The sequence below is a fragment of the Silene latifolia genome, chromosome 11 (genome assembly GCF_048544455.1).
Source record: "Silene latifolia isolate original U9 population chromosome 11, ASM4854445v1, whole genome shotgun sequence".
Taxonomy (NCBI): Eukaryota; Viridiplantae; Streptophyta; class Magnoliopsida; order Caryophyllales; family Caryophyllaceae; genus Silene; species Silene latifolia.
This window is the reverse complement of record NC_133536.1, coordinates 118640465-118712553: the sequence shown is the minus strand read 5'-3', so window position 1 is coordinate 118712553 and position 72089 is coordinate 118640465. Positions and strand designations below refer to the sequence as shown.

At 37.7% G+C, this 72089-nt stretch overlaps 2 protein-coding genes across 2 annotated transcripts; both read right to left on the bottom strand.

Moving 5' to 3' along the window:
* Window positions 1-44436: 44436 nt before the first annotated feature.
* On the bottom strand, window positions 44437-45248 carry LOC141613864 (protein FAR1-RELATED SEQUENCE 5-like). Its single transcript, XM_074432606.1, has 2 exons — window positions 44748-45248; window positions 44437-44613 (listed from the first exon to the last, which is right to left on the bottom strand). Exons 1-2 carry the CDS (start codon window positions 45246-45248, stop codon window positions 44437-44439), a joined length of 678 nt encoding a protein of 225 aa, XP_074288707.1.
* A 57-nt stretch (window positions 45249-45305) lies between these two features.
* LOC141613863 (protein FAR1-RELATED SEQUENCE 5-like) lies at window positions 45306-47054 on the bottom strand. Its single transcript, XM_074432604.1, has 2 exons — window positions 46949-47054; window positions 45306-46261 (listed from the first exon to the last, which is right to left on the bottom strand). Exons 1-2 carry the CDS (start codon window positions 47052-47054, stop codon window positions 45306-45308), a joined length of 1062 nt encoding a protein of 353 aa, XP_074288705.1.
* Window positions 47055-72089: the final 25035 nt, after the last annotated feature.

Sequence of the window (72089 nt, the reverse complement as noted above, 5' to 3'; positions counted from 1 at the left end):
GTGATAAATGTTAATTATTGAAAAATTATAAGTTGACAAGAGTAGAACTCAGGAGAAATAGGGAAGAATTCTAGAGAGAAATTTAGCAAAGAAAGTGGAAGAAAATTGGTGGAAAACAAATTCGTCACAAATACCGTATTTATAGAAGGTGTATAATGGTATGAAAACCCTAGAAATTGCAAAACTCTCAGCATGACATCACCTAGCCGTTACAGTGTTCAACGGTAACTAGGAGTCTAAGAGTCATTGATTAAATATGATTCTCTTTATTATTCAACCCGGTAAAGTTGACATCTCACCCCCGGCCCGATCCAAAGACGGGTAAAATGTCAAGGGGCAATTGTTAGGCCCAGATTAGCCTGGCCTGACCATAACTTGGCCTGACCTTACAAGGCTGATTGGAGAAGACGAAGACCGGACAAATTTAGCTGTTGAAGAATATTATAGCAATCAGGCTGCCTTATCCTGGAAGAGAAGCCTGATGGTAAGTACAGAATAGCCTGGCAGAGTATTAAAGCAGGATAGACTAAGCTGAAGAACAAGCAAAACGGTTATATAAAGATATATATTCGTGTCCTATCCTCAAGGAAGACTAAGTCTAATTATGAAACCATATTGCCCATGAACCTGGACGTGCAAAGGGAGAGAAAGTTGAGGATCAATCAAATAGGAACGAGTCAACCGGATTAATAGGGAATATGCCCTATTAATCCGGCAACAGCTCCGACAAAAGGGAAGGGCGTTGAAGACCAATACAACGTTCATTTTTATGACTATAAATATTGTAATACTAGCATTTGTAAATTCATTCATTATTCATTAGTGTTGAACTACTCCACTACTTATCTTTTCATCATTTTATGAGCATCCAATTACTTAAACAAAATTTGTATTCAGCTTATCTAAATAATATAAACACTATTCTTTTTTCCTAGTCTTTCCTCGTTATTCATTTTCAATATTCCAAACTTATAGAACTAGATACCCAAATTATTCTTTAATAAAGCCGGGCCCATTCAGGGAAAATCCTGCTAAAACAGGAAGTATAAGACATAGTCTTAGGAGGCGGTTTCTCATAGAGTGTTTGCTGTATAGTTATGTATGGCAGAAGGTGCTGGTTATGCGAATGGAAGAATGTGATGAGGGGCATGCGAGTTAAGCTCGGGCGACAGGTAACCTTTGTTGAGTGGTGTGATCAGGATTGACTAGTTGGATGTGATTATGGGTCTAAGATGTATATAAATGTTGGTCTGAGGTTGTGACCTCACGAGAAGCGGTATGGTGTGATAGTTATAATGTTGTTATCTGAATGTTCTGTAATATATGTTGGACACGGTAATTTAATTGAATGATATTCAAAAAGGTAATAATTTTATTGATCTGGCATGACTGGTTATACTTGTATGTATTCATGATATATGTTATTCAATGATGTGGTAAGGGGATGATATTCATGAGGTTATTATCTGTTTAATTCATATAATATGTTGCTTTGTGATTTAGTAAAGTGGATTTGAGTAAGTTTTTCTTGTTCGAGAAGTTATGTTGAGTCAGTACTTATGGGATTGTGTAAATTGTGATGACTATCGATGTGGTTGTGGTGCCTCAGGTGGTGATCCGGTCACGATATTTAGTGTTTTGATGCGGGTATTTTCGCACTGCGGTGTGGCTGTTGGTGGCGGTGTTGTGATGTCGTCACCGGTTGTGGTGGAGTAGGCAGGATGATTATGATACGAGTTTTCGAAAGTACATACCAGTTATACATAGATTGTTGTTTTGTTTGTTGTTGTTTCCTGTGAGTTTCAGTTTGGACAGATAGACTATTGTTTTGTTTGCTGATGTTTCTTACAAGTTTCAGTTTGAGAATGAGGGTAGAGTATGATGTAAATAGAGTTGTATATGTTTTCGTTGTTGTCATGGTATAGTGATATTCTGTTGATGGGACACGGTTGTGAGAAGTTGTTACAGTAATTTTGATCTTGTTCTAGATAAGGCTTTAGTGGACATGGTAATGGCAAGTGATTCGTAAAACATGTGTGGAAATGACCTGAAAGATGCAGGTGGTTCATAATTCTTTGTTAAGATAGTGAGTGTAGGGTGTTGGGGGAATTAGTGTCATGTTAAGTTATGAATGAGTTTTGCGGTAATGAAGGAAAGAATTTGAGGATCTAGTGTGAGTGTACGTAACGAGTGTGGATCGTGAGTTATGCTTTTGGGAGATAGGTGTTTTACATAGAGAGGTATGTTGGTTTGCAGTAATAATGGAGAGTTAGTATGGTGATTTTGCTACGAGTTTTATGGTATAGGTTAGGTGATGTACCGAATGAGTTGAGTTATGAGAAATGTTTAAGTAAGAGAGCCTTGGATATATGCATGGCAAGTGTTTAGATTATAGGTGGTTATCTTTGACATGCGGTGGTGATGAGGATAATGAGACGATATAGCTAGGATTTAGTATTAGTGAGTTACGAGGACGTAACATTTGTCTTAAGAGGAGTAGGATGCGATAAAAGAGAGTTTCATGGTGGTGCATGTTGTAATATAATTGGAAGTAGAGTGTTAGCATAGCGTAAAGGAGGGATTTGTTATGTGGATGATACTTATAAAAGGCCATGGCCGTGCTTGTAGTAGTGTGATGCTTCAGAATGTGAGAATATTTTATATAGTGTTGTCTAGTAGGATGATGTTATGAGTCTGAGTAAACTTCGAGGACGAAGTTCCTTTTAAGGGTGGTAGAATGTAACATTCCGTTTGATGTTGTGGGTATTTTGATATTGGATTGGCTCTGGATGATATATTACGGAGCTAGTTGGTAGTATATGGAGTTAGTGTTGAGAGAGATGTAATGGAGTTGATACGATATCGTGAGTCATGTTGTGGAGGTAGGAATAGTTAGTGGAGTTTGTGTTACGAGTTCATGTTTGGGTTGGAGTTTTGTTTTGAGTTTTTAGTCACGTTGTTGTGTCTTGATCGAGTTAGTATGTTTGTTTTTTATTATGGGTTGAACTTCGGGGACGAAGTTCTTTTTAAGGAGGGAAAACTGTAATACTACGGATTTATGAGTCTCTGGGTACTCTATCGAGTAGGCCTTACTCTGTCGAGTAAGGGTGAGTTGCAATTTAAAATAGTTTCTGACCTGTTGGGTACTCGATCGAGTAACGTGGGTACTCGATCGAGTAAGGGGGCACTCGATCGAGTACCTTAGCTACTCGATCGAGTAGCCGGTGTACGGGGAGTTATTTCTCGGGTTTTGTTAATTATGCGATTGAGGTATATAATCTTTTCCGTCATTGTTCTTAAACACTTTTCTAAACCTAAATTACTGTCAAGAGAGAAAGCAAAGTACGTTCGTCACTTTAATCGCATTGTTAGAAAATCCCGGAGTTTGGAAGGTCGGATTACACCTTTCGTTATACCGTTGAGATCCTTGCGTCGAGGGTAAGATCTATGTACCGTTTTTATAGTTTTTCCTTAAAGTTGGTTAAACCCTAATATGGGGATTTGGGGGTTTTGGTTGTAGATTATGATTGGTAGTAATTATGTGTATGTATGATAGGAGGAGGATTTGTAGAAGAGGCATTTTGATACAGATGTTGAGACCGTCTGATTGTTGTGCTTTCCAGGTAGGGTTTCCCTACTCAGTATTAGTCCCATAATGAGATGATTGTTGATGTGTTGAGATTGATTGTTTAATATCGTATTTGTATTGTGACGGCTGTGATTGTGATTGTTTGTCTCTGGTTCTCGAGATGCGTTCTCGGCTGAGTGGAGTCACTTGCGGGAGTGGCCTCACGCCCTAGTTTCGCCCTTCGTGGAACCCGTCACGGAAGGGGATGTGCACATTAATGGACAGGGTTATCGCTCAATATGAGGAGCGGGGATTTGGTGGGTACGGTTGCGGTCCCCCACTGGCAGGGCTGGTCTAGTGGACAGTCGGTGATTGAGATTGATGGGACTGGTGTGATTGTGTGTGTGTGACGGTGTATGCTGTCTGTTATCGTATTGTTGATGTATATATAGATTGTGTGATTAGTACTGACCCCGTGTTGTTGTTTGTAAAACCTGCGGTGATCCATTCGGGGATGGTGAGCAGTAATTGAGCAGGTTTGAGTTGAGTCACATGGAATTGCTGGGATGTGCCACTGTCTGACGATGGAAGTCTTCCGCTGTAGCTTAGTAGTTTAATAAACTTTACATTTAGTTGATTAGACAGTTGGTTTGAGAACTTGTACCCGTATTTTGGGATTTGGCTTGGTTTGTACTTTTCACTAAAGATATATTATTAAATGTTGTTTCGTTATTGTCTTATGATTATCATGCCTCGGGTAACCGAGATGGTAGCATCCTTATACCTGAGTGGTCCTGGTAAGGCACTTCGAGTATGGGGGTGTTACAGGTGCCCTCTTGCTTTGGGAGAGTACATTGCCAGCGCCCCTCTCACGCCGCTTGTGAAACCAGGTGGTGGGGTACGTCCTATTGCTGTTGGCACAGTCTGGAGACGTCTTATATCTAAGGTTGGTGCTTTTATGGTGGGTCCTTCTTTGTCGTCTTATTTTGCTGGTTTACAGTTTGGGGTGGGTGTGTCCGGTGGAGGAGAGGCTATCTTACATGCCTTGAACCGGCTCATTGAGGCTCGGGTCTTTGAGGTGGGGCTTTCCATGTTCTTGGTTGATTTCCAAAATGCTTTCAACCTTGTTGATCGTACGACCATGCTTCAGAAGTCCGTCGACGTTGCCTTCTCTCCCGCCGGGTGGAGTTTTGTTATTCCAGCCCCGCCTGTCTTTTTTTTATGGGGAGCATTGCTTGTGGTCTTGTCGGGGAGTCCAGGGTGATCCTTTGGGTCCGTTGCTTTTCGCTTTGGTTTTGCATCCCTTAGTATGCAAAATCCGGGACACTTTTGACCTCACTATGCAGGCATGGTACTTGGATGATGGCACCATTGTGGGGGATACTTTGGAGGTAGGGAAGGTCTTGGATTTGATTATGGCAGATGGCCCCCGTTTTGGACTACACCTTAATGTCTCCAAGACGGAGGTATTTTGGCCTGTTGAGGATCCTCAGAGTCGGCTCCCTGGGGTTTTCCCCCTCTCCATTGCTCGGCCCGTGAGGGGTGTTACAGTTTTGAGTGGACCTGTCAGTACTTGCCCTGGTTTTGGCAGTGAGATTGTGGCGAGGAGAGTAACTAAGACCATTGAGCTAATGGACTTGGTTGCGAGGATTGAGGACCCGCAATGTGAGATGCTTCTACTTCGAGCTTGTACTGGTATTTCTAAGCTCTATTTCTCCCTTCGTACTTGCTCCCCTAGTGTTTTTGGGTCTGTCCATCTTCCTTTTGATGCTACTCTTCGTTCCAGCTTGGAATGTATCGTCACCGCGTCTGGCCCGGGTTTTGGGGATTGCCAGTGGCGTCTTGCTACTTTCCCTTTTCATCTTGGTGGTCTTGGTGTCTATGCGGCGGGGGATGTTTTACATTATGCTTTTATTGTGTCCCGTTTGCAGTCTGCTGATTTGCAGGCTAAGCTCCTCGGACCCTCTGGTATTGTAGCTGATGGCCCTGCTTTTGATGATGTCGCGCGAGGTTTTATTGCGACTATAGGCTCTGGTATCTTAGGCAACCCTAGTGAAATTGCTGCCCCCAAACTTATGAAGAAATTGGCAGACATTTATTTCGCGACGGTTGCTGCTGCCTCAGAGTCTGTTTTCTCTTTGACACCTCGCCAGCTTGCTTTGTGGCAGTCTCAGCAGGGTTCCCACTCCTCTGATTGGTCGCGTGCGTTTACTATCTCGGGGTTGGGTCAGACTATGAACGGGAGGATGTACCGTAGTGTGCTTGGGTATCGTCTGGGTGTTCCGTTATTCACGGTCTCTAGGCCCTGTCCAACTTGCTCTCGAGTTTTTGCTGATGATGTTTTTGGGAACCACGTTGTTTCTTGTACTGGTACTGTGGGCGTTAAACATCGGCATAACCTCGTCCGTGACACTCTTTTCGACATCTGCTATAGATCTGGTATTTCTGCGGGAAAGGAGGTTGATGTTGGTTTGGTTGACGGGCACGGGCACGGGGGTTCTCTTCGTCCTGTGGATTTGCTGCTTTATTCTTGGGACAGGGGGCGTGATGTGTGCGTTGACTTGACCGGGTCTTCTCATTTGACTCAGACTGGGATGACGAATTTTGTGCCTGTTCGGGTTGTTGCTGATGCTGCTCAGCGTAAGTGTGCTCATTATGGGGATTTGTGCGCGGCAGCGGGTTATGGTTTCCTTCCATTCTCTTTCTCGTCACTTGGGGAGTTGGGTTCGGATATTGTTGCCTTGCTCAAGCGGATCCAGAAATTCTCAGTATCTCAGGATGCGGGGGCTCGGGTGGCCGCTTACATTTTTGCTAGACTTAGCTTTGCTGTTGCTAAGGGTGTGGGAGCCCAGCTTGTCTCTCGGCTCCCCACCAATTTCATGTAAACTTTTGTTTTTCATTTAGTGATAGCTGCGCTCATTATAATAAATAAAAAAAAAAAAAAAAAAAAAAAAAAAATAATAATAATAATAATAATAATAATAATAATAATAATAATAATAATAATAATAATAATAATAATAATAATAATAATAATAATAATAATAATAATAATAATCCGCCAACATTGCCTGGTTCTCTCCCGTTGGGTGGAGTTTTGTTATTCCAGCCCTGCCCGTCTTTTTTATAGGGATCATTGCTTGTGGTCTTGTCAGGGAGTCCAGCGGGGTGATCCTTTGGGTCCGTTGCTTTTCGCTTTGGTTTTTCATCCCTTAGTATGCAAAATCCGGGACACTTTTGACCTCACTATGCAGGCATGGTACTTGGATGATGGCACCATTGTGGGGGATACTTTGGAGGTGGGGAAGGTCTTGGATTTGATTATGGCGGATGGCCCCCGTTTTGGACTACACCTTAATGTCTCCAGAACGGAGGTCTTTTGGCCTGTTGAGGATCCTCAGAGTCGGCTCCCTGGGGTTTTCCCCCCCTCCATTGCTCGGCCTGTGAGGGGTGTTACAGTTTTGGGTGGACCTGTCAGTACTTGCCCTGGTTTTGGCAGTGAGATTGTGGCGAGGAGAGTAACTAAGACCATTGAGCTAATGGACTTGGTTGCGAGGATTGAGGACCCACAATGTGAGTTGCTTCTACTTCGAGCTTGTACTGGTATTTCTAAGCTCTATTTCTCCCTTCGTACTTGCTCCCCTAGTGTTTTTGGGTCCGTCCATCTTCCTTTTGATGCTGCTCTTCGTTCCAGCTTGGAACGTATCGTCACCGCGTCTGGCCCGGGTTTTAGGGATTGGCAGTGGCGCCTTGCTACTTTCTCTTTTTATCTTGGTAGTCTTGGTGTCTATGCGGCGGGGGATGTTTTACATTGTGCTTTTATTGGGTCCCGTTTGCAGTCTGCTGATTTGCAGGCTAAGCTCCTCGGACCCTCTGGTACTGTAGCTGCTGGCTCTGCTTTTGATGATGTCGCGCGAGGTTTTACTGCGACTACAGGCTCTGGTATCTTAGGCAACCCTAGTGAAATTGCTTCCCCCAAACTTATGAAGAAATTGGCAGATATTTATTTCGCGACGGTTGTTGCTGCCTCAGAGTCTGTTTACTCTTTGACACCTCGCCACCTTGCTTTGTGGCAGTCTCAGCAGGGTTCCCACTCCTCTGATTGGTTGCGTGCGGTTCCTATCTCGGGGTTGGGTCAGACTATGAACGGCAGGACGTACCGTAGTGTGCTTGGGTATCGTCTGGGTGTTCCGTTATTCACGGTCTCTAGGTCCTGTCCAGCTTGCTCTCGAGTTTCTGCTGATGATGTTTTTGGGGACCACGTTGTTTCTTGTACTGGTACTGTGGGCGTTAAACATCGGCATAACCTCGTCTGTGATACTCTTTTCGACATCTGCTATAGATCTGGTATTTCTGCAGGAAAGGAGGTTGATGTTGGTTTGGTTGACGGGCATGGGGGTTCTCTTCATCCTGCGGATTTGCTGCTTTATTCTTGGGACAGGGGGCGTGATGTGTGTGTTGACTTGACCGGGTCTTCTCCTTTGACTCAGACTGGGATGACGAATTTTGTGCCTTGACGGGTTGTTGCTGATGCTGCTCAGCGTAAGTGTGCTAAGTATGGGGATTTGTGCGCGGCAGCGGGCTATGGTTTCCTTCCATTCTCTTTCTCATCACTTGGGGAGTTGGGTTCGGATGTTGTTGCCTTGCTCAAACGGATCCAGAAATTCTCGGTATCTCAGGATGCGGGGGCTCGGGTGACCGCTTACATTTTTGCTAGACTTAGCTTTGTTGTTGCTAAGGGTGTGGGAGCCCAGCTTGTTTCTCGACTCCCCACCAATTTCATGCAAACTTTTGTTATTCAATTAATGAAAGTTGCGCACATCCTTTATAAAAAAAAAAAAAAATAAATAATAATAATAATAATAATAATAATAATAATAATAATAATAATAATAATAATAATAATAATAATAATAATAATAATAATAATAATAATAATAATAATAATAATAATAATAATAATAATAATAAGATTTCGGATCATATGAGAATGGCACAAGCGTGAGAACCGTGAGAACGCGCGCCAGTCGTTGGATCTTGTCTGACGCGGCTAATCTAAGGGCCTATAACGCGCGCTGCTTTACCAAAACTTGAGGGCTTTGTCTTTCTTTTTCACTGAAATTTACCTCGCGCTTCTTCGTTAAGCTTTCAACCATGGATTCCGACCTTCTTTGTTAAGCTTTTAACTATTTCTCTCTCCTTATTCTCTGTGGAGTTGCATTTTCGTCTTTCTGTTGGATTTTCTCTTACCTATTTCGTCATGAAGGTGAGTACTGTTTAGCTTCAAGCTTTTCTTGATTTCGTCCTTAATTTATGTAACTCTACTGTAATCTAAATTAATGTTTCTTATGTTCATTTTGCCGGATTATTTATTTTATTGATGAATTTTTAGTTCAGTATTGTTTTTAAAATCGAAATTTGTGTTTTCATTTGCATGCTATCGGAATTTGTATTTGTCGCATTGTTTGTTGATTTCGTAACTTGCTTATACATTTCGATTTGTTTGTTGTTTTTTAGTTTGATCTAATTTGTGCTTTTTTGAATTTTTGTTGAATTTAAAGTACTTTTAACGTAAGTAGCATCAATTTAAGACCACATGGAAAAGGTCATAATTGCGTGCACATTATTGTTGTAGATCATGTACATTTCAATAAAACTGATAGGACATTTCTTCGTGAAACGTGTATAACACAACAGAACTGATTAATATTACATGCAAAACTACTTTCAGTTATTGAAGCGCAAAGGCGATCCTGGAACTGTTACACGCCGTATTTCTCCGAGGTTGAACAACCTCGGTCCCTCTTGTTGATGATCCTACTCCAACGTTCTCCCGTATTACCACCCGGATGTCACCTAAAAGTTTTGTTGATGTCCTTCGATACCTTGATTACAACCAATGGTGTGCTCTGGAAGAGATTGGTTTTTCTTCATTGTTTTAGCTAAGGGTTACAAGGCTTCCTTTACGCCTTGGTTATTGGTTAATTGAGAACTACAACCCGTATTCGGATTTCATCATTCTACCTGATAAACAGCGCTTTCGTGTTTCTGCTTCTTGTATTCATGATGTTGTTGGCCTCCCAATTGGAGGAAAACCTGTTTTACTTTCATGCTGTAGTGATGAAGATGCAGAATGTGATGCGTTTTACGCGCATTGGAAAGCTCAATTTCATGTTGATGGTCAAGTGGATATCAAGACCCTTGCAGAGCATATTATTTGTCATGATGATTACAGTGATCAATTTAAGATTAATTTTGTGGTGCTTGTTGTGTCTTTGTTAATGCGCAACAATCGAAAGCCGTTAAATCAATCACCATGTACTAAAATCGGCCGAGGAATGTGTCCGCCATTGGTCACTTGATTGGTGTCAATTTGTCATGGAGAGTTTGCGGTATAACACAAAGGATTGGGTCAAGAAGGGGAAGAAGAATCACTTTGGTGGACCTCTCCTGTTTCTAATGGTACAAATCTTATGCGTTATATTTATTGTTAGTTATTATGGTTTTAAAACCTGCCATTTTCCAGTCATAATCCTGTTTTTACTTGCAGCTTGTTTATGTTGACCGTGTTGTCCATGAAAAACGATTCGTAGAAAGAGATTACTATACTCTTTTGAATTGGACATCTGTTGCACTTTTCTCAAGGGAAAAGCGAGGAGATGGAAGTCGGTCGATTTGGTCTTCGTCGTGTAAAAGGTCGATTGATGGAAAGAATTAGATTTTCTAATCCATGTAGACAAGTGGTTGAAAAAGTGCGGAGAGTGTCGAGGGATGTTAGTACTGATACAAAATCTCCAATTTCATACTCGTCTCCGGAGGTATATCCATTGATTCTCGAAGTATTCACTATTCCTTTTCAAGATTCACTTTGAAATATTTTCTTTGTACCTTCATAGTACTAAAGATGTACCTTCATAGTACTAAATATGTACCTTCATACTGTGCCTTGTCCAGAGTTTGCGAGATGACTACACCGCTTGAAAAAAGAGAGTCATGGAAGATATGGTTGTGTTAGATGAGAAATACGCGGTTGGTTTGCAATGTTTCCCGGTGAAGAGTGTGTCAAACAGGCCCATTCGGTAACTGAATTTGTATATTTGACATATGGTGGTGGTACCAAGATGTGTCGTGTGCACCGCCGTGGGAATCCAAAGACACTAGATGAGGATGAACAGTTTATTCTTTGTAGCAAATGCAAATTGAGAAAGCGTACAAATTGAAACTTGCTCGTGCTAAACACAGAGAACAATGTGCTAAGTGGAGAAATTCATTTGTACACATCACCGGTGAATTTTCGTTCGATTTAGGGTTGGAGAAAGACTTTCTTTGAGAGTGAGGCAAGGTTAGCCGCAGCTAAAGGGGTTAAACGGGATTGCCGTGTCACCGGTGAATCTTCTTCAGCTACCAAAAGGGTTCATTTCATGGCAAGTCCTTCTTATATACCTCTATCCAACAACAAGCAACAGTCATCTCGTTTTGATCCGTTGTTTTCTGCTATCCAAGATGACACCAATGTGTTAACGCCTCTTCTTTGCGGTGCACCTTCAAGTGGTGATTATGTTTTTCGGTGACCGGCACTAACAATCGTCGTTCCAGGTAATCTAAAATGTGAACTTGTTAAATTAACATTTTGTGAATGTCATTTTCACTGTTTCACACCGGACAAGTAATTTGTTATATTTTTTGCTCTAGTGAGCACTTATATTCGTACAAGACTTATTTTGCAACTCGAATGCATTTGTGGTCATTAAAGCCGTCTCAACATGTTTCGAGTGTTGTCATTGATTCTTTGGTCATCATATTTGAATTGTAAAGAGGAAGAAAACAATCTTGGTACTCCGAAGCGGTTCTTTTTTACCACGCTTGTGCATGTAAGTACATTTACATACACTCTTAAATGTTGTGTGTAATATGTATTTTGAAATATTGTACTTCCCTCTTTCGTTACTTTCCCGTGCGATGCAGTATTAGCGAAACCCAGCCCAGGTTTAAGTGATGAAAAAATTTATGAATTATTCGAGGCTCGTGCAAACATGGAGTTGCAGACTTTTTCCGGAATAGAAATAGCTTCTATCGCACTCGTAAGTTGTTATTGTTTGCTTGACATACTTTGCAATTTTCTTTGCCATTGTTGTATTGCATTTTAAAAAAATTGAGACATACTATTATCGCATAAGTTCTTTCTTTTTTTGATTAATTCCAACTACTAAACTCATTTGAACCTCAACTTGTATATACCCATTTTATATTAAAAATATTCAGATTAGGCAAAAGTAGGATAAATGGCCATTTAACACAATGTTAATGCTATAATTTCTCAATGTACTTTCTAAACGTCCTAAATGTACTTTTAAAATATTTACAATGTTAATGTTGTAATTTCTCAATGTGGGGAATATCTTATATGCATGAGCAGTTGCAACTATATGCACACGTTGGGAACATAGACCATGAGTCATACTATCATTCCATGTCTACATTCTGCTTTTGTTTTATTTCAACTGCTTAAGTCAAAGGAAATTTTCTTTGCGTTTGTATTAAATAAGGTCACTTTATATTGCAATGTACTGTTCTCATTTTTTACATGTGCCTCATGATTAGTTAAAATGTACCCTTTGAAGAGTTTGACTGTACTTATGGTTGTACGTCATTTGTTTTGTAATTTCAGTTTTTTTTCCCAATTGTACACGAGAAACACTTTTTCTTATACGTGGTTGACCTGGTGAGGAAGCGTTTCGTCATTCTTGACAACTCACTCTCAGATGAAGATGCCATCAAGAAATATGGTGTATCTCCACCGTTAACAGATGTTTGAATTTGACACATTTTTGTTGTTCTATTGACTTTTGACTATTAGTCACGCTTAACATTGGTTTACAATGTTTTGTCATAGATTGATGCTTTTGGAAGGTTTTTGGGTGAGAACCCAAAAACTTCCGACTCTAGCAACATTGTGTTGGCTATGGATCCCATTGTTGCAAAGCTTAGTTGGAGAAATAACTACAATGTTGATGACTGTGGTATATACACAATGAGACACATGGAAACATTTATGGGATTAATCTCTTGGAAATGTGGCACGATGAAAAATGATGTGAGTGTTGGTTCTTATTTTTAAGAAATTCATGTTCATTGTGTTTTGCCTATCTTGTTAATTGTTGGCTTGTTTTTGCAAATGAGCGTGCTTAAAGTGTTACGATACAAATATCTATGCACATTACCTATGTTCGAGCACAACGATTGCCATGAAACTGTTGCTGATCATGCGAAGAAGGGTCATTTCTCTAAAGCTAGTGATTACATTTAATGTTCAGATATTATCTACGCAATATGTTAGAATTTGTCTGATGACATCCATGTTCATGTAGTATGATGTTTTAAATTCTAGTGTACGTTAGTATGTGTAATGATTTGTAATTGCATAAGCAAAATGTTGAATTTGTGAACCAATGTTTTGTTGCACTTAATTAAAGTACTTTTTTGTCTATTTTTGGCGTGCTATTTACTTGAACGTTATTATCTCCTTGAATAGCGACTTATGACGTCTTGAATTAGCAAAATAATATAATGTACATTTCAGTCTCGCTTTTAAATCTCTTCAGAAAAACAAGACATGCACATTATAAACATACATAATGGACATTTGAATTAAATTGAAAGCACATTTATTACTATTATACATTGAAAACAGGGAAATAGGTCTAAAATCACTTCAAAGATCTATCTATAACGACATCATAATCTAAGTATATGAATGAACTTTTGAAGTTTTCTATCTTATTAAACGATCACATGCATTACAATTTAATTAATATTTCATGTTCTTTTTAAAATAATTTAATGTACCTTTAAATATAATATAATGTACATTTTCCAAACAGTGCTTAATGATATTTTAGTTGCACCTAATTATCAAAACATGCACATTATGAATATAGATAATGGACATTTTAATTAAACTGTTTAGATAAATTACATAATATATACAATGTAAACAGGAAAACCTGTTTAATAAATCATCAAAGATCTATTTTTAATCCCTTCCCAAAAAATGGATTCACTCGCCCCTTGTTGGGTGTCTTTTGGTCTTGCGGCTATACAAACCACACATAAGGGAAAGGGTTTAGAGTTGGATTAGGTTGATTCGCGGTAGCGGTCTGCCTAATGCAACCCTAAACGCTTTCCCGTCCCATTATGAATGTCAAAAAAGTACATTTAGAACTTTTAGAAAATACATTGACAAATTATAACATTACCATTGTGTTAAATGGCCATATATCCTAATTTGACCTAATCTGAAGTTTTAAATTATAAAATGGGTATATAAAAGTAGAGTTTCAAATGGTTCTAGTAGTTGGAATAAACAAAAAAAGAAAAATAAAATAAAAAATGGACTTGCGGAATTATAGTATGACCCATTTTTTTTTTAAAAAACCGCCACTTTAAACTTCTTCTCTTTAATATCTTATTACTTTTTGATAAACCTGTCAATTAAATTGTACCTGCACGTTTTCTCATTCTCAGATCGTTCATTTACTCTTATCGCTCTCTATCGGAATGAAGGTTATACTCTTTGCCTTTAATTATTTGCTAAAAACAACTCGTGTTTACTTTTCATCTCGCTTGAATTTAACATAGTTTCCTTAGTCATTAATGTTCGAAGATGTTCATTATAAATCAGTCCTACTATTATTTCTCAGGTGCATCAATATGTCTAAATTTATACGCATTGTTTCCTAATAATTTTGATGTACTTTGCTATGGCTTAATATTTTTAAATGTTTAGGATGTATTTTCTTCATGTACTTTTTTAATGTTTAGCATTTACTTTCTGGATACGTGTCCTTCATATCAATATGTCGGAATTTATACGAATTGTTTGCTAATGATTTTGATGTAGTTTGTTACTAATGTTTAGCATTTACTTTCTGGATACATGTGCTTCATATTAATATGTCGGAATTTGTACACATTATTTCCTAATAATTTTGATGTTCTTTGCTATGGCTTAATATTTAGGATGTATTTTCTTCATGTACTTTCTTAATGTTTAGCATGTTCTTTCTGGATATCTGTATTTTTAAAGGCTTTATGTTTCTGTCTTATATGTTTTTTTTTCTCTTTTTATTTTTTTAAAAAAACAACATTTAAAACTGAAGAACACAGATGTCACTATGGTTGTGCAAATCAGTCCTGATTCACCTACTGTTTGTCAACCTCCATCAAGATTCAACACAGACTCTTCTTCTGCTGAGATAATTGAAGTTTCTGACAGTCCTACAATAGGAGTAGTACATCATCCTAGCATTTGTCATACTTTACAAACAGTTGACAAAAAAATTCTTCTGTTGCGATAATTGATGTTGCCGACAACCCTACAATAGACGAGATTGTTAATCGTCCTAGAGTTCGCGCACTTCGTGCAAAGATCTTAAAAAACTCCTCTTATCCTTTGTTGATTGATGTTCCTGACAGCCCCATTGAAGATGGGATTGTTGATCCATCTTGTAACTGGCCACGCATTAAACAGACTGTGAGGGACAAACATGACATTGTTAGGGCTACCTTAGGAACAAGTCATGCGAGTATGCCACCGATAGAAATTCTTGCACATTTAACTGAAACACCAATTCAAACGTCATATCAAACAGACCAGGTTTTCAACAAACAGCCCACTTCTGCTAGCAAACACATAGCGGCTCTTCGTAAAGTGAGAAAATTAATTGCTGAACGAAATAAGGATGCGCCTTCAAACGCTGCTTTGTGTCATTCGGTTTAGGTGTGTTCCCGGAAGATGAGGACTCTTCTGTTTATGCAGCACCAGAGCGGGGTAAAAAAAGAAAGAAATTGTCTGCACGATCGTCCATCTTTATATCCGAAAAACAGGGAATCAATATCATTTTAGTAAGAGTCCTTCCCCGAACCTCTCCTTGATGCTATTGACGACACGAATCCCTTCATACCTTTGACATCAATGCAATATCAGATTTCAAATTATGTGTTCACTGGCCACGGCTCTGTGGATAACAGTTGGTAATTACATACAGAAGATTAAATATTTTATATTCATTTACATAGTTCATCTTTACATATCTGCTGCTAATCATAATTCTATTATCATTTTTGTGCGAGAATACGTTATTTGAGTTCAAAAATAATGTCCTTGGTTGGGATCAACTGTTGTCATTAAAACCGTATCACTATATCTCAAGCTTTGTCATAGATTCTTGGTCGGCATATCTAAACTACAAAGAAAAGGATGGGAATCCAACCAATCCCACACGATTCTTTTTTAGTACACTTACATATGTAAGTTTGGTCATTGTTTTCATGTGTTTCATTTACTATTTCCAACATTTTCACATTACTAAAATTTTATCTTCATTGTGCAGTTGTTATTAATGAAGAACACAAGTGCTTCTATTGATGATCATCGTTACAAACCTTTCAAGCGCCGCATCGAAGTAGAATTAAATGAGTTTGAGTGGATTGATCTTCCATCCATTGAACTAGTGAGTCCCTCACTTCATTTAGTAATTGAAATTAAATTCAGATTACTCGTAGTAGTCTATTTAAATAGAAGTCGGTGAATGTCTTGTCAAAGTTTTCAAAATGTGCTATTACTTAACATGAAATTAACCTTTATTTGTCAGTGACCTTACAATTGTTTCTTTCCTCGATGCTAGTTCTTCTTCCCTATTGCACTTGAGAATCATTTTGTGTTGTACGTTTTCGACCTGCCAAGGAAATGTCTCATTATTCTTGACAACCGCATTAGAAGGGGGAGTGTCTTAGAAGAGTATGGTGATAGTGTACTTGAACTGGTAAATTTACATTCTCCTCAACTATGAATTATTATCGTTCACTTGCATTGGTAAATTCATGTATATTATGGTTCATCTCGTCTAATTTTTATTATTGTGTTACAGGGTGATGCTTTTGCACGGTTTTTGGGTGAAAATCAATCAACTATGGAGAAAAGTAATATAGTAATGGGCATGGATCCTACAATAGCAATGCTTCCATGGAGAAATAACAGAAATATTTTTGACCGTGGTATTTACACCATGAGGCACATGGAAACATTTATGGGAATAGCCACTTGGGACTGTGGACTGTCCAAAATTGATGTGAGTTTTACATTTTAATTGTAACTTATTTAGAACAAATCAATGTTATTTTGTTGGTTATTAAATTCTAATTTCATGTTTTTTTTTTTTTTTTTTGCAGATGAGATCGTTGACAATGCTGAGATTCAAGTACCTATGCATGCTACTAACATTTGAGCACAACAAACATCGTAATAAAGATTATTAGACATGCATTAGCATGTAACGACATTCACAAATAGTTCCTGAATATGATTTATTAGTTTGCTTTTGTACTTTTGATCTTTGGCGTATGTACATCGAAGTTGTCTTGGATGTGCATTCACCCAAGGTACTTGTTATAATGTACATTCTATAATGATCAGTTGTCCATTTTAAAGAAAACAAATGTTCACCAAAATCAATGATCTTCTTGCTTTAATACGAGAATGTTCATTTTAAGGAAAACAATTTTACATCCTGTATAACTTTCTTGCTTTAGGATCTCACAATTGATACAATTAATTTATATCGTGCGTGGTCATTTTAATACAAGAATGTTCATTTTAAGGAAAACAAAAAAATATACTCCGTATACACTAATAGCAATATTCGAAATTGAGTAAATATGTACAATTAGTACGTAGTATTTTAATTTAACAAAAAAGTATATCATATGTTGCACACAATTTTCCTACTTGCCCAAATAACCCCAACACACGTAAATCTAGGGTGGACCTAATAATACCCTATTATGGAAGTATAGCCAATTTATGTTCAATTATAAAACACACAATTAGGTGTAAATCTAAAATAGATAAAAGGAATACTTCTTTCAAACAATCTTTCCAAAGAAAATAGTTCTTTCAACTACGGAGTATTAGGTAACTTCTCCATAAATTTTGGTTATACTCCACCTTCGTTTTCAATACTTCTTCATTGCCAGGTAATCACGTTCATTTACTAAATTGTCCTGAATTTCGTCCATTCTTTTGGTGTATTTCTTAGGTAATTATACTTGGTTGATTTAAATCATTGACAAAATCACCTGAAAATCACGCCTCTTTTGTTGGTTACATTTTCATCGTTTTCAATTTAATTGGATGTTCATGTCAAGTTTAATGGGATGTTATTTATTGATTACAATTGTGTGAGATTTTACGTGTGTTGGGATAATTGGGGCAAGTACGAAAATTGTGTACAACATATGAAATACGAGTAATAGGTAAATTAAAATACTAATTGTACAATTTACTCAATTTCGAATATTGCTCACAGTGTTCATCGTTTAATTAATAGTGTTTTTAAAGTTTACAGTATGATGTTCTAAATGCTATCGTCCAATGAACATTTTGGCATAACCATTTTAAATCGTCTCTGAGCAAATCATGTCATTATTTTGCTTGGGATTGGTAACAAATTCTGAAGAGGAAGACAGAAAACAATTCATTGCACATCATCTTGATGCAAAGAAGACAATGCTAGGATGGCTATTCAATGGGAAGAACGCCATAATTGCGGGGGTGGAGGATAACTATGCAAAAACACAAGACTACAAGATGAAACTTACATGCTACAAATCTTTCAAAAAGTTAATCAAGCTGACAAACATAACATGGAAGCGGTATGCAAGTGTTGGGCTAAGATGTTTATCCTACACAATGAGGAAGCCCGTTTAAGAGAGGAATATGAAAGCGATTACGAGACAAGCATTTCATTTGGGGTTAGAACGACTACCGGGGATAATGTAGTGGTTTTCCGAAGGTGTCTTTGTTACTTGACAGACAATCTCTTAACAAGGAGGACATTGCACCTGTTTCAATATCATTTGGCACCCGAGTTAGAAAATCTTGTTGTTGTAGACAGTGAAGAAGAAGATTTTGACTCTATCCCAACGTCAATTTCCCGACCAGCAGTCGAACTTGCTTTTATTCTATTAAATCAAACCGAGTAATACTATATATAAACAGCTGAGGTACATTTGAGTATAAGTTTTATATTTACCTCATACCCCTTGTACCTACTGTTGATTTTCAATGTCCATTCAGAATATAAGAATATAAGTACATTCTCTTATTTGTTAATGATATTTCATTATATTGACGTAGTACCTTTTGTAATTTTTGAATTTTCGATACATCATGAAAAGAATTGTCCCATCACTGTATTTACAATGTCCATTACGTGCATTAACAATGTACCATTTAAATTAAATAATATAAATTAATGCATCTAATAATTACACTCTCGGATGCAAGTTGTAAAATAATTCGGAAAAAAGACACCACTATTCATGATTATTTACTTAAATGAGACATGTGTCAAATGGAAGTTGTAAACTAATGCATGTGAAAAGACAAATAATACTACACTCATAAATTGTAACTTCACCTATTCTTATCCAAAGCAGTTTATATGTAAAACTCACTATAAATACTTACCTAAACTACTGTGGTAATTACAAAATCTAAGGAATACTCATACAAACCGTCTTCACCGCCTTAAAAGGTACTCTAATTTCTAATTTTTTTTTTTTTTTTTTTGTTCTTATTATTTTTTTCCTGCAAAAGAAATGCATATCTTCATGTAAATAAGTATATCGAATATTATTGCAAGAATAATGCAGTAATGGAATTGTAATATGCTCTGGTAATTTATTTCATATAAATAAATGTTTCTATCTAATGTATTCCTGCCAATGTCCATTGTCATGCCTTTAAAGGAACATTTATTTTATTGATAATGTTCATAGGAAATATTGTTGTGCACTTTGATATAGCATATATAAAAAATGTATTGAATGTTAATGACAAGAAAAACGACACAATACTATTTAATTAATATTAGAAATACTTACAAAAGCCATTCAAGACTGTTTCAAAATCAGTTTAAATATAAAACTCACTATAAATACTTGTCTAAACAAGTGTGCTAATTACAAAATCTATGGAATAATCATATAGAAAACGTCTTCACTCCCTTGAAAAGGTGATCTGGTTTATGTAATATAGTAGCCTATATAACATTCAGATTATTTCATTTATAAGTATTATTTGATTAATCAGTATGTTTTTTAATCTTGTGAAAAGAAATATATACTATAGTCCCAGATGAATTAAAAGTTGTTTCAGGTCTGAAAATCAAACTGCATTTGTGGCTCGAACGTTTTGCCAAAATTAAGTATAGTAGATATTTCAATCTGCAATGTGCTTAATATTTGAGGGAGAAGATTATTTTACCTTTTGTTGTAATCTGTTTTCACAATAACATTGTTTGCTCTTTGCATGATTATACAATGTGAAAGCCCACGTTAATTTGTTTTACCCTACAGTATGGCCTTAAATATGGTTGAAGTTGGTACTTCCCATACTGCCTTAAGTTTATTGTCACTCTTTTTAAAATACGTTTATTTTTTGCCCGAACTGCATATGAGTTCGGTTACCAATATGGAAATAATGTCGGATATCGAGCAAAAACTCGCTAACGTTGAGTATGATCCCGCTGAAACGAAACGTGAAAGAGATTCACTGGATCAACATCTTATTGAGGTGCTTGGTAAAAACAAAGTATTAGAAGAACATCGTGAAGCGCCGTACGAGAAACTGAAATAGTAAATGAATGCAAAGTCACTACAACAGAGGTGGACATTGCTTTGAAGCGCAGATGAAGTTTATCACGGCTGAAAGAGACAAAGATAGCCCGACAACTTGAAGCTAATAGAGAAAAACAAAGACACGAGGCTGACATGGACCGTCGTTTCTCACCTGTGTCACAAATTTTGTCACGAGAATCATATGCTCTTCTTGATGGTGAAAATACTATACCTTGGCCAAAGATCGTGAAGGCTATGGAATTAATAGACGGTTATAAGAGACATCTAAAGGAGGACTTGCTGGAGGGTGAGAGCAAGTGTTCATCCATCTGTTTGCGAAAATGCGAAAGCGTTAAGAACTTTGATGTTAATTTATGTATAATTATAATATGCGGTTAAGTTTAGAAACATATGCGTTTTCATTAAGTATTATTGTCAGAACATATTAGCAGTTTATTATGAATGTTTATTTGAATCTAAATTATTATCATCTACCTAAGCTTTAACTGTTTAGAATTGACCCTTTCTAATGTAAAGCCAGTTACAAGACTGATCAACTATAATGTACTTTCAACATTTTACAAATGTCCATACTACTATGTAACGATGTACCAAAGCTTTAACCCCGCATTTCTTTCAAAGATTATCCTCTTACAATAAGGGAATGGGTTTGAGGTTGAACTAGGCAGACCGCTGTCTGCCTAATGCAACCATAAATCCTTCACTGTCCCGTTTTAAGACACTCAGCCCCCTAATTTTAATCACGTCCCCCAAAAGGGTTCACTCGTCCCCTCTAGGGTGTCTTTTTGTCTTGCCGCCTTTGAATGATAAGCAAGGGAAAGGGTTTAGGGTTTGATTAGGAGGATCCGCGGTAGCGGTCCGCCTAATCAAACCCTAAACCCTTTCCCGTCCCGTTTTAGGATACCCGGCCCCCCAAAAAAGGGTTCACTCGTCCCCTCTAGGGTGTCTTTTTGTCTTGCCGCCTTCGAATAATAAGCAAGGGAAAGGGTTTAGGGTTTGATTAGGGGGATCCGCGGTAGCGGTCCGCCTAATCAAACCCTAAACCCTTTCCCGTCCCGTTTTAGGATACCCGGCCCCTCAAAAAAGGGTTCACTCGTCCCCTCTAGGGTGTCTTTTAGTCTTGCCGCCGTCGAATGAGAAGCAAGGGAAAGGGTTTAGGGTTTGATTAGGGGGATCCGCGGTAGCGGTCCGCCTAATCAAACCCTAAACCCTTTCCCGTCCCGTTTTAGGATACCCGGCCCCCCAAAAAAGGGTTCACTCGTCCCCTCTAGGGTGTCTTTATGTCTTGCCGCCTTCGAATGAGAAGCAAGGGAAAGGGTTTAGGGTTTGATTAGGGGGATCCGTGGTAGCGGTCCGCCTAATCAAACCCTAAACCCTTTCCCGTCCCGTTTTAGGATACCCGGCCCCCCAAAAAAGGGTTCACTCGTCCCCTCTAGGGTGTCTTTTTGTCTTGCCACCTTCGAATGAAAACCAAGGGAAAGGGTTTAGGGTTTGATTAGGGGGATCCGTGGTAGCGGTCCACCTAATCAAACCCTAAACCCTTTCCCGTCCCGTTTTAGGATACCCGGCCCCTCAAAAAAGGGTTCACTCGTCCCCTCTAGGGTGTCTTTTTGTCTTGCCGCCTTCGAATGAGAAGCAAGGGAAAGGGTTTAGGGTTTGATTAGGGGGATCCGCGGTAGCGGTCCGCCTAATCAAACCCTAAACCCTTTCCCGTCCCGTTTTAGGATACCCGGCCCCCCAAAAAAGGGTTCACTCGTCCCCTCTAGGGTGTCTTTTTGTCTTGCCACCTTCGAATGAAAACCAAGGGAAAGGGTTTAGGGTTTGATTAGGGGGATCCGTGGTAGCGGTCCGCCTAATCAAATCTTAAACCCTTTCCCGTCCCGTTTTAGGATACCCGACCCCTCAAAAAAGGGTTCACTCGTCCCCTCTAGGGTGTCTTTTTGTCTTGCCGCCTTCGAATGAGAAGCAAGGGAAAGGGTTTAGGGTTTGATTAGGGGGATCCGCGGTAGCGGTCCGCCTAATCAAACCCTAAACCCTTTCCCGTCCCGTTTTAGGATACCCGGCCCCCCCAAAAAGGGTTCACTCGTCCCCTCTAGGGTGTCTTTTTGTCTTGCCGCCTTCGAATGACAGCAAGGGAAAGGGTTTAGGGTTTGATTAGGGGATCCGCGGTAGCGGTCCGCCTAATCAAACCCTAAACCCTTTCCCGTCCCGTTTTAGGATACCCGGCCCCTCAAAAAGGGTTCACTCGTCCCCTCTAGGGTGTCTTTTTGTCTTGCCGCCTTCGAATGAGAAGCAAGGGAAAGGGTTTAGGGTTTGATTAGGGGTATCCGCGGTAGCGGTCCGCCTAATCAAACCCTAAACCCTTTCCCGTCCCGTTTTTAGGATACCCGCCCCCCAAAAGGGTTCACTCGTCCCCTCTAGGGTGTCTTTTTGTCTTGCCGCCTTCGAATGATAAGCAAGGGAAAGGGTTTAGGGTTTGATTAGGGGGATCCGCGGTAGCGGTCCGCCTAATCAAACCCTAAACCCTTTCCCGTCCCGTTTTAGGATACCCGGCCCCCAAAAAAGGGTTCACTCGTCCCCTCTAGGGTGTCTTTTAGTCTTGCCGCCGTCGAATGAGAAGCAGGGAAAGGGTTTAGGGTTTGATTAGGGGGATCCGCGGTAGCGGTCCGCCTAATCAAACCCTAAACCCTTTCCCGTCCCGTTTTAGGATACCCGGCCCCCAAAAAAGGGTTCACTCGTCCCCTCTAGGGTGTCTTTTTGTCTTGCCGCCTTCGAATGAGAAGCAAGGGAAAGGGTTTAGGGTTTGATTAGGGGATCCGTGGTAGCGGTCCGCCTAATCAAACCCTAAACCCTTTCCCGTCCCGTTTTAGGATACCCGGTCCCCCCAAAAAGGGTTCACTCGTCCCCTCTAGGGTGTCTTTTTGTCTTGCCACCTTCGAATGAAAACCAAGGGAAAGGGTTTAGGGTTTGATTAGGGGGATCCGTGGTAGCGGTCCGCCTAATCAAACCCTAAACCCTTTCCCGTCCCGTTTAGGATACCCGACCCCTCAAAAAGGGTTCACTCGTCCCCTCTAGGGTGTCTTTTTGTCTTGCCGCCTTCGAATGAGAAGCAAGGGAAAGGGTTTAGGGTTTGATTAGGGGGATCCGCGGTTGCGGTCCGCCTAATCAAACCCTAAACCCTTTCCCGTCCCGTTTTAGGATACCCGGTCCCCTCAAAAAGGGTTCACTCGTCCCCTCTAGGGTGTCTTTTTGTCTTGCCGCCTTCGAATGAGAAGCAAGGGAAAGGGTTTAGGGTTTGATTAGGGGGATCCGCGGTAGCGGTCCGCCTAATCAAACCCTAAACCCTTTCCCGTCCCGTTTTAGGATACCCGGCCCCCCAAAAAAGGGTTCACTCGTCCCCTCTAGGGTGTCTTTTTGTTATGCCACCTTCCAATGAAAACCAAGGGAAAGGGTTTAGGGTTTGATTAGGGGGATCCGTGGTAGCGGTCCGCCTAATCAAACCCTAAACCCTTTCCCGTCCCGTTTTAGGATACCCGACCCTCAAAAAAGGGTTCACTCGGCCCCTCTAGGGTGTTTTTTTTGTCTTGCCGCCTTCGAATGAGAAGCAAGGGAAAGGGTTTAGGGTTTGATTAGGGGGATCCGCGGTAGCGGTCCGCCTAATCAAACCCTAAACCCTTTCCCGTCCCGTTTTAGGATACCCAGCCCCCCCAAAAAAGGGTTCACTCGTCCCCTCTAGGGTGTCTTTTTGTCTTGCCGCCTTCGAATGACAGCCAAGGGAAGGGTTTAGGGTTTGATTAGGGGGATCCGCGGTAGCGGTCCGCCTAATCAAACCCTAAACCCTTTCCCGTCCCGTTTTAGGATACCCGGCCCCTCAAAAAAGGGTTCACTCGTCCCCTCTAGGGTGTCTTTTTGTCTTGCCGCCTTCGAATGAGAAGCAAGGGAAAGGGTTTAGGGTTTGATTAGGGGTATCCGCGGTAGCGGTCCGCCTAATCAAACCCTAAACCCTTTCCCGTCCCGTTTTAGGATACCCGGCCCCCCAAAAAAGGGTTCACTCGTCCCCTCTAGGGTGTCTTTTTGTCTTGCCGCCTTCGAATGATAAGCAAGGGAAAGGGTTTAGGGTTTGATTAGGGGGATCCGCGGTAGCGGTCCGCCTAATCAAACCCTAAACCCTTTCCCGTCCCGTTTTAGGATACCCGCCCCTCAAAAAAGGGTTCACTCGTCCCCTCTAGGGTGTCTTTTAGTCTTGCCGCCGTCGAATGAGAAGCAAGGGAAAGGGTTTAGGGTTTGATTAGGGGGATCCGCGGTGGCGGTCCGCCTAATCAAACCCTAAACCCTTTCCCGTCCCGTTTTAGGATACCCGGCCCCCCAAAAAAGGGTTCACTCGTCCCCTCTAGGGTGTCTTTTTGTCTTGCCGCCTTCGAATGAGAAGCAAGGGAAAGGGTTTAGGGTTTGATTAGGGGGATCCGTGGTAGCGGTCCGCCTAATCAAACCCTTAACCCTTTCCCGTCCCCTTTTTAGGATACCCGGCCCCCCAAAAAAGGGTTCACTCGTCCCCTCTAGGGTGTCTTTTTGTCTTGCCACCTTCGAATGAAAACCAAGGGAAAGGGTTTAGGGTTTGATTAGGGGGATCCGTGGTAGCGGTCCGCCTTATCAAACCCTAAACCCTTTCCCGTCCCGTTTTAGGATACCCGGTCCCCTCAAAAAGGGTTCACTCGTCCCCTCTAGGGTGTCTTTTTGTCTTGCCGCCTTCGAATGAGAAGCATGGGAAAGGGTTTAGGGTTTGATTAGGGGATCCGCGGTAGCGGTCCGCCTAATCAAACCCTAAACCCTTTCCCCGTCCCGTTTAGGATACCCGCCCCCCCCCAAAAAGGGTTCACTCGTCCCCTCTAGGGTGTCTTTTTGTCTTGCCGCCTTCGAATGACAGCCAAGGGAAAGGGTTTAGGGTTTGATTAGGGGGATCCGCGGTTGCGGTCCGCCTAATCAAACCCTAAACCCTTTCCCGTCCCGTTTTAGGATACCCGGTCCCCTCAAAAAGGGTTCACTCGTCCCCTCTAGGGTGTCTTTTTGTCTTGCCGCCTTCGAATGAGAAGCAAGGGAAAGGGTTTAGGGTTTGATTAGGGGTATCCGCGGTACCGGTCCGCCTAATCAAACCCTAAACCCTTTCCCGTCCCGTTTTAGGATACCCGGTCCCCCCAAAAAGGGTTCACTCGTCCCCTCTAGGGTGTCTTTTTGTCTTACCGCCTTCGAATGAGAAGCAGGAAAGGGTTTAGGGTTTGATTAGGGGATCCGCGGTGCGTCCGCCTAATCAAACCCTAAACCCTTTCCCCGTCCCGTTTTAGGATACCCGCCCCTCAAAAAAGGTTCACTCGTCCCCTCTAGGGTGTCTTTTTGTCTTGCCGCCTTCGAATGAGAAGCAAAGGAAAGGGTTTAGGGTTTGATTAGGGGATCCGCGGTAGCGGTCCGCCTAATCAAACCCTAAACCCTTTCCCGTCCCGTTTTAGGATACCCGGCCCCTCAAAAAAGGGTTCACTCGTCCCCTCTAGGGTGTCTTTTTGTCTTGCCGCCTTCGAATGAGAAGCAAGGGAAAGGGTTTAGGGTTTGATTAGGGGATCCGCGGTAGCGGTCCGCCTAATCAAACCCTAAACCCTTTCCCGTCCCGTTTTAGGATACCCGGCCCCTCAAAAAAGGGTTCACTCGTCCCCTCTAGGGTGTCTTTTTGTCTTGCCGCCTTCGAATGACAACCAAGGGAAAGGGTTTAGGGTTTGATTAGGGGGATCCGCGGTAGCGGTCCGCCTAATCAAACCCTAAACCCTTTCCCCGTCCCGTTTAGGATACCCGCCCCTCTAGGGTGTCTTGCCGCCTTCAAATGAGAAGCAAGGATCCTCTTAATCCAACTCTAAACTCTTTCTCGTCCCGTTCCCCCCGCCCTTGTTATACTAAAAAAAAAAAAAAAAAAAAAGGTTTACTTGGTCCGTCGGGTGTCGTTTTTTAAAATAAAAAAAAAAAAAAAAAAAATTATGTTGACGAGGGGGTTGAATCCCCCCGGGTTCATGCATTCTCGCACCAACACATGGAGCATGTAAGCCACCCCTTTCGGGGACTGCAGTGGCCAAGCTTCAAGGTAACTAACTAACTATTTTAGGGTATTAAATGTATTTATCATTTCCTTTATTTTTTAACAGTTACATTATAATAGTAACTAACTACCTACAAGAAAAAAGAAACGGAGTAAAAAAAAAAGTAGTAACCAGTTTTTAGCTCAGTCGTTTTACATTACAAGTATAGACGTTGTCATAGGAGAATTGTTCAACAGCAGTATAATTTTGAAGTTACGCCCAATTTCCTCCGTTATACTAAGGTATTTTCTTTTCAATTTCGTTTCTTCTCTATCATAACTTAATATAATGTTTAATTTGGATCACTTAATTGTTCAATAGCAAGTATAATTTTGATGTTTTAATTTCGATATTTATACTACTTTACTTTGTTGTAAAAATTAATTCGGATTAATGTGCTTGAATTATTTTTTCTACCTTTAGAAACACATTCGCATTGTTCTTCCCCAATTTTATATCTCTGAAGTATTCTTTTAACATTTACTTTCTAGTTTCTGTTAATTTTGAATTTTTAATTGAAGGAAATAATATATATTGTTCATACAGCTTTAAATTAATGTGCGTATTGTTTTTAATATAGAAATCTTTCTGAATCATCTAAAAGTACATTATCTTTGTGACTAATGTACATTTCCTAAAATTAGGTAACTGGTGATTATTTCTACATGTCAATTTTATATTTTCAATTGAATGTAATAATATAATACATTCAGTTTAAAATAATATGCCGTTTGTTTTTAATATAGGAACTGCTTCAAATATGTAAAGAACATTATATTTGTTATTAATGTACATTTCGTAAAATTAGGTAAATCGATGATTATCTCTAATTGTGAATTTTTGGGTTTTTAATTGAAGGTAATAATATAATGGACATTCAGATTAAATTAATGTGCCGTTTGTTATTAATATAGAAATTGTTCTGAATCATCTAAAAGAACATTATATTTGCGATTAATGTACATTTCCTAAAATTAGATAATCTGATTATCTCAGTACTTGTTTCGTAATTTCATTTTATTATTACGGACTATGGAGCAGGAAGATAAAAAATCTAAAAAGCGGAGAAAAGTTACTTTTATTTTTTCACCAACTGAAAGTTCCACTGATGGTAAAAATGAGTGTGCTCCATTTACAAGAAAGCGTAAATCTGCTACTATTAACAGTAAATCTAAGTCTATAAAATCTTTCGCAAAGAAGATAAATGAAGAAAGTGACGATGATCTTGCAGTTAAGAAACAAATTGTTTCAGTTAGTAAACAAATTGTTACTGCAAAGAAAGAAAGTCCTCAAAAGGGTAAAGTAAGTAATAAGATGGTATTGGGTTCCAAGTGTAAGCAGAAGTTTGATTTCTCTTCGTTTAAAAGTGCATATACGAGAATGTCTGTAACACCCCGTATTTTATTAAGTTGGATAAAATTCTTTTAATTGCTATTTTGAATTTAATTACATCATTTAACGATTTATATATATATGCTTAGCTAATTAATTAATTTCATCATAATTCGATACGTTAATTTTAATAATCATTAATAAGTTTATTTAAAGTTAGTTCGAGTTTATTGAAGTTAGTTCGAGTTTATTTATTTAATAATTTCCGTTTCTTTACGAGTCCTTATGAAAGTTGTTTTAAGTGAACCCGAGATGGATTTTGGGAACAAAACCGTCCAATTAGCTATTTTGAGCTTATTTCACTAAATTAGCAATTTTTATTAATATCCGTTAGTTTCGTAAAAATCGCTAATAATTCCGTTTCAAGCCGATTTCTTATTATTTCCGTTAACTATCTGAGTTTATTTTATTTTTCATTCTATAAACTTATTTATTATTGATTCCGTTTCATTTATGAGACTCTTTCTTAAACCGGTTAAATTTAACTCGAAACGGTTTTAATAACTATCGAAGTTTCTTAACGACGAAGAAACGTACGTATAATATATAGCAGGCAAGCAAGCTCGTCACTCATTCTTTCATTCTTTCACGCTGTTTTCTCTTCTTCGTCCCTCTGGATTGTTCTTTCTTTTTCACGTTTTCAATTTTTGTTCCAAACATTAATTCCATCCCTCCGTTTCTCATCCGTTTTCTACTATTTTTGTTCCATAGCGCTCCTTTCGTCGTTCTCGTCATTCCGATGTAAGTAACATTCATTTTCGTCATGTATTTTTACAAACCCAATTTATACTTTTAGCTTTATTTATTATAAGCCGGTTGTAGATGCTAAGATAGACGGTCTTGTAGAAGATTTGTTAGTCATAAATGATTAGTTCAATCGAAAAAAGGTAACAATTATAGATTACTCGATATTACTTGTAAAATATGTTTATTTCGAATGCTGGTTAGTCTGTTTTATAATTGAGACGGTGTATAATTATATATAGGGATCATTATGGATGTTAATTAGTCAGTTGTATAGTTGAGACGGTGTATACTGATATGTGGAGATGATTGAGACGGTGTATACTGACCTCTAGGGATCATTTGGGATGCTAGTTAGTAAGTGGTATATTTAAGACGGTGTATGCTGACATGTATGGATTGTTTTGGGGCAGTTTGGGATGGATAAAATGGTGCCTTTTGGGACTGTTTTTGGGGCGTAAGTGCTACTGAGGTTGAGACGATTCACTGAACATGTTTGGGACTGAGTTGGGTCGTAAGGATGAGTGCTTGGGGCGGGTTTTGAGAACGCAAATCTGGACACTTAGACCATGTTTTCATCACGGATTGTGGAATGGTTTCACGGCTGTTTGGCAGCCGTGAGTAGTCGTCATGGGTGGTCTCTTGCAGTCTAGTTATGAGCTAGTTATGAGCTGTGTGGTGGCGGGTTATGAGACCGGGCAGTGGCCTGGCTGTAGCTTAGCAGTGGCCTGGCCGTGGCCTAGGCAGTGGCCTAGCTAAGTCACGAGTTTGAGGCCATGTGTAGTTAGTGGTTAGGCCGAGTTTGAGGTTGTCATAATAACTTTTGAGCCGTGTCTATAAATTGTTTTGACGCTACTTTGGTTTATTTAAAATATAATTAAATTAATTTCTGTCTCATATTTTATATAACGATAATTTGTTAATATCGTCCTTTCACATAATTATTTTAGGTGACTCATATGTGGTTGAAGATGAAGAGTAATTTTGGGTTTTAGAAGCTTTCTCAAGTTATTACTTGTCTCTTTGCTAGCGTAAGGTAACTATTCCGAGTTACTCGACGAATTAATGTCACATTAGTAGTAAATGTTGTGTTTGGTGATTGTTAAGTGTTTAGGTGATTGATAATGTGTTACTTTCGTTTTTCACATGATAGAAATTGGAAATAGCATGAGAATGACATTGTGATACATTTTGTAATTTGGGCCAAAGTAGGCCAAGACTACGAGTGGGCAGTTGATTGACCGAACGAGTTTGGTCAAACTAGGTTTAAACCGGTCAGCCTCGATTTGACCGATGACCCGTCGCGGGACTCGGGTCGAGGGTTTGTCTTTGAGGTGAGATTGGTTGTTGGATGTTTTACGTTGATGCCTTAATATTTGTGACTATCATTTCACATGTTGGTTGTTGGATGAATTGGTTGCCTTATACTTCAGTCTTCTTGTCTTGTTGCCATTTTAGCTTGTTCTCATGAATTATGAGATTAACGGTTAGCTGGAATTTGGATTATTATTGATATTGGAGATTTTGTTGGATTGTCAGTTGAATATGCTCTTGCGTAACCTTTCATATGCTAGGGTGTGTATGATCATTTGAGTGTGCAAGTTTGGACTCTTTGCCTCTCTTATGGTTAATTGGGTGTCCTACTTGTCTTGTGTGGTGTGGGCTAAAGTATTCAAGCTGGGACCTAGATTGGTTTTATTTAGGTCCTAGGTGAGTATTTCGGCCTTCGTCATAGATTGGCCATTATAGTCTTTGACGAGTATATGTTTGCGGCTTAATAGCCTTTGTGTTCCTGGCTTGGTGGGTTTATATCCAAGCTGGGGCATGACCTTTCTGCCTATTTTGTGAGGAGATGGTCAGCTTAAGTACTAGCCAACCCTTTGGTGGACTCCTTAGGGTACTCATGTGGTTTTATCATGAGTCTTGGGTGCGGTGGTTTTATCCGCATTTCTCTAGGTCTCTGCAAGCAGATCTAGGATTAGGGTTGAGTCGTATCTTGGCCATGTTTTAAATGTAACCTCTGAGCCAAGATACTAGGTGTTTTGGCCATGTTTTATTCATATTAACCTCTGAGCCAAAATACTAGCTTCCCTACCTCGTGGTATAGACTCGAGTTACAAAGTGACTATTGACTGTACTAGGAACTTATGCCTGTCTCTAGATATATTGTCCTTTCTTGTTTGATGATTCTATGAATCATAGAAGGTGAGATGCAAGCCGGCTATGGTTGATAGAGTTTGGATTCCCGGATGTTATGTGATTCACATGATAGGGTAGTATGAGTCGGTCTAGTAATCACATGCTAGGACTATGTGTTGTTATATTGTTGTTCACATGATAAGCACGATTGTCTAGCATCCATATGCTAAGGCTATGTGTTACTCATATTCATATTCTTATGTTTACATGTTATATTAATTATGACATTTCGTGGCTGGGAGAACTCGGAGTTACTCCCCACTGACTGTGGCTTTCGTATTTGTATAAAATGTGATTGACAGGTAGGTGATGCATATATGGGGTATATGGACGAGCTAGCGAGCAAAGTAACCTTGGGACCTAGATTGGCTTTATTTTATTGTGACCCTTAAACACTTTTTATGTCACATACATTTTAGGGACATATGTCTCCCTCTTTACATTTGGTTGTATAATTTGCTATTCGCGACTTTAGCGATGGTTATGTTGTGAAACTTCTAGTTAGACCTTGTATGTTTGACACCTTCCAATTTGGATATCTTTATAACAGTTCGAGGTTTTTAAAAATTACGGTTTTTACCCAAATGAACCTATTACAAACATATCCATGCGCTTTTATTCTAGAATTACGTGTTTATTTTTCCGATAAATGAGGGTGTCACGGTTGGTATCAGAGCATATTTGCTCCCGACGCACGTTTGTGCACCCCAATATAAATAACTTGACCTTAAAATAATAAACTTGAGAGATGGGTAAGATGGGTAGACTTAGGACCTTATGTTGTAGTCTCTTTGTGTTTGCTCTTTGTTAGGTACTAACCTGTTTGTTGATTGTCATTTAATAATTGTTGCGTTCTTGGATCAATGACCGTGAGCTTATCTATAGCTAATGGAGTTATTACCCTTATTATAAAAAAAAAAAATTGAACTAAAGGTTTTGAAAATATTTTAATGTTTTTCACTTGTTTTAACGTCAATTGGTGTTAAAACTTGTTATTGGAGACGTCTGATAATTAGTTTTATCATTTGTTGGTGTAAAAATGTATTTTTATGTCTTTGAATTGGAATATTGATGTTCTTGAGTGATCGCCAAGAGTATCTCCGTTCCATTGAAAGGACACTTATATTTTACGAAGATCAAGATTTAGTGCCTATTCTTTGAGGATTAAAGATTTGTTCAACCTTTGAAGAATGCTTCTACTTCCTTGAAGATGTTTCTCGTTCTTTTTGTATCTCGCCTTATTCTTAATCTCTTGGTGCTTATCCTCCTTCTAAACTCCCTTCTGTTTTACTTTAAAAGCTACGCTTGTACTCCTAACTTGTCCTTTGTTCTTTGCTTATCCTCCCTTAACGCCATTAGATAGTACTTTTTCTTGTGAGGAATGTTGACCTTGGTTGGAAAATTCGACTTTTGAGGAGATTGTTTGTGTCTGACCCTTAACCCTGGTTTTGAGAGGATGTGATGTTAGAAAGACTTAGGTAATGTGATGAGCCATACTTAGTGATTCTTATACCTAGTTCCTTGACAAAGTGAGTATAATCGATTGGTGGATTCTTTGTGTTAGGAATGAGTTGCCTATGTAATTAAAGTTATAGAACTTGGCTTTGTTGTTTATGTTTGGGATTTGAAAGCTTAGTAGGTTGAGCGTCGTCACCTTAGGAGTAAACATGAGATAATTTTAGAATATGAATTTGGAAGAAACCCCATTTTTAGATGTTAACAATCCCGTATAGATTGGGAATGTGATTTGGTGTTAGTTGTTTCTTGAGAACTTTGTTGAGAAGTCTTTGTCAATTTATTCTTTGGTTTTTAAAACATTGAGGTTATGTCGAGTTCTTGAGATACAGAGATACTTTTATACTAGAGTGGTAGATTTGCTTTAGGGAAATCCTAATATGTGATAAGATAGGTGGAAGAAGTATCTAACCGGTCTATCACCCCTTAAGCGAGCGTTTATTTTACCTTGACCCTTGTTTGGGATTTGGTCGTTTTGTCATGAAGGTACAATACCCTAATAGGCGTGACCTTGTTAGAGAGAACCTTAAGTTTTAGGAAGCGTATGGATTAAGCCTTAAAAATCCTCTTTCGTACCAATAATCGTTTTCCTCCCTTTCGTTCATACATTGGTTGGATTTGATTCTTAAGTATAAAAGTTTACTCGTTATTTCCTTGTCTTGAATACCTTCCTAATTCTGATATCTCTTACTGGTTGGTAACTAGTTATCTTTATGATTCGACTCTTTTAGTCTCACATCTTGACATGTTCATATATCCCTTTTTAAATTTCCTATCATTTCCTGACCTAGTTATTACCCTTTGTTTCCTTAGTGGAATGATGACATTGTTGTTTAAGATTTGAGTATCTGGCGTTTCCTTGTTGTCTAATTTTCCTTTCTTCTTGATCATAAGCGTTACCGTTCATACCTCATTTCCTCGCTTCATCTTGCTCCTCCTTTAAGTTTGACACTTGTATCTTGTGAAACTCTATCCTTGACATCCTTGTAAATTTGACTTCAATTCTTATCCCTAGGAAGTTCATCATACCTCTTTTGTTGGTTAAACTTGAACCCTCTTAGCATACTTGTATCTATGATGTCTAACTTACTTTTCATTTCGCACAATTTCTAAATATTTCAAGCTACCATTTTTGGTTTGTTGTTAAAAATTTTATGTTACTATTACAAAATTTTCCCTACTTGTAAAGATTTGGAAAATGAAAATTCGATTTAATTCTCTAATTGCTCTTTGAGTATAGACTTCTTTATCATGGTTTTGAGTTGCTAAACCTGAGATTTTTGTAAATTTTATCCAATTTCTATTCACTTTGATCTAATTATGATGCCTTTGTCAAAGTTTAATATTATATTTTCAGGAATTTGATTCCCCTTTGAGTTTAAAGGTGAAACCTTTATTTCCATTTTGGCTTTTGCAAAAGAAAATTTGAATGGATTTCCTTTTCTTTTGATTTTAACGTTGATCGGATGTTAGAACTCGTTATTAGAAACGTTTAATAACTTGTTCTACGCTTGTCGGCGAATGATTTTTGTTGTCTTTGACTTGGAAAGTTAGCGTTCTTGTGTGCACGACAAGAGCAATTTCGTTCCATGAATGAGACTTATACTTTTGAAAACTTTTCATTAATGTTTCTGAAAGTATTTTGATTTTCGATTTATACAAATAATTTGCTTTTTGACCTTATCTTTGATTTGGAATGTGATGTTCTTGAATACGTAACGAGAACACTTCCGTTCCTCTGATGAGAGTCCGTTCTCATTTAAAAATTTTAGTTGAATCTCTTGAAAGAATTTTGATTCTTACGATAAATAACCTTTAAAATGTTTTGGTTACCGATTCCAATTCCAGTTTTATTTTTATCACCTTTCATTTATACTTTCAAGTTTCGAGGACGAAACTTTTTAAAAGATGGGGTGATTGTAACACCCCGTATTTTATTAAGTTGGATAAAATTCTTTTAATTGCTATTTTGAATTTAATTACATCATTTAACGATTTATATATATATGCTTAGCTAATTAATTAATTTCATCATAATTCGATACGTTAATTTTAATAATCATTAATAAGTTTATTTAAAGTTAGTTCGAGTTTATTGAAGTTAGTTCGAGTTTATTTATTTAATAATTTCCGTTTCTTTACGAGTCCTTATGAAAGTTGTTTTAAGTGAACCCGAGATGGATTTTGGGAACAAAACCGTCCAATTAGCTATTTTGAGCTTATTTCACTAAATTAGCAATTTTTATTAATATCCGTTAGTTTCGTAAAAATCGCTAATAATTCCGTTTCAAGCCGATTTCTTATTATTTCCGTTAACTATCTGAGTTTATTTTATTTTTCATTCTTTAAACTTATTTATTATTGATTCCGTTTCATTTATGAGACTCTTTCTTAAATCGGTTAAATTTAACTCGAAACGGTTTTAATAACTATCGAAGTTTCTTAACGACGAAGAAACGTACGTATAATATATAGCAGGCAAGCAAGCTCGTCACTCATTCTTTCATTCTTTCACGCCTGTTTCTCTTCTTCGTCCCTCTGGATTGTTCTTTCTTTTTCACGTTTTCAATTTTTGTTCCAAACATTAATTCCATCCCTCCGTTTCTCATCCGTTTTCTACTATTTTTGTTCCATAGCGCTCATTTCGTCGTTCTTGTCATTCCGATGTAAGTAACATTCATTTTCGTCATGTATTTTTACAAACCCAATTTATACTTTTAGCTTTATTTATTATAAGACGGTTGTAGATGCTAAGATAGACGGTCTTGTAGAAGATTTGTTAGTCATAAATGATTAGTTCAATCGGAAAAAGGTAACAATTATAGATTACTCGATATTACTTGTAAAATATGTTTATTTCGAATCTTTGGTTAGTCTTTTTATAATTGAGACGGTGTATAATTATATATAGGGATCATTATGGATGTTAATTAGTCAGTTGTATAGTTGAGACGGTGTATACTGATATGTGGAGATGATTGAGACGGTGTATACTGACCTCTAGGGATCATTTGGGATGCTAGTTAGTAAGTGGTATATTTAAGACGGTGTATGCTGACATGTATGGATTGTTTTGGGGCAGTTTGGGATGGATAAAATGGTGCCTTTCGGACTTTGTTTTTGGGCGTAAGTGCTACTGAGGTTGAGACGATTCACTGAACATGTTTGGGACTGAGTTGGGTCGTAAGGATGAGTGCTTGGGGCGGGTTTTGAGAACGCAAATCTGGACACTTAGACCATGTTTTCATCACGGATTGTGGAATGGTTTCACGGCTGTTTGGCAGCCGTGAGTAGTCGTCATGGGTGGTCTCTTGTAGTCTAGTTATGAGCTAGTTATGAGCTGTGTGGTGGCGGGTTATGAGACCGGGCAGTGGCCTGGCTGTAGCTTAGCAGTGGCCTGGCCGTGGCCTAGGCAGTGGCCTAGCTAAGTCACGAGTTTGAGGCCATGTGTAGTTAGTGGTTAGGCCGAGTTTGAGGTTGTCATAATAACTTTTGAGCCGTGTCTATAAATTGTTTTGACGCTACTTTGGTTTATTTAAAATATAATTAAATTAATTTCTGTCTCATATTTTATATAACGATAATTTGTTAATATCGTCCTTTCACATAATTATTTTAGGTGACTCATATGTGGTTGAAGATGAAGAGTAATTTTGGGTTTTAGAAGCTTTCTCAAGTTATTACTTGTCTCTTTGCTAGCGTAAGGTAACTATTCCGAGTTACTCGACGAATTAATGTCACATTAGTAGTAAATGTTGTGTTTGGTGATTGTTAAGTGTTTAGGTGATTGATAATGTGTTACTTTCGTTTTTCACATGATAGAAATTGGAAATAGCATGAGAATGACATTGTGATACATTTTGTAATTTGGGCCAAAGTAGGCCAAGACTCTGAGCTGGGCCAGATTGACCGAACGAGTTTGGTCAAACTAGGTTTAAACCGGTCAGCCTCGATTTGACCGATGACCCGTCGCGGGACTCGGGTCGAGGGTTTGTCTTTGAGGTGAGATTGGTTGTTGGATGTTTTACGTTGATGCCTTAATATTTGTGACTATCATTTCACATGTTGGTTGTTGGATGAATTGGTTGCCTTATACTTCAGTCTTCTTGTCTCGTTGCCATTTTAGCTTGTTCTCAGGAATTTGGATTATTATTGATATTGGAGATTTTGTTGGATTGTCAGCTGAATATGCTCTTGCGTAACCTTTCATATGCTAGGGTGTGTATGATCATTTGAGTGTGCAAGTTTGGACTCTTTGCCTCTCTTATGGTTAATTGGGTGTCCTACTTGTCTTGTGTGGTGTGGGCTAAAGTATTCAAGCTGGGACCTAGATTGGTTTTATTTAGGTCCTAGGTGAGTATTTCGGCCTTCGTCATAGATAGGCCATTATAGTCTTTGACGAGTATATGTTTGCGGCTTAATAGCCTTTGTGTTCCTGGCTTGGTGGGTTTATATCCAAGTCAGGGGGCATGACCTTCTCGCCTATTTTGTGAGGAGATGGTCAGCTTAAGTACTAGCCAACCCTTTGGTGGACTCCTTAGGGTACTCATGTGGTTTTATCATGAGTCTTGGGTGCGGTGGTTTTATCCGCATTTCTCTAGGTCTGCGCAGTCTAGGATTAGGGTTGAGTCGTATCTTGGCCATGTTTTAAATGTAACCTCTGAGCCAAGATACTAAGTGTTTTGGCCATGTTTTATTCATATTAACCTCTGAGCCAAAATACTAGCTTCCCTACCTCGTGGTATAGACTCGAGTTACAAAGTGACTATTGACTGTACTAGGAACTTATGCCTGTCTCTAGATATATTGTCCTTTCTTGTTTGATGATTCTATGAATCATAGAAGGTGAGATGCAAGCCGGCTATGGTTGATAGAGTTTGGATTCCCGGATGTTATGTGATTCACATGATAGGGTAGTATGAGTCGGTCTAGTAATCACATGCTAGGACTATGTGTTGTTATATTGTTGTTCACATGATAAGCACGATTGTCTAGCATCTATATGCTAAGGCTATGTGTTACTCATATTCATATTCTTATGTTTACATGTTATATTAATTATGACATTTCGTGGCCGGGAGAACTCGAGTTACTCCCCACCGATTTTGTGGCTTTCGTATTTGTATAAAATGCGATTGACAGGTAGGTGATGCATATATGGGGTACATGGACGAGCTAGCGAGCAAAGTAACCTTGGGACCTAGATTGGCTTTATTTTATTGTGACCCTTAAACACTTTTTATGTCACATACATTTTAGGGACATATGTCTCCCTCTTTACATTTGGTTGTATAATTTGCTATTCGCGACTTTAGCGATGGTTATGTTGTGAAACTTCTAGTTAGACCTTGTATGTTTGACACCTTCCAATTTGGATATCTTTATAACAGGTTCAGGTTTTTAAAAATTACAGGTTTTTACCCAAATGAACCTATTACAAACATATCCATGCAGTTTTATTCTAGAATTACGTGTTTATTTTTCCGCAATAAATGAGGGTGTCACAATGTCTCCTACAGGAGTAGTTGAGGTAGTTGAACGTTTGTCATACGAACAGTGGTGCGCGCTAGAAGAGATTGGATTTAGTGGGCTGTTTTGGTTAAGAGTTCGTTCCATTCCTTTAAAGCTTGGGTCTTGGTTAATTAAAGATAACCCATACCAAAACTGTATCGATCTTCTTGATGGTGAGAAGTTGTACTTGAAGGTTTCGATGTAAGATCAACATTTGGATTTCCAATAGGCCCTAAAACAGTTGAATTATCCAAAACTCATACTTGAATCGAAGAGTTTCAAGAGTTTTATGGCAAATGGAAGCAACAATTTGGTATAAAAGATGGACAAGTTCCACTCAAAACGCTTGAGAATTGGTTGATAAATCATGATCATGGTGGTGATGAATTCAAGGTTAACTTTGTTGTGTTTGCTGTTTCTTTGCTAATGAGAAACACGCAAAAGCCTTTGGTTAATCATCATGTTTTAAAATCGTTGATGAATGTTGATGAAATCAAAGATTACAATTGGTGTTCCTTTTTGTTAAAAAGTTTACAAGAAAGCAAGATTGAGTGGGTGGAAAAGGAGACTCACTTGGCGGGCCACTTTGTTTTTTTGGAGGTAAAAAGTCCCAAAAAATATATTTGAAGTTCATAAATTAATTTAACATTGGAAGGTACGTTTTCATTCTCTTGTAATTAATTTTTTTTTTTTTTTTTTTTGCAGCTTATCTATGTTGATCGCGTTGTTCATGTGGAACGAAAAGTTGAAAGAGATTATTATACGTTGGTAGGTTGGACTAGTAGTTTGTTAACATCGAGAGAGAAGGATGAGATGAAAAGCGGTATGTTTGGAAATGGTAAGTTGGAAGCACCAATGGAGGAGGTGGTTGACAATACAGGTGTCGAATCTGTCTATCAAACAAAGGACTACACGGAGGAGTATATTCTTGATCTTGCTAAATGTATAACTAGTTTAGCTCAGAACATATCATCTGTTAAGGCTAAGTTAGAAAAAGGAGCATCAATAATTAAGGAGAACAGACTGCTCGGAGTCGTGTGATCATGCATTTAGTTTACTCAATTTGTCAAATGAGCACACTCCGCCGATAGTGAAAGTTCTGTTGGTATTAATGTTGCCGATATTCCGGATGTTGTTCCTATGCTGAGATTGATGTTAGTAATCATCCTTTGGTTGTTGAAGCTTTGAATAATGTAAACATAACTTTAAAAAATAGTATTCAGGTTGAAAGCATGTCATTGAAGAGGCCGATTTTTTATACATACAAAAAGGTAAATATGTTGATCATATTTTTTGTTATATTATGTTAACTTGGTGCTTAAGTGTATTGTTCTTTAATTTGATACATTTCAACTATTCCCGAAGCCTTGTGCATTGAGAAAAGAAGGTGAATTAGTTGACAATGGGAATGAAGATAACAAGGAAGGGGTGTCAAAAGGAGAGTCAGAAGAAAACAAAGTTGAATCAATTGAGGTTGAAAATGGGAATGAAGACAACAAGAAAGAGGTGTCAAAAGGGGAGTGTGACAACAACAAAGAGGTGTCAGAAGGGGAGTGTGAAAATGGGAATGTTGACAACAAGAAAGATGATGACAAAAATGTACGAAATGATTCGAAGCATCTTTATGTTGATAGTGACGCGGAGAATGAGGAAGAAGCCAATACGGATAATCTTATAAATACCCTTGTATGTAGCATGTTATCTGAAGATTATAGTGAAGAACCCAAGGCAACCACTCCCAATCCAAGCTTAGATATTAGTACTTGAACTTGATTTACTAAGAGGAGACACGACCCATGTACAGAGCCATCTAAGTTTCAAGATCGTATTGCGACTACGTCTACTACACCAAGGGAAAAGGCACTGTTCTTGCTAGGTATATTTTATTCTACTCATTATGTTCCTTTTAATTAATCATTATGTACATTTCGTTTGGGTATTATGTGCATTATTAATAAAGATAATGTACATATGTGTAATTAACTGACTTGTTTTGTGTAATGTCCGAACCAAAGTGAGAAGCTCTTTGAGTTTAAGAATGTCGTGGGTACCCGATATCTTTTTGCATCTCTAAAACCACCTCGGTATATAGCAGATCTTTGTGGTTGATTGTTGGTCAGCTTACTTGAATTTCAATGAACTTGAAAGAAAATCTTCAGCACCACGTCGATTCTTTGCTTCAACCCTCGTATTTGTATGTAAAATTTTATTTCATTCTATATTACAATAATTTTATGTTATACAAGTGTATATTAATAGAACAATATTATGTTCTCGTGTGTGCAAAGAAGCATTTCAAGGGCAAAGGAAAGAATTCAAATTTGAAAGAGAATTGGAAGTATTCAAGAGGCATTTTAGAAATGAGTTAAATCATGCTGGGATTATTGATGTGACAAAAGTTGATATGGTTAGCTCAAACAATATATATAGTCAATACAAAGTGTTTTCTGCTGCTAATTTTATGTCTGTTGTATCTTCTAATCATTTCTTATATAAAACAGTTTTTTTCCCAATAATATCCGACAAGCATTTTTACCTGCTCGTATTCAATATGGAGAAGAACAAGTTTGTCATTCTTGATAATCAACAAAGATGATGAAACCCCAAAAACTCGTTATGGAAACAAACCTTGGAATATGGTAATTGTTCAGTTGCCTTTCATTGGTTATTTTTTCTTTTACAATGTCATATTTTTTGCACGGTCTCTCTATATAGTTTGATCTGAATTTTTCCATGCAGCGTAATGCTTTGGCAGAATATTTCAATGACATTGGTGATTTGAAGGAAAGAGTAAGAGCAATGGAGCCTGTTGTATTGAAAATGCCTTGGAGAAACCATCAAAATGTTGTTGACTGTGGTATTTACACAATGAAACACATGGAAACGTACAAGGGGGGTCAGTATTGGACTTGTGGGTTGACAAAAAACAACGTAAGTTTCTAAACAATTTATATCCAATAATTGTAAATGTACTTTTGGTTTAATTAAATGATCTTTCTTAAAGTATTAAAAACACATTCTTGTTTACAAGTTACCTATCTTAAAGATATTTTAACTTTTGTAGATGGATGGACTTCGAATATTGAGAATCAAATATCTTTGCACTTTGGTTTCATCCAAGTGCAACATTGTTTGTGATGACGTTTTAACAAAGGTGAAGCAGTATCAAGAGAAGCCCTTCCCAAAGAAACTGGATTCGTCTGATGAAGAATTCTACGAGGGTGATGAGACTGTTGGGGATGAGAAGATAGAAGATGAGGTAGTTGGAAAGAAAGAGAAGAGTACCGATGATATTGGTGTCCCCGACAACAATGAGACTCATTATGGTTAAGAAGAGAACAATGGAGGTAGGTTGTACAGAAGGGAATATTATACCAGATGGCTATGATGCTTCTGAGAAGAATGAGAACATGACAGATGTGAGTAATACAAATGACAAGAGTATAAATGAGCATAATCTGGTTGACAGTGGTGACACTACCAAGGGCGAAGTCATCAACAATGAAAATGTTCATGAACATGAAAGAAGTCAACCAGAGTCTCTGAGCATCCTTGCAAATCGTAATTTACTAAGCACAGATACATGCATTATTACTCCTCTTACTGAGTTTCAGAATTGCATTGCTGATTATGTGTCGTATAGTAGAGGAAAACATACCGATTTAGCCAGTATATATATATATATATATATATATATATATATATATATATATATATATATATATATATATATATATATATATATATATATATATATATATATATCTACTAATGTACAATATTTAAATTTAAAATGTTCTCATCCTGTTTTGAGTTAACACTGGTAGTCCTGAACCAGGGAACTTCTTGTGCATGTGGGTGAAATTTCTCTTCGGCGTATTGAAATGGCAATGCTACGACAATCTAAATATTTAACGAGTGATGTGATCGATTGTTGGGCAAAACTTTTGAATGCCAAGGAATCTAGAAGAAACTCTTCCGAGCCTTATCGATTTTTTTTCACCACAAATTGTGTCTCGTAAGTCAAATATTTATATAAACTTATTTCAACAAGTAAATTTTGTAATGTTTTTTCCCTTGATTAACATCAAAAACTTTACTTGTCTTGCATCTGACTGATGATGCTTCATGGAGAACTGGACACTGTTGAAAATTTTATCGTGATTAAGGATATAATGAAAGAAGAGTTTACCCAATTCTCGGTTAACCCAGATAGAATTGATTTGGTTAGCATTGACAATATACACTCTTTCTGCATGTTATATTTAATTTTCTTGTTGCCTAATTAAATCTTTTAAAATCTACAGTTCTTCTTCCCAGTTATATATAAAAGGCATTACAATTTACTAGTCATTGACAGCAACAAGTATAAGTTCATCATCATTGATAATGTGTATCGTGACGGAAAACCGTAAGAATTTTTCCACAATAGACCACTGTCTTTTGTAAGATTCTATGCTCTCTTTTGCTTAACAGCACTACATACTGTTCTTATTCATTATTGTGAATGTACAATGACTTTACATAGAGTGTACCTTCCCCAAAAATTTTGTGTCTGTCTTAATTTTCTAATTTTTGTGATATTGTACCTCATAATTATTAGTGTCCTAATGTTTTCCTGCACCCCTTCTCCGCCAACGTAATGTTCTAGCAGAATACTTGAAAGACATCGGTGTTTCAAAGGTAAAAGTTGATCGCATTAAAAAACTGCAGCCTATTCTTGCAAAGATGAAGTGGAGAAACAACACTAACAAGACTGATTGTGGTGTTTACGTTATGAGACATATGGAGACATTTAAGGGTAATCTAAATTGGACCTGTGGGCTTAAAAAAGGCGATGTGAGTTTCAAAAGTAATATAATTATTTTTAATACATAATTCAGTACACATTTGTACATGTTCTAATCCCTTGTTTTCTTTATTTTGCTAGGATGCTCCCCTACGATTCTCATGGAAGAAATACATTTCATATATGATTTCAACTGAAGGCAATGTATGTTTTGATGTTGTACTAAAGAAGGCAATGGATTTCCGTTCAAACCCACTGCCATGGGAAGAATATGATGATGAAGATGAGGAAGATGCTGAATTGAAGCCGTAAAAACTTTTTTTAGTTTCGTTTGTGACATGTGTGTGAGTAATGTAACATATATTGAGGAAGCTGCGAGTCGTACAACCTGAAGTTTGAAAAAATTTTAATTCAAGAGAGTGTTATATTCCGGAAACAAATTTCAATAAAGTTTATTATGTTCTTGCTGAACAACAATAATGTTTATTGTGCAAAACGTCTTAAAATTATTGTACTCTGGGAAAACAATTCCAATCAAATTGATGTTGTCCCTGCAGAACAACAATAATGAACCTTTAATACAAATGTAATATACTTTGGCTATAAGAGTCATGTACTTTGGCTATAAGAGTAATGTACATACAAGCCTTTAAGAATGTTCCTTGCAGAACAACAACAATGAACCTTTAATACAAATGTAATATACTTTGGGTATAAGAGTAATGTACTTTGGCTATAAGAGTAATGTACATACAAGCCTTTAAGAATGTTCCTTGCAAAACAACAATAATGAACCTTTAATACAAATGTAATATACTTTGGCTATAAGAGTAATGTACTTTGGCTATAAGAGTAATGTACATACAAGCCTTTAAGAATGTTCCTTGCGTAACAACAATAATGATGCTTTAATAAAAATGTAATATACTTTCCCTATAAGAGTAATGTACTTTGGCTATAAGAGTAATGTACATACAAGCCTTTAAGAATGTTCCTTGCACAACAACAATAATGATGCTTTAATAAAAATGAAATATACTTTCCCTATAAGAGTAATGTACTTTGGCAAAGATAATCGAATTGTGCATACAAGCCTTTAAGAATGTTCTCGTAGTGTATATTATGGATGTCTATCCTTGAATCAAAAATTTGCACCTTCCACTTCGTTATACGATTCATCTTCTTCATCGTCGTCCTCCACATCATCAGATTCATCTCCTTCATCGTCGTCATCTTCATGGTAATATTTGGTGAATATGCATCAAAATGTAAATTAAATATCAGATTTTATAAGGAGAAAATGGCCAAAATGAACAACTAAATTGATAATAGATTTAATGTTAACCAAATATACATTGCTGAAATTTTCATCTGTGCCTTTAGAACAACCATAATGTTCATTGCACAAAGAGCTTATGTGCCTCCATATAAGATTGAAGATTTTGGAAGGTAAACACTATCCGCTATGCTTGTATAATTTAATAATTATTTAACATTAATGTAATATGCTTTAACAAGAAACCAAATTATAGATACATGTCAGATGGTTTGTTTCTTTGCAAGTTCTAGAGTTGTGTCCTTGGCGGCCACATGTTTTGCAGTACCTCTTCTCTTTTCCTCTCTTCTTTAGGGCTTTTAACATTTGTGATTCAATTCTCTTGCCCTTGGTCCTACCCTTGTTTTTAGATTTTTTAGGAACATGAATCACCAACTTCTCAGGTATTTTGCAGCCCACATACTTTTCTATTTCTTTCATCTTGTCTTTCTTCTTTGCTGGTACACTTCTGTTACTAATCATATCCAATCTAATATCTCTCAGTTTTTCAATCAAAAGCTTCATGTCGTTATCATCACACTCACTACGCCGACACAAGAATAAACCTCTTGCCACAGCTCAAGACTCAAACTTTTCCTATCGAAAACTTTTGAGAGACATCTATCAATTTGCCATCTTTGTCAAAGACAGGCTTACTCATTGCAGCTTTTGTCCATCTTTGCGTTATGTACTCGTTCTCGTATTTTCCAAAATCTTGGTTGTGTAGAATCCAAAGGCGAAGCTCGCACAACAAGCCCATTCTCTGAAACATAGAACAGGAACAAGTAATCTCCATGTTATCTGGTGAATATGCTACGTTCCATGACTTATTTGGCATCTGCAAGTCTGTTAGAATATATATTTTTGTCTCATCAATCTTCTCCACATCTTTAAAACGGCAATCGACAAAGCCGCAACCAATTCTGTTTGGAAGTCTTTGAAAATGTTGTGCGAGTACATTTCAGAAGCATGGACTTCAAGGTTTGACTTTGTTTTCCGTGGGATTTCAGAGTGTTTGTTGTCACTGTTCAATTTGGACTGCTTGTGTCTTTGTGCTTCCAAGGCACTCTCATAGCACACCCAAAACTCAACAAGGGTCAAATGAGGTGTGAGGAACCTGTCAAAGAAACTGTTTTCACTCTCAGACCTAGAAGTAACCCTCATCAAGCCAGACATTGAAACATCTTTAAAGTAGGCAGGGATCCACTGTTCCCTGAGATCGTACAAATTTGAAAACCACTCGTGTTCTACAAGTTGATAATCAGTCATTATCTTCCCCCATTGTTCTTCGAATTCATCAGGCTCAAGTTGGTTGTTCCAAACACACCTATTGAGCCTGGTCTTAAAATCCTCATCTTGAAACAGTTGATAACTGACTTTCTCTCTTAGTTTCTTCATTATGTGCCACATGCACAGATGTGTGTTGACTCCTTAAACACTTCCGGACCACCGACTTCATTGATTTGTCCCGATCGCAATTATAATTCTCGGTTGGCACTCGCCCATTGCTTCCAAAAATGTCTTGAACAGCCATGTATAACACTCAATACTTTCATCACCTAACAACCCAGCTCCAAACGTTATGCACCTTTTGTGGTGATCAACTCCTGTGAAAGGCACAAACACCATATCATACTTGTTTGTTCTATATGTAGCATCTGCTGATAAAACCTCACCGAACAGCATATAGTTCTTTATGCAGATCGGATCTGCCCAAAACACTCCAGCCAGGCACTTGTTTTCATCTACTATAAAATCAAAGTAAAATGAACTGCATGTGTCTTTTCTCCCTATAAGATTTTCAACAAACATTTGTGCATCAAAATTACCAATGTAGGTTTTTATGTCCCTGACAAAGTTTTTGAAATCAACCTCAGTAGCCCCAATGTTGTTGTAACCTCCACACAGCTCCTTCCAACCTCTATAGGCTTTCACACCACCTAGTTTTAGCACCTTTACCTTTGTGACAAATTGCTTCTGTACCTCTGTCATTTTTCGGTTTCCTTTCAAGAATATTGTAGATTCAGGCGAAGCAAGTGGATGGTCATGCGCTTCATCGAATCTGGTAACAATATAAGTTCCATTTTCTTGGTATTTAAACTGCACTAATGCACGACAGTCAATTCTTGTAATCGGCCTCACACGGCTTATGTCTGTCACATCGATTCTTGTATCATTCTCAGCAGTTACGGTATCAGTATCAGTCCTCTTCCTTTTCCTACTTTCCTTTACACCTTGCCTATTGCAGACAACATTCCTTAATGCAAAACTGTTTGGTAACTCATTGCCTTTAATCCTTTTTGTTGTTGCAAGTCTTGGCGTAAACCCACAGATTGTACAATATTCTTTGTAGAATAACTCTGCTAATTCTAGCGTTTCGAATACTTGTCCTACTTTAGGTTTCTTTTCCTCTGGACAGAATGGAATGTACTGGATTGCATTTAATGTTTCAATTATTGTCCTTGGTGTTTTAAAGCGGTTATTTGTAGAAGAAGACGTAGTTGCATCACTTGTACTCATTGTCTGGTTCAACAAAAGAGTTAAGTAAGTAAGTATATTAAATATTATTGCATCAATAATGCAAAGAATCCAATTCTAATATGCAGTAATCCAATTCTAATATGCTCATTGTCCATTATCATGCCTGTAAAGGAACATTTATTTTAATGATAATGTTCATAGGAAATATTGTTGTCCATTTTGATATAGCATATATATAATGTATTGAATGCTAATGACATTAAACAAAGAAATAGTCATAATATTATTTCATTAATATTAGAAAATATTTACAAAAGCCATTTCAAAGCTTTCAAAATGGTAAAGCCTACTAAGGCTTATACTAAAAAAAAAAACACAAGATAATACCTAATAACAATAAACAAGATAACACAACATATTTCTAAACTAATCTAACAATGAGTCATAATAATTCTCATCCCCAGATCGTTCCTCAATTTCATATTCTTCTTCTCTTTCCTTTAAAAATCGTCGTTCTTGTCTTTTGTGATGTCTAATTATTTCTCGCACGATTAGTCATAGTCGTGCGATGCGAAATCTGTCAAGCATCCGATTATTCTTTACGATAGTTATCACACCATTTTCATTTCCGTGAACCGCGCCTCGGTAATAATCCCTCTCCTTTACCTCTGGGTCGTTCCCTATAAGGAACCACTTTGACCAGCCCTTGCACACCATGGCCATGTTTTTCTTTTCTTCCCTCCCAAGTCGCTTAAACAAAATCTGAGCAAATCCCGAGTAGTAAGCAAATGATGTAAGGACGACCGGGAGATGGTACATCCATCTCCACATGAATGTCATCTCCATCAAACCAGTTTGAAGAAAACTGGCTTACTTTCCATTCCCTATAATGGGCCATGAAATTTTGTTTGTGAGCATCATTCTTGTAGGGAACTATCGTGCATTTTGAGTAGTCCATTGTTTTTTTTTTTTTTTTTTTTTTTAAGAAAATTAAGTACTTTCTCAAGAGATTAAAAGTTTTGGTTATTGGAAAAGGTAGGATGGAAAACTAGTTGTATAATCTTGGGTTTATATCGTAGATTAATTGATTATAAGAGATTAAATTCTGTGAACAGTTGTGTCTTTTCAACTGACACAAACATAATCATGGTAATTAATAAATTGGGTGAAGTTATCTATGTTAGTTTAATCTATTGCATAAAACAAAGATATGCACATTATGAAAATACGTAATGGACATTTGAATTAAACTGAATTCACATTTTTTTCCAAATAATGTTTCATGTTCTTTTTTAAATAATTTAATGTACCTTTTAATATTATATAATGTACATTTTCCAAACAGTGCTTAATAATATTTTAGTTGTACCTAATTATCAGAAAATGCAAATTACGAATATATATAGTTGACAATTTATTTTATGGAACATGTTTTTTTATAATTAATATAATGTACATTTAGAAGTAATATTCAAATTAATGTGAATAATTGCGTCTTTTCACCACATAAGCAAGTTATTTTGTACAAATAAAGGTTCATATATAATGTATTCCTTCGAATGTCCATTATCATGCCTTTAAAGGAACATTTATTTTACTGCTAATGTTCATAGGAAATATTGTTGTCCATTTTGATAGAGCATATATAAAATGTATTGAATTCTAATGACAGTAAACAAACAAATAGACACAATACTATTTCATTAATATTAGTAAAATATTTACAAAAGCCATTTAAGGCTTTCAAAATGATAAAGCCTACTAAGGCTTATACTGAAAAAGAAAAAAAAACACAAGATAATACAAAATAACAATAAAATAGAAAACTAACTTAATATATTTCTAAACCAATCTAACAGTCTGAGTCATAATAACCCTCATCACCAGACTGCTCCTCAATTTCATATTCTTCTCTTCGGTTTCTAAATTGTCGTGCTTGTTGTTTATGATGTCTAATTATTTCTGCACGACTAGATAGAGTCGTGCAAAGGCAGAATCTTTCTAGGAGCCGCTGATCCTTTGTGACAGTGATTATACCATTTTGTTGTTCCCGAACCACCCCTCGATAATAATCCCTTTCCTTTACGTCTGACTCCATTCCTATAAGGAACCACTTCGACCAGCCCTTGCACACCATTGCCATGTTTTTCTTTTCCTCCCTCCCAAGTCGCTCAAACAAAATTCGGAGCAAAGCCTGAGTAGTAAGGAAATAATGTAAAGGACTACTGGGAGATGGTACATCCATCTCCACAGGAATGTCATCTCCATCAAACCAGTTTGAAGAAAACTGGCTTACTTTCCAATCCCTATAATGGTTCATGAAATTTTGTTTGTGAGCATCATTCTTGTAGGCAACTATCGTGCATTTTGAGTAGTCCATTGTTTTTTTTTTTAAGAAAATTAAATACTTTTCTGAAGAGATTAAAAGTTTTGGTTATTGGAAAAGGTTTTAGAAATGAAGGTAAGATGGAAAAGTAATTGTGTACTCCTTGGTTTATATAGTGGATTAATTCAAGAGAAGAGATTAAATTTGGTGAACAGTTGTGTCTTTTCAACCGCCACAAACATAATCATGGTAATTAATAAATTGGGAGAAGTTATCTATGTTAGTTAAATCTCTCGCATAAAACAATATATTCACACTATAAATATACGTAATGGACATTTGAATTAAACTGAAAGCACATTTATTTTCCAAATAATGTTCCATGTTCTTTTTTAAATAATTTAATGTACCTTTTAATATTATATAATGTACATTTTCCAAACAGTGCTTAATGATATTTTAGTTGCACCTAATTATCAGAAAATGCAAATTATGAATATACTATAGATAGTGGACAATTTATTTGATGGAACATGTTTTTTTATAATTAATATAATGTACATTTAGAATTAATATTGAAATTAACGTGAATAGTTGTGTCTTTTCACCACTTAAGCAAAACTTACAAACCGTCATTTGACATATTGAACAGTTGCAAGACCACTTGCAAAACGTAATTATTACTTGCACATACTTATTATATATAATGCACATTTCACTAAGACTGATTGGAAATTTCCTTATGAAACGTGTACAAAGACAACACAAAGACATTATTTTTACATGCAAAATTACTTTTCAGTTACTTCAAATTGCACACTTTTCCTTTCTCATTATTTTTAGTACATTTTTTCTCACCACAAAGTACATTTGCATTTATCATCCTTCTAAAACCAAACAAACAAACTATAAACCCTAATTTAACACTTTTCATTATAAAATTAATGTTTTTGTGGTTCTGTACATTACATCTAGTTAACTAAATTTAATCACATCCGAAATTAAGTTGAATTTAATCAAATTCAACTTTAACATCATCATAAAATCAATTCAACAACGATTCAGAAACGAATTAAATAATATTGAATGAACATACCTCAATATTGACTGTAGAAAACAATAATTCGAGATGAATGACCAAATCAATTCCGATTTTTCTTACAAAGTTTTGATCTTGAAATAACTGAATAGCCGATGAATGCAAAAGTTTGAACAAATTGACTCGATTTGCGCTTGAACACAAAGAATTGATGATGAATAAACGATTTTAGATCACTAAATTTGATATCGAAAGACAAAAATTTACAAATTAAGGAAGGATTAATGGTGAAATCGATTGATTTTGTTTCGTGTGGTTTGATTTTGTTACGTAGGCTTGATATTGCTGACATGTACACTCTTATTTTTTGTTTTCCGTGAAATTTTAAGAGCAAATAGCTGCGTTTAATCTCAAAGTGAGTCTTATTTGATGGACGGTTGAGAGTCATTCTCACGGTTCTCACGATAAGCCCCGTTCTCACCTGAACTCTACCCTAATAATAATAATAATAATAATAATAATAATAATAATAATAATAATAATAATAATAATAATAATAATAATAATAATAATAATAATAATAATAATAATAATAATAATAATAATAATAATAATAATAATAATAATAATAATAATAATAATAATAATAATAATAATAATAATAATAATAATAATAATAATAATAATAATAATAATAATAATAATAATAATAATAATAATAATAATAATAATAATAATAATAATAATAATAATAATAATAATAATAATAATAATAATAATAATAATAATAATAATAATAATAATAATAATAATAATAATAATAATAATAATAATAATAATAATAATAATAATAATAATAATAATAATAATAATAATAATAATAATAATAATAATAATAATAATAATAATAATAATAATAATAATAATAATAATAATAATAATAATAATAATAATAATAATAATAATAATAATAATAATAATAATAATAATAATAATAATAATAATAATAATAATAAGAGGGTTATGTAAATGTAGAGTGTAAGAGGGAGGTATGAGTGTTGGCAACCTTTGATCAGTCGAGATTAAAAATAGTTTCATATATGAAAATGTGACGGTCTATTACTAGACGGAAATTCGCCTTAAACCTACTATAATTTAAGACAAGGCTTTATTATTATCGCTATTAATATTATCCGACAAAAATATTTATTTTATATAAACAAGCTTGTGAAAATGTAACTTTTATAAAATTTATGTTCAAAAGGAGATTAATTAAATTAAATAATTTAAAAATAAGAAATAAAGTAATCGAACGGTTAAATAAATTTTAAATGTCAGAATGAGAAATTCGCGGGTGTTACAATCACCCCGTCTTTTAAAAAGTTTCGTCCTCGAAACTTGAAAGTAGAAAATGAAAGGTTATAAAGGTAAGACTGGAATTTTGAAATTGGTAACCCAAATCATAAAAAGGTTACAAATAGTAAGAATTAAAAGTCTTTCAAAAGTTTCAAATAAAAATTTCCGACAGAACCAGATTCTCATCAAAGGAACGGTAGTGCTCTCGTTGCGCATTCAAGAACATCATATTCCAAATCCAAGATAAGGTCAAAAGCAAATCATTTGTATAAATCGAAAATCAAAATACTTTCAAAAACATTAATGAAGAGTTTTCAAAAGTATAAGTCTCATTCATGGAGCGAAATTGCTCTTGTTGTGCACACAAGAACGCTAACTTTCCAACTCAAAGACAAATTTAAAACAAAAATCACTCGTCGACAAGCATAGAACAAGTTATTAAACGTCTCTAATAACGAGTTCTAACATCCGATCAACGTTAAAATCAAAAGAAAAGGTAATCCACTCAAATTTACTTTTGCAAAAGCCAAAATAGATAAAGGTTTCAGTTTTAAACTCAAAAGGAAGTCAAATTCCTGAAAACATAATATTAAACTTTGACAAAGAAATCATAAATAGATCAAAGTTAACAGAAATTGGATTAAGTTTAAAGAAATCTCGGGTTTAGCAACCAAAATCATGATAAATAAGTTTATACTCAAAGAACTAGTAGGGAACTAAGTCAAATTTTCATTTTCGAACTTTTTAAAATAGGTAAAGTTTTGTAACAAAAATAATATAAATTTTTGACAATGAACCAAAAATGATAGCTTGAAACGTTTAGAAATTGTACGAAAAGGAAAGAACTTATATGTCATAAATGCAAAGTACGCTAAGAGAGTTCAAACTTAACTAATCAAAAGGACTATGATGAACTTCCTAGGGATAAGAATCGAAGTCAGGTCAACAAGGATGTCAAAGATAGAGTTTTATAGGGTTACCAACATCAAATTTAAAGGAGGAGCATGATGAAGCGAGGAAGAGATGAAGAGAGGTATGAACGATAACGCTTATTGTCAAAGAAGAAGGGAAATTAGACAACAAGGAGACGCCAGGTACTCAAATCTCAAACACTACATCATCCCAAACGGTTTCGAAAACTTCCTAACAACAAAACTCATGACCACATTACTCCCAAGGATTTCCTCAAAACACTTACGTTACTTCACCCTAAGCTAATCCATGAAACAAGGTACTTTACTATAAGTGTGATTTCCCCACTCCAAATCCTCAAACATCTACAAACAACCTCCACGAGATCAAGGTCAAAGCTTCTAACAAAGCTATACTCATATCCAACTAGTGTTAACCATGAGTTTCTCAAAATGGTAAAACTCTCAATCAAAAATCCATATTCAAATGTTCTTTTGCATATTCTATCATCCCAAGGAGATCTTGTTATACTCTCGAAACCTAAAGCATAGATGGTGACATTCTCCAAGTTACGAGACAACCACCCAAAACATCTAGCTCATCTCAGCTCAACATCTATCGATCCTAACTTATAATTACATCTCAAGAACTCTGGCTACTAATCCTCATTACCGCAAAGTGGATACCCAAATGAGATTCCAAAACTAGCAACAACTCTTACCTAACATGGTTCCCATGTAATCATCACAACACTCACAAAAGTATACCGAATATGCTAACCTCGAGCTCAACTCAAACTTCCAAGTATAAACAACAAGGCCAAGTTCCATAACCTTTGTATCATAGGCAACTCACACTTAACACACAGAATCCACCAATCAAATATACCTACTCTATCAAGGAACTAGGTATAAGAATCACTAAGTATGTCTCATCACACCACCTAAGTCTTTCTAACATCACAACCTCTCAAAACCAGGGTTATGGGTTAACCACAAACAAACTCCACAAAAGTCAAATTTTTCAACCAAGGTTAACATTCCACAAAAGAAAGAGAAATATCTACAAGGCGTTAAGGGAGGATAAGCAAGGAACAACGGGCAAGTTCAGAGGGTACAAGAGTAACTTTCAAGGAAGAAGAAAAGAGAGTTTAGAAGAATAAATATGCGTCAAGAAATAAAAGAACAAGGCAAGGTACACAAGAACGAGGAACATCTTCGAGGATGTAGAAGCATTCTTCAAAAGGTTGATCAAATCTTCAATTTCCGGTAATAGGCACCAAGTCTTGATCACAACACGGGTAAGCTCATGATTTGTCTATCCAAGAGCACAAAATCAATGATTGGCAATCAACAAACATGTTAGAACCTACCACAAAGCATACACAAAGAGACTACCAACTTAGGTCCTTATTTCTACCCATCTCTCATTCTTTATTTAAGGTCAAGTTCAAATTTAAGTTTGGGGTACATGTGTGTGCGTCGGGAGCAACATAGGCTCTGATACCAACTGTGAACCCCCGCGATAAAGCGGAAAATATAACTTTTAAATTCAAGCGGAAATTAGGAAATTTTTGAAACTTTTAAAGTTTAAAGCGCGGGTTCATTAAAATCTAAAACACAAATAAGTAATGCGGAAATAAAGATTTAAATTATACAAACGTGATAGTCAAGGTGAGGGAAAATATATCTCTCGAATGACAAAATGATAAAAAGGTGAGTCTAAGCAATCCTACTAAATCGACTACTAGTCCAAGGTGCTCGCTAGCTCACACGCCTAACCCCCCCAATGTATCTTCACAAACCTGTCATTCATGTAAACATGAACGCCACAGTCAGTGGGGAGTAACTCAAGATTCTCCCAGCCACAAAATGTCGAAACGAACATAACAAAGAACTAAAATAGGTGAGTCATGTAAGATACTTACAAAAGATATGAATATCAAGTTTATATTTAAACATGGCAATTAAATGAGATGGAACAAGATAGATCTACATTAGCATAATAAAGATTCAACTATTCATGTGAGACAATTAAATAATATGAAAAACAAGAATACGGTCATTTATGCAAAAGCACACATTTCTAGGAATTACAACATAGATATGAGATTAGAATCCGAATCATGTGAAGCAGTTAAGTAAGGGATCAACCAATGCAAATTACAAGAATAGAAACCGTAGCCATTATTTGGAAAACCACTTAGCAAACATTGCACGGGACGTGGCTACTAATGTAACACCCCCTCATACCAAGGTGCCTTACCAGGACCACCCTACCATGAAAGTGTGTTACCATCTCGGTTGCCCGAGGTTAGTACATACCAAAAGCGTCTGAACTGAGCACATTCATTAAAGTACTGTAAAGCATAAAGTTTACAACATCCCAAATCCAAATACTGGTTTAACAAAATACAATTCCAAAGTTTAACTATAAAAGAAATCCAATCTAAGACTCAGACGGTGATGCTATGACTGATGATGGCGATACCCCCAAGACAGTCCCCAAGCTCACACTAGCAATACCTGTCAAGCATGCTCACCATCCCCGAATGGATCACCGCAGATTCCACAAACAACACGAGGTCAGTATTACTCAAACATTAAGACAAACAAACGGAGAAATCAACTGATCATCGCCAATTCCCAACACTCCATTCTCACACAGTAATCGACTACACACTGAAGTGTGTAGCCCTGCCAGATTACCCATCGCAACAGGTAATCCTTGCCGCCAGTGGGTGACCGCAGCCGATCCCACCTAGTCCAGCTCCTCAACGAGCGAAAACAATCCTTGTCCCTTAATGTGCACATCCCCTCCCGTGGCGGGTTCCACGGAGGGCGAACTAGGGTGTGAAGCCACTCCCGCAAGTGACTCCACCACAATCAATCACATGATATCACAGCCATCTCAACACCCTCACACCAACATCGTCACAACAATCTCCACACTCCGATAATCAACAGATAACAATAATCGCAACAAACATGTCTTACAAGAACAGTAAACTGAGTAGGAAACTCTACCTTAGAAATCAACAGTGGAAAAGAACTTGCACACTCAGAAAGGCTCCTCTACGAAGTCTTCTCCTATAACATAATCACATTACACAATTACACATTGCACAACCCCCATAATCCCAATTCTGTAAACATACAGTAACCCCAACGAACACAAATAACGTAGAATAAAACTTACCAACAGTAGGATGAGGATTTGTACGCAAGGACTCCAAAGGTTTCACAAACAACAAGGCTATGGGATGATTAGGGAATGATTAGGGAGAGATTAGGGTTAATGTAGAAATGATGAAGTTGAAATGATGTTTTGAAAACTGACGCGGGATATAAAATAAATCTTAAACACTCCCTAATCAAACCGTCAAAATAATACTCGCCAGACCGAATACTCGGTCGAGTAAAGTTATACTCGGCCGAGTATCCTCTACTCGGTCGAGTATTCACTATACTCGGCCGAGTATTCACCGGCAGAACCAAAACAACTCACAACAACAGCACTACTCGAACGAGTAGGCTCTACTCGGTCGAGTAGTCGCCAAAGAAAATCCGTAGTGTTACAATCTTCCCCCCTTAAAAAGAACTTCGTCCCGAAGTTCACACTCTACTATAAAACAAAGAACAACACTACACCACAAGACTATACTAACCACATATAACAACACTAAGGAACTATACAAGTCACCACAAAAGTCATTACCCCGACTCAAAGCAAAACAACAAACAAAACAAAACACGACCGCGACCATCTCTTACCCCCCTAAAAAGACAACGGTTACGTCCCCGTAACCAAACATACCTGATCAAAAAGGTTAGGAAAACGTTCTCGCATAGCTTCCTCGGGTTCCCATGTGGCTTCCTCCACATTATGATTAGACCAAAGGACCTTGAGTAAGACCGTCTCACCATTCCGGGTCTTATGAACCTTGCGATCAAGAATCTCCTTAGGAATCTCGGCGTAGGACAAGGATTCATCAAGCTCGATGTTCTCCATTTCAAGGATATGCGACGGATCGCTCACATACTTCCGAAGTTGAGATACATGAACAACATTGTGTACTCTATCCAAAGCTGGTGGTAACGCTAACCTGTAGGCCACCTCGCCAACACTGTCCAAAATCTCATAAGGACCTATAAACTTTTGGCTTAGCTTACCCTTTTTCCCAAACCTCATAACACCTCGCATAGGTGACACTTTTAAAAGAACCTTGTCACCTACCATAAACTGAATGTCCTTGCGGTGGAAGTCAGCGTAGCTCTTCTGGCGATCTTGAGCTGCTCTCATCTTTTGCCGAATTAATCGGATCTCGCTCAACCATATCTTGAACCACCAGGCCCTAAAACCACCGTCTCGGAACTATCATCCCAACAAACTGGACTTCGGCATTTCCAGCCATACAAAGCTTCAAAAGGTGCCATCCCAATGCTTGTATGATAACCATTATTGTATGAAAACTCGATCGATCAAGCCTGTCTTCCCAATCGCCCCAAAGTCCATAACACATGCCCTCGATGTCTTCTAAGGTCTTGATGGTTCGTTCATCGACCATCGGTTCTTGGATGAAAGGTTGTACTCATCTTCAAAGTTGTACCCATCAACTCTTGCGGTTCTTGCCAAAACTTGGATATGAACCTCGCATCACGATCAGAAACGATATCTTTAGGTATACCATGTAACCGAACCAAATGCCTCCTATAACCCAATGCCAGCTGCATCTTAGAACAAGTATCTTTCATTGGAACGAAATGGGCTGACTTGGTTAACCGATCAACAATCACCCAAATCATGTTGTTACCTTGTTGTGACCTAGGTAACCCCACAATGAAGTCCATGGAGATCGACTCCCACTTCCACTCATCACAAAGACCGAATCTTACCTTGTGGTCTCCTTTGTTCACCCTTGACCTTTTGACAGTCAAACATCCGCCACAAACTCACTCGAATCTCTCTTTTATGTTTGGCCACCAAAAAGTCTTCTTAAGGTCTCTATAAAGCTTGTCACCACCCGGTGAATCAATAGGAGTGCAATGAGCCTCCGTCAAGATCACCCTCCGCAACTCGCATCCTCGAAACACACCATCTCCCATCAAAACGAACACTCCCATCTGGATGGATAGAAAACCTGGAAGCCGTTCCACTCTCTACCTTTGACTTCCACTCCTGAATCTTAGGATCAAGCGCTTGCTTACTTTTGATGTTCTCATACAACTCTAGCTCGATCGTCAAATCCCCGATGGTATCCCCCTCTCGAATCATAAAGATCCCCAAACTAGACATCTCATCCCTCAACTTCAAAGAAGGACATAGTGTACATAGCGAATGAACACTCTTCCTACTCAATGCATCTGCAACAACATTAGCCTTACCCTCGTGATAGATGATCTCCATATCATAATCTTCAATCAGCTCCATCCACCGTCTCTGTCACATGTTAAGCTCCTTCTGAGTGTAGATATACTTTAGACTCTTATGATCAGAGAACACCTTAAAAGTTGCTCCATAAAGGTAGTGTCTCCAAATCTTAAGAGCGAACACAACCGCACCCACTCCCGGATCATGAGTAGGGTAGTTCTCCTCATATTGCTTCACCGCCTCGAAGCATAGGCTATGACTTTCCCTCCCTGCATCAAAACACAACCAAGACCATTCTTTGAAGCATCGGTATATACCTCAAAGTTCTCACAACCCTCTGGCAAGGCTAGGATAGGAGCTGTGGTCAAGCGTTCCTTTAAGGTCTGAAACGCCGTCTCACAACTCTCATCCCAAACAAATCTGACTTCCTTCCTCATCAAGGATGTCATAGGCCGCGCTATGGTAGAGAAATCTTTCACAAATCTCCCGTAGTAGCCAAAGAAGGCCTAAGAAACTCCGAATCTCAAGAACATTCTCTGCGATTCCCACTTGGTAACGGCCTCAATCTTACTAGGATCCACGGATACCCCCTTCTTAGATATAACATGGCCCAGAAAAGCCACTTCCTCTAACTAGAACTCACACTTGGATAGCTTGGCATAAAGCTGATTATCTCTCAAAGTCTGCAGAACTATCCTCAAGTGCTCCTCATGCTCTTCCTTAGTCTTAGAATAGACTAAGATATCGTCGATGAAAACAACCACAAACCTATCCAAAAATGGTGTAAACATCCGATTCATCAAATCTATAAAAGCTGCTGGCGCATTGGTCAACCCAAAAGGCATCACCACGTACTCGTAATGACCTTATCGAGATCGGAACGCTATTTTAGGAATATCCTCATCTGCTATCCTCAGCTGGTGATACCCCGACCTCAGATCAATCTTGGAAAACACACCTGCCCCACTCAACTGATCAAACAAGTCATCAATCCTCGGCAACAGATACTTGTTCTTCACAGTGACCCGATTGAGCTCTCTGTAATCAATGCACAGTCTCATACTCCCATCTTTCTTCTTTACAAAAAGAACTGGAGCTCCCCACGGTGACACACTAGGCCTGATGTAACCCTTGCCTAGCAACTCATGTATCTGCTTTTTCAACTCTGCCAACTCTTTAGGTGCCATACGGTAAGGTGCTTTAGATATAGGACCCGTTCCCGGCTTGAGCTCCACGCTGAAATCAACATCCCTCTTGGGAAGCAAACTCGGTATCTCCTCAGGAAAAACATCTTCGAACTCTCTCACCACAGATATCTCGTGTCGCTTGACTCTACTCGGTGATCTCTCACATGACAAAGAATCAAGGGACACTTCTTCCTTAAACATGACTTTAAAGTCATCACAGCTATGAACCTACACCTAGGCTTTACCACAAACCCTCTATAGGACACCCTAACACCCTTGGGACCCTTTAAAGACACCCTCTTTTGCCGACAATCTATCCTGGCATCATACTTACCCAGCCAATCCATCCCGACAATCACCTCGAACCCATCCATAGGAAACTCTAACAGGTCTACTGGTAAATCTACCTCTCCAACTACCATGGATACTCCCTTATACAGCTTGAGACACGACACAGACTCCCCCGAAGGTATGAATACATCATCTTTTACAACCTCAAACTTCCCCAAACCCATAGTCACAGCATGACTCTTAGACACAAAAGAATGTGTAGCCCCTGAATCAAACAAAACAAAGGACGGTACATTATGAACAAGAAAGGTACCCCAGAACTACATGAGCATCATCCCGTGCTTCCCGCTTGTCCATCATGAAGAGCTTTCCACTTTGTTTTTCCGTCCTCCACCCCGAATCAAGCATTGGAGGTACTTGGCTTGGCTGCCGAATCCTGAGTGATGCTATTGTTCTGGCGCTGATAAGATCCACCACCACCGCGGTTGTAACTACCCTGGTTGCCCTGTCCACCTCTGTTGCCCCATGAACCTCCCGGTCGGTTACTAGCAAAACTCTGAGTCGGCCCCTGAGAAAAATTCCCTGACCGAGCTCCTGAACCATTGTCGGGCTTGTAGCTCGTGCATTCCCGTCTTTTGTGGCCTATCCCACCACGGTTGAAGCATGTAAGATTAGAGTTGTCACTCACACTCCAACCCCCATTCTTTCCCCAGCCACGAGATCCTCCCGAAAAACCAGCTCCCCCAGAAAAAGCCTTAGCATGGCTAAAGTTCCCTTTCTTGTTGGCCGACTGATTGTTGTTTCCACCATCAGCCTTCCTCTTTTCAAAGAGCTAGCCCTCTCATCGATCTCTCTTGAGAGATCTACAATTCTCTCTCGCTTGACCCGCTCTCGTGTACACTTCCTTGAGGTCGTAGCAACCCCACCGGCATATGACTCACTATCTTAGCAGATAAACCCCTCTCAAAACGGAGAGCCAAATCTCTCTGTCCTAGCTGCATGTCTTCAACATAACGAGATAGCTCCAAAAACCGATGATAGTAGTCAGTGACCGTCATCTCCTCGGTCATGGTGAAGGAATCAAAGTCGGATCTCATCTTGTGTCGGATATGCTCCGACAAACCGCTTCTCTCATAGCACTCTTCAACCTGCACGAAGGAATAGCTCCTTCCGCCTGGTAATAAGCTCTAGCATCTTCCTTGACATTTTGCCACCAAACTGCAGCCTCATCTCTTAGGTAGTACACTACCTGCTCAACAATCATGTCCTCGGGGCACTTAACCATTTCCATGAGAGCTTCAATCTCACGGTGCCACTTCTCGAGTAGCTTTGGTTCACCTACCCCGTCAAATGTGGGAGGGTTGAAGCGAGCAATGATGATGCTGAGCTGAGTTGCATCCATCGACTTCTCGTTCCCCTTTCCCACATTTTTGAGTGCTTCAAGGAGAGCCTCTTGTTGCTCAATCATACGAGCAACCTCATCAAGAGTCATCTCCGAAGCTTGGATCTGCGCGGGAGTTCGTTTGGGCGGCATACTGAATTGACAAGAAACACGGAAACGTAAACACAAAAGCCTACAACTCAATACGTAATAAACTCCTCCAAAAGAACACTCGGCCGAGTATACAAACATACTCGGTCGAGTAACGACTACTCGGTCGAGTATCCTAGATACTCGGTCGAGTATTCGACTCCAGAAACGAACTTCAAAAACTCAAAAACAACACTCGGTCGAGTAAAACAACACTCGGCCGAGTACCCACTACTCGGTCGAGTTGTCACATACAGTAGCTACTGGTAATCACTGCCAAACAATACTCGGTCGAGTGCTTGGTTACTCGTCCGAGTGCTCCCTACTCGGTCGAGTACCTGCCCTGCTCGGCCGAGTCACAGAATAGACGGGTATACAGTATAAAGTTCTCTATCATGCTCACTATTCCCGCAACGAACACATAACATCAAGGACTTTAATGCCACGTTAAAATCACATCAGCATACGATTCAAATATCAAGAACTTTGATGCCACGTTATAATCATATAAGCATACAAATCATGCATACGCTAACTCCAACAAGACAAACATTCACACACCCGTCACATCCTCCATTTTTCCATCACCACATTTACAACTCTCAACACACACCTTCAACTATCACTATTACCAACATGCATCTTCACATACATATGCATACAAAACCTAACTCTCATCACACTTCCCCATGTTACCGGCTCGAGTTAGTGAGGGCCAATTTACGACTCCGGGACGTCTCCCGAGTCTTTGCGGTAGCTCCAAACAACTCTCCTCGGGTTCATTTTATTTAGACTCTCTAGGTTCATTAAATTCATTTGTTTAGGTGTCGGAATCTTCGGCTCTGATACCACTTTGTAACACCCCCTCATACCAAGGTGCCTTACCAGGACCACCCTACCATGAAAGTGTGTTACCATCTCGGTTGCCCGAGGTTAGTACATACCAAAATCGTCTGAACTGAGCACATTTATTAAAGTACTGTAAAGCATAAAGTTTACAACATCCCAAATCCAAATACTGGTTTAACAAAATACAATTCCAAAGTTTAACTATAAAAGAAATCTAATCTAAGACTCAGACGGTGATGTTATGACTGATGATGGCGATACTCCCAAGACAGTCCCCAAGCTCACACTAGCAATACCTGTCAAGCCTGCTCATCATCCCCGAATGGATCACCGCAGATTCCACAAACAACATGGGGTCAGTATTACTCAAACATTAAGACAAACAAACGGAGAAATCAACTGATCATCGCCAATTCCCAACACTCCATTCTCACACAGTAACCGACTAAACACTGAAGTGTGTAGCCCTGCCAGATTACCCATCGCAACAGGTAATCCTCGCCGCCAGTGGGTGACCGCAGCCGATCCCACCTAGTCCAGCTCCTCAACGAGCGACAACAATCCTTGTCCCTTAATGTGCACATCCCCTCCCGTGGCGGGTTCCACGGAGGGCGAACTAGGGTGTGAAGCCACTCCCGCAAGTGACTCCACCACAATCAATCACATGATATCACAGCCATCTCAACACCCTCACACCAACATCGTCTAACAATCTCCACACTCCGATGATCAACAGATAACAATAATCACAACAAACATGTCTTACAAGAACAGTAAACTGAGTAGGAAACCCTACCTTAGAAATCAACAGTGGAAAAGAACTTGCACACTCAGAAAGGCTCCTCTACGAAGTCTTCTCCTATAACATAATCACATTACACAATTACACATTGCACAACCCCCATAATCCCAATTCTGTAAACATACAGTAATCCCAACGAACACAAATAACGTAGAATAAAACTTACCAACAGTAGGATGAGGATTTGAACGCAAGGACTCCAAAGGTTTCATAAACAACAAGGCTATGGGATGATTAGGGAATGATTAGGGAGAGATTAGGGTTAACGTAGAAATGATGAAGTTGAAATGATGTTTTGAAAACTGACGCGGGATATAAAATAAATCTTAAACACTCCCTAATCAAACCGTCAAAATAATACTCGCCAGACCGAATACTCGGTCGAGTAAAGTTATACTCGGCCGAGTATCCTCTACTCGGTCGAGTATTCACTATACTCGGCCGAGTATTCACCGGCAGAACCAAAACAACTCACAACAACAGCACTACTCGGCCGAGTAGGCTCTACTCGGTCGAGTAGTCGCCAAAGAAAATCCGTAGTGTTACAACTAATGTCACATTCATACTTATGGCTTACATCTCACCATAAGAACGGATGGGAACATCAATCCCGACGATCATATCGCAACTAGAGGGCTTATAGCTCACCTCTAGTATCCGATAGGACCAAGACAAACAACACAAGGCATAACTCTTGCCTTGAAAGACAAATACCAATATCTATAACCAAGCAAGACCTTTACTACACATATATAAATATATAATTCCCCTGGTAGGACGACAATGGTACTCCCAAGACTCGGTCTAGTCTAAATCGCCGACTCTCGGGACAAAGACAGCTTCCCAATTCGACATGCGGCAGAACAGTCCGCATCCAAGACCCGAACCCTAAATCAGAAAGCGAGAACCCACAATTGGCAGGACAATCCGAAAGAGGCGGAAGATATGAGCTAAACCCACAATCGGCAGGACAGCCCGAAAGAGGCGTAAAGATAAGTCAAGCAAAACGGTATAGCATAAAGGCATTATCATAAGAATATGACTCAACCAAGCGATACGAATCAACTTGGAATGAGACTAATAATGTAATGAGCCGATGATAATCCAAATAAGACATTTTACGCCAAATCTTGTTCATAAACATGAATAAGTAACCCATTTCTTCAATATTTGACACTTGATTAAGAATATAAATAAATAGTAACAGACCATTTATAATGAGCAAAACAAGCATTCAATTATAAATGACTCAAATGTAAGATAAACCATTTACCACTCAGAAGGCATGAATAATTGCATTGGACTCATATTAAAACGGAAACATGTCATTTGAACAAAACGTAAACAAATGGAAATGAACAATTTGCATTATGAAAAACATGAGGTGAAATATAAATAACCCAAATGTAAACCATACATGAATGTATACTACGATAAATGGGTAACCCAAGAGACACGAGGCATGTTAATAGCTTATTATAGACATTAAGGTGCATAGAACAAAGGAGCGAAAGAAGGTCACGGAACATCCCATAACTTGCCTAAACCAACCGAGACCAACCCGTGCAAAACAGGTTGTGGCCACTGCCAACCAGCCACCCTCACAGCATAAAACCCATGCTCAGACGAGACAAACACACGGCTTCACCTCTACGACACAATTTACCCACTTTGCACAAGGGCATGAAATAGCAAGTAAAGACTCGCAGACACATTGAGATTACTATGTATACAACAACCACTATTTACTAGTTACCCGACGCCCTCACCGCAACCCTCCACGGCTGTCAAACAGCCTGCAACCCGGCTCCAAAAACCAAGCCAACACAGGCCCCCAAACATCCAAATTAGTGATGCCCTCGCAAAACAGGTCGCCATTGACCAACCAGCCTGCAACATGACTCCAAAACAATCCCAAAATAGTCCCAATTTGATATGAAAGCGACCGAACTAAGCTATGTAAAACAGTCCCAAGACAATCCTAGAAAGTCACACAACCCGTCCCCAAAACTGTCCTGATATACCTGCAAAGACTACCTCAAAACAGCGAGAAATTGTCCCAAAAAAAAAAGACTCGAAAATAGTCCCACAATAGCATTATACAGTCCATGAGTAACCTGCACACAGTGACTCAAAACAGTCCCAAAATGTTGTATACAACCGTCCTCAAAGTAGTCCTATTTCCATCTTAAATCAGCTCAATATCAGCACTCAAATCCTCCATGAAACCATTCCCGAAACAGAGAAGTAAGACGGTTCATATCGACCACCAAACGGTCCAATTTACACTTTAAATCGGTCCCGAAGACCACACGACTCGTACCCAACCAATCTAAATGAAGAGCGCATAAACAAAACAGCTTAATTCAAACATTACTTCGAGACGAAAATTATCACACAATTGAGAAAAACATAAAGGATCAAACTTTATTAAATAAGAGCATATAAAACGACACAAAAGACGGAAATTTCGACATTTGTCGAATAACCTATCACCATTACCTTATAACTTCCTCAACGAGCACGATTTCCGACTTAAACTGCCCCGGGTCTTCAAATCCTTCATCAGAGAGCAAGAAAAAGAAAGGATTGAGGCAAAAATCGAAACTTTTATAAGACGGCGAAAAACGAAATCGTCACAAAAATGAGACTTTATTACCCTGAAAGATAAAGGAGGAAGTAAGGATGAGGATGGTATAAAAATTAAGGAAAAAGGGTGAGAAATGGAGACGGAATCTCGGGTTGAAGCTTTGTAAGAATGGCGTTTATGTTGTTGCTGGTTTGCTGTTGATTTGCAGCTGATTCACGAAAGAGAAAGGGGGAAAGCAGGGGGTGTGGGGACGAGTAGGACAACAACAACAACAACAAAATGTTAATAATAATAATAATAATAATAATAATAATAATAATAATAATAATAATAATAATAATAATAATAATAATAATAATAATAATAATAATAATAATAATAATAATAATAATAATAATAATAATAATAATAATAATAATAATAATAATAATAATAATAATAATAATAATAATAATAATTATTATTATTATTATAAGACTATTAGTAAAATTCTCACAACTAGGCTTCAAAGCATTCTTCCTCACATAATTGGTACTGAGCAGGCTGCTTTCATTAAAGGGAGAAACATCCATGAGAATATTATGATGTCTCAGTCCTTGGTTAAGGGTTATGGGAGGAAGTACCTCACCCCAAGATGCTTAGTGAAAGTTGACATAAGAAAAGCTTTTGATTCCCTTCAATGGGATTTCATTCAACAAGTGTTGTATGCTCTTAAATTCCCTGACATTTTTGTTAAGTGGATCATGGGGTGCATCACTAGCTCTTGGTTCTCCCTCAAAATTAATGGTTATGTTCATGGTTTTTTTAAAGGCAAGAGTGGACTTCGACAAGGGGATCCCTTGTCTCCCTACTTATTTGTTCTTAGTATGGAGATCCTTTCTCGATATCTGAGGAAGATTTGTCTTCAGCAAAATGTTTCTTTTCACCCTAAGTGCACAAAGATTGGTCTTACTCATCTAATTTTCGCTGATGATCTTATGATCTTTACAAGGGGTGATGTGCAATCTGTAACTGCAGTCTTGAATACTCTTAATGACTTCTCCAAATGGTCTGGCTTATCTGCTAATACTGACAAGACTGATATATACTTTGGAGGGGTGCCTGATGCTATTAAACACCAAATCCTCATGCATACTGGTTTTTCTGAGGGTACCTTCCCCTTCAGATATCTTGGCATCCCTTTACACAGCTCCAGAAATTCGTTTGATAATTATGGTGCATTGATCAACAAGATTCAGACACACTTGCATCATTGGACTACAAATTTCTTCTCTTATGCTGGCAGAGCTCAGCTATTGAATTCTGTAATTTTTGGCCTCACTAATTTCTGGTGTGCCACTGCTTTGCTACCTAAGAATGTAGTCAAGCTCATTAACAAGTTTTGTAAAAACTTTTTCTGGAATTAGGAAGATGGGCATAGGAAATTGGTCTTTAAAAGCTGGTCTGATATTTGTTCTCCCTGGAATGAGGGAGGGGTGAACATAAAGGAGCTGCTATCTTGGAACAAAGCTGTGCTAGCCAAATGGATCTGGACTCTTGACTCTCAGCAGGATGGGTTATGGTCTACCTGTATTGCAGCTTACTACTTCTCTACTGATACAATTTGGAGCATTCAATCTAAAGATCATCTCTCTGAGAGCTTAAAAAGCATCATAGCTGTTAGAGAGGAGATCTTACATCACACTCACTCCCCTGTAGCAGCCAGTGCCCTCATCCACACTTGGACTTCCAAGGGCAAGTTCAATATTGCAGAAGCTTATCACTGGTTTCAAAGCACAAGCCTATTCTTGATGGACACCCGCACCGCATCATCAATTTGTCATCCCTAGCCATAGAGTTCTCACTACTTTGGCTCTACAAAGATAAACTTCCTACTCTTGATAATCTTGCTTGTAGGGGTTTGCACATGGTAAATCGGTGTATTCTCGTGTAAGGGCGCCTAGAGACCCATGAACATATCTTCTCTACCGCTCTTTTACTCGTAAAATTTGGCGGGCATCTACACTTGGCTAGGTCTGCAAGGAAGGTCTACTATTCCTACAAATTTGAACTCATTTGGTGTGCTTTAAAAGCAACACTCTCGACATTGGAAGAATGTTTGGATCAGGAGCAGCATTACAGCTACATGCTATCAGATTTGGCATAAACGTAATGCTCGTATTTTTCAAGGGGTGGAGCATACTGAAGCTCAAATTCTTCATCTTATTCGTTTCAATGTTAGTGCTAGAATTTCTCATAGAGTCACTAGAGCAGTGTATGATCAGGCTATTCAACGATTGATCTTATTTTAGGATTAGTCTAGCCTTTAGGGGATATTCTTTGCCTAGAATGCTTGTCTATCTTGTTCTTTCCCCTTGAGGATGAATAATATGGACTATAACTTCTTGCAAAAAAAAAAAAAATAAAAAAAAAAAAAAAAAAAAAATAATAATAATAATAATAATAATAATAATAATAATAATAATAATAATAATAATAATAATAAGAGGGTTATGTAAATGTAGAGTGTAAGAGGGAGGTATGAGTGTTGTCAACCTTTGATCAGTAGAGATTAAAAATAGTTTCACATATGAAAATGTGACGGTCTATTACTAGACGGAAATTCGCCTTAAACCTACTATAATTTAAGACGGGGCTTTATAATAAAAAAAAAAAAAAAAAAAAAAATAATAATAATAATAATAATAATAATAATAAGAATAATAATAATAAGAGGGTTATGTAAATGTAGAGTGTAAGAGGGAGGTATGAGTGTTGTCAACCTTTGATCAGTCGAGATTAAAAATAGTTTCACATATGAAAATGTGACGGTCTATTACTAGACGGAAATTCGCCTTAAACCTACTATAATTTAATACGGGGCTTTATTATCATCGCTATTAATATTATCCGACAAAAATATTTATTTTATATAAACAAGCTTGTGAAAATGTAACTTTTATAAAATTTATGTTCAAAAGGAGATTAATTAAATTAAATAATTTAAAAATAAGAAATAAAGTAATCGAACGGTTAAATAAATTTTAAATGTCAGAATGAGAAATTCTCTTGGATGATGTTGTAATGGTTCACTTGGATAAAAGATGTTGTACGAGATTCGGTCTGCGCGAGACACTCCTCTGTTTATAGCTACTAAGTTGTAGACGTTTATCATTAGTTAATACTTCCTTCATTTCATTAAACCTTCTCATTTTTCTTTTTTGGTTGTTTCACAAAGACCTTCTTGTTTCTAATTTTGTGATACATGACCTTATTACCCATAATCTCGTATTTCTTCGTCTACCCACTACCCATAATCAACTTTATCACCCGCACCACTCACCACTCTGTTATGATTCATTAATCTCATTAGTATACATATACATAGTATGATAGTTTCATTTAGTCATAAAATTAAAACAAGATCTTATGCATGCAAACATAAAACAAAATAGAGAAGAAATCGTCACTTCTTACACTGGTGTTTCGGATTTATTGGGCACCAACAAGATCTCCTACTTGTTAGTTCTTGAGCTTTCCAACAATGGATGAACTAAGATTCAAATTAGAATCTCTCCCAAAAGCTTATACCCAAGGAACACCCTTAATGACTAATATTATTATGAGCTAGTAATAATACTAATCTTACTTAAAATTTGGACACAAAATATTGATTTTGTTCTCCTCTATTTCAGTTAAGAGGAGAGGATTTTGTGTGTATTTCTTACTCTAAAAATTTCACAAAATGTAGAGAGATTATATTTTCTAACACTAGAAAATAATATGATGGAGTAGTGAATAATTATAGAGGAAAACCATTGGCATTTTCTAGCATGAAAAACCGGTTGGGAGGGGGGAGGAATTGAGGCCAATGCATGCACAAATTTCTCTTCTCAAGAACTATAGGGTTGCATGGCTACATGTAGAGTAATCATTGTGTTTTTCTATTTAAAATAATTAACACAATTTAAAACCCTAACCCTCCCTATTTTCGGTACATACACATAAAATGGAAGATCCATTTTATTTTGTCATTTGTCAATTTTGTCATGTGTCACATGTTACATGACATGTTACACTTATAATGTATTTTTAACATATTAAAAATCAACATATTAATAATATATGTCACATACAAAATTTAACTAGTAATTCTTGATTACTTGTACCAAAATGTTTTATCAAATTATAAATTACAACGTCTTGTATTTATAATAAATCATTCATTCAATTTCAATTGTTTCGTAAACAATAATTTTATCTAAGTAATAAAACAATTTGATTACTTAGTACGTATCTTATTTAATCGAATTACAATGAGACACGTTAATTTTACTCACAAAATCATCCGTCAATTTTAAGCAATTTAATTAACTCGTATCGGCATACGATTAATTAAATAATCAATTAAGAGTATTTCTCTATAGGTATGACCTAAGGGGATCAACTGATCACCACCGTCGCACGACAGTAATGTCAAACTCTAGTTAGCCAATCATTACCGATATGTGTGGACCAGTTGACTGTAAAATATTACATCCCTCATGTATTCTTAAATATGAGATTTAAACATGTGATCATCATGATCGACAGTTGTGATCGCATTATTGTCGGAGGACACTTATTCCAACAATCTCCCACTTGTCCTCGACAAGTGTGCGTCACCAATTCTCTTGTCCTATTACTATCTCCCACTCAATGCAAGGTGTCTTTCGGATTGTACTTGCAAGTGATCGTATCGAGAGTGGTTTCCTCGATCTGGAGAATAACTGATTGACCGGAATTATCTACCATAGATACCTTCCGAGCGTGGCCACGCATTTCCAGTTCATTACTGCTCGAGTGGCCCTGAGATATTGTTTTAACTCTGACAGGGGTGGACAATTCCTATCGCACTATTCCCTTCGACTAGCCACAACCATCATAACCCAAAATATGCCCATTTGACCCCATTTACGAAGGTCGTAGTAACATAAATCAAAGTTAATCTGAAACTGTGCCACCTTAGGTGAACAGTCTTTAGTCAAAGAATTGACTCATTAGAATACTATAGTAGCTCTCGTCACGACCAGGCTATATAAATTTGCCAGAACTCTATAAGCGGTCATTAGCCCGACAAAGTGTTCCTAACAGTCTGCCTATGTGATCGACTAGTCATCTCACATGACTCCATGGCACTTGAACTTGCCATCAATCGCATCATACTCTAGTCACTTCGAGACGTCACCTCATGTAAGTGACTATGGGCGAATACAATGCTAATCCGTGTTCACTTTAACGGGGTTCAATTGTCTCTACAACCCGTTTGGATGTAACAAAGTATAAGGTGAGTTAATAATAACTCAAACGACAAATGTGGACATCACATTTGGGCAGTCAATACAATATTACAACCTTGTGATGTATATTGTAAGTGTGTAAACACCAGTCATTTGCAACATGAGTTTAACACACTATGTGTCCATGTGTTCAAACTCTTGAATTGCATTTTCCTTTATTTTCATGTTTGTCTTACATAGCATGAATCTTACCAAGTACATATCTAGTTTCCTAAATTAGGTTTAGGTTCTTTATTTTGAGAGAACTTTCTTGTTGTTTATCACATAACAAACGAATTATGGTGGACGACATAACTTGCACTAGTCAAGTGTTCTTCCAACTCATAATGTACCAGGTATATGTTTTGTAGGATCTTGCAACAATTGTCAAGATGATTAGCCTAGCACTTCTCATAAGTCCTAGCAAATTTGAAAATACTAGTTTTGAGTAACTTCTTAGTATAACCAAGTATCTTTTCAAACTTCTTATTTCTCCTTTTAGCTTAATTAGCTTAGGATTTTCATAAATCCATACGCGTTTTCGAAACTTCAATATGTGCAACTTCTTGTCACATAACAGAGTGTTCTATCAAACACTAGAATAGCTCATTAGTTCTCCTCGAGAATTCATGACGATTCTTATATGGCTTACCAATGACTCATCATGCTCCTAAGCACATGATTTATTATAGGACATGTGCATGATTATTCTAATGGCGGAAACATTAGTAATTTTTAATCATGTAATCAACCATTCTTAGGTTCAATGAATGACCGTGACTGCTTATGGTAATTCCATTTTCATTGATATGAATAACCTACGTTTCTGTTGATTTGATGTGCATATCTCAATGCCTATCCAACATCCCATGTTGTGATTGGATTCATCTTAGTCCATTTTCATCCAGAATTGAAAACTCAAATACTTCTTTGTGAAAGACAGTACTAGCTCGTCATTCTCAATGAGTAATGAGTTATAAATTTTACAAGATGATTGCTCCCACTAAATTTCATGTCTTCACATGATAATTTCAAACTCCCACTCAATTCCACATGTTTCATATTTGACTACTCAATCGAAACATTTCAAGAATTGGAATCAATTTTGCTTTGCCAAGTTATTAAGATAAAACCATATATGTTTCCAACATATCTTTTCAAAATACCTATTTTGAAAAGGTTTCAATCTTAAACTTATGGAAAGAGATTATAATCTCTAACTCATTCATTTTTATAATGATGTGTAGCAATGTCATTACTTAAATGTGAAATCCCATTTAATACACGTCCTTCTCAAAATACCCTTTTCGGAAGGAGGTTTAACCATTTCATTTTCATAATGAGGTTAAGTAACGACACTAGCGTGGTTAACAATTAACTTAGCTCTTGTAGATATTGGCATATCTTTCTTTGCAACTTTTAATCATAAATCTCATTTATATTCAAGGATGCAACTTTGTTTCATTTAGGCTCTTAAGTAAATATCAATATTGAAACTCTATTTATATCTAGGTCATAAACTAGCAAAATCTCTTGTTGAGACTTTTCTTTAGTCATTATCTTTCAAGAACTTTCTTTTGGTCTCCTCGTGTAGTTATCTTAAGAACATATTCTTTTGATTACTTCACTTATCTCTTTTATCATGTAGATCTCATCTATTCATGTATACTTTCTATTTTGGTATACAAATCATTCTTTCTTTCGTAGATATCATTTACTCAAGCATACAAATTATTCTTTGTATTCTTTGTGTCTTCATTTTTCTCCCACTCTATCTTTAGAATAAATACACTATATATTCAAAGATAGCCTATGAGACACAAATAATGATTGTGAAGTAGAAGGAGGACTATCTCATAGATTGACTAATAGATTTTAGATTTGATGGGTGTACATGGTAATTGATATTCCTTTAGGAGAGTTCAACAACTCAACATCACTTTATAATTGATCATACACAAGTTTCATGCTTGTGGACATATAATGAATCCTATCATTGTCAATTGGTTCACTTTAAGTAGATGTTCATATGTTTCTATGTGCAAGCATATAAAGACGAATTTTTAGAACAAACAAGTACGATAAAAGGGATGACTTGGGTTGCAAGCCAAGCCACCAAAATCCAAAATACAACCATTGTTTAAAAGGATCACACATTTCCATGTCGAACACGGAAATCAAAATAGTTTTAAAATCCATAATATTAAA

Excerpts from the sequence above, each read along its gene's own strand:
- LOC141613864 (XM_074432606.1), bottom strand. The coding sequence starts at position 45,248 with ATGAAGAAACTAAGAGAGAAAGTCAGTTATCAACTGTTTCAAGATGAG. Across the intron at positions 44,614-44,747 it reads TTGCGGCTTTGTCGATTGCC|AGAATGGGCTTGTTGTGCGA; the intron begins GTTTTAAAGATG and ends TCTATGTTTCAG.
- LOC141613863 (XM_074432604.1), bottom strand. The coding sequence starts at position 47,054 with ATGGCCATGGTGTGCAAGGGCTGGTCAAAGTGGTTCCTTATAGGGAAC. Across the intron at positions 46,262-46,948 it reads GGTTCACGGAAATGAAAATG|AGGAAAAGAAACCTAAAGTA; the intron begins GTGTGATAACTA and ends CATTCTGTCCAG.